Below are 72,089 nucleotides of genomic sequence, written 5' to 3'. Positions count from 1 at the left end.
CATTTGGCCAGGTCATCAGAGTCAACGCACTTTGCAGATATAATTACTGCAGTAGGATCTTTATGACCACAAATGATCAGAACTTTGCTTTAACATGTCATCCAAAAGATGCAATTGAGTCACACTTTGCATCTTATCATGCTGACTCATGGGCTGACAAATTGATGAGAAGATCCTCTTCATTCATTTACCTCTCTTCTAGTAAGAGCTTTAGGTACCTCTCTCAAAAAAAAATAAATAAATAAAATAAAAACCAAACAGCCAAACATTATCAAAATAAAATTTTAAGCAGAGTTTCCAATCTCATTAAGCTATGCATGAAAAGCTAGCCTGTTAACCATGATAAAGATCCTATAACTTCAGGTCCCTTCCTGCCAGAGCTAAATTACTTCAGAGTTTCCCTATGGGCTTGATCCTGCCTTCCAGAGAGATGATGGTGAAATTCCTCCGGTGAGGTCACTAGGCCCCTGGAAGATGATTCACTCTGCCATTTTACTGCACTTATTCTGTTTGACAGAAGATCAGAGAAGTGCCTGAAGAAAGGAAAGGGGAGGAGCAGGACCACCTTTTTTCTGTTACTCAACAGCGAGATGTTGAGTTGGCTCAGATTGTCTTTTTGAAACATTTTCACTAAGAACTGGGCCTGTTTCCACCACCATTTGCTTTCCCAGAATGCCCTACATGACACATCCAGTATTTTCCAGATTAAGGAATTTAGCTTGGTGCTACCTGGTGAATGACCATTACTAGATATGAGATATTCTTAGGAGTCTTTTGCGAGATATTAACTCGATTAAGCTCCTAAAGACTGATAGACATACAACAGAAGAACATATTAGTATTGTCAAAAAAAATACCATTCTTAGTCACTCAGACTCAAATGTCAGATATTTGTTGCTCAGCATGCAATTAAAGCTGATCTGATTGCCCTCTAAGCAGATAAATGACTAAAAATAGGGTGAGGAAATATTTTTTGTTTTATCCTCAGAGTATATCCAGATGATAATACTGATAAGAGTGAAGAATCATTTTAGTTTTGCATAGATAAAGAGATTGTTCTTGGCAAACAGATTAATGTACCTGTCTATACAAGCATAGAGGAAGAAGTAAGAAGGGAAATAGATTAATATTCTGCTGCACATGAGACAATCAAATATGATTTCTGGATAGGCAACTGGACTAATAATAATCACTGTAATAAACCAGGGCTTTATATCTCCTGATATGCAATACTAGCTAAAAGATAGTTGCTCCATAGGAATAACAAGCTTGGTTTTTCATCACTCATCACCTTGTGTAATTATTGTGATGAGTTCAGAGTAAATCCATTATGCTACCAAATCTGATTTTTTCCTTCTATGTTGTGTTTGTGTTGCATGGACATAATCACTACTCACAGTGTAGACAATGAAGAATCAGGCTTACTGTATTCATTTTCTGTGTAACAATATGAAAACATAAGAGATCTAGTGGACAGCCACAGTAACTTTGCCATGACATGTTATTTAAATGTTAGGTACTTAAATGTTGTTGTAGCCAACCCTGTGGTTAATAAAACCAAGGGGAAAAAGAAAAAAAAGAAAAAAAAGGAATGGATTTTAAAAAAGCAATCTGGCTTAATACCAAATCATACTTTTTCTTCTTTCAAGATGATTTATTAGCAGTTAGTAAAAGCAGGCACAGTGATACTGAATAATAAAAGGACAAGTCACCTATAACCAGCTTGGTCATTTAAAACTCAAAACATCTGCTCAAGAAGCATCTGAAATCCCAAAATTTTTTGTTTTGGTCAATTTGATTTTAGTTTAGATTTTTTCTAGTGTATTGTGACTCTTCATAGCTGAAGTGAAAATAATCAAGGTGAAATTATGAAAATAACCTAGTTAGGTGGTAAAGGTCAATAGCAAGTCCTGTTAAGGTCTGGTTCTTATGAAGATATCCTGTTTGTATTGTCAAAATAGATTAACATTATGAAACGGTATAGCTTGTCACTTAGAAGAAAAATAGATGTTAACGCAAAGATACTTGTCACAATTAAAATCCAGTTTTGGCTCAGACTGTGAAAGCAAGAAAATATCTAACATGATTAGCTCTCTCTTTTGCTTACATTTTTCTAGCAAGGGTCACAAGAAGGTGTTGGCTTGCACAGACTCATAAAGTCTTTTTGTTAGCATGTGGACCAGATTTTTACTCTTGATAATAACTATTGTTAGGTTTATAACTCTGATTCTTTAAGACGAAAGTGCATAGAAGAAAAGGAGTATTCCTTTTTAATTCTTATTGTATGAAATACATTCACATCTTGAGGTAATGTGGCTTCCAGCACCCTACGCACTAACGCTGAATTGGGATGTAGAGTGAAGGAATTGACTACATGTTTCTGTGACCATCTGTTTCCCAGGACTACAAGCTGTGTATTTAAACAAGTTACTCTAAGAGCACGAACAGTCTTCGGCTCAGTTGTTTGTTTTCCAGCCTGAAACTGTACAAAGGGAACCACCTCTCAATGAAGCAACAACAAATATTTAGTTATTTCTTACACCTCAAATGTTGAGCATGCAAGTATATGGAGAATGGCCAAGCTAGAGCCCGAAAATTTCCAGAGATCTTCACTGTTATTGTGTTTTCAGTAATACAAGAAAAAGCAGGGCAGAGATCTTGTTCTTAAAAATCCCTGTAAATATTCTTACATGGTCAAGTCCCACCAGTAGTTAGGCCAACAGTTACCAATGATGTATCAAAGAAACTTGATCCAGGAATAAGAATAAATAATAATAATAATTTTAAAAAGTCCACACTTCAGAATACACATGAGTCTTAAATTGAACAAAATAGAAGCTAGGAAAGTATGCTAGCTCAACTTATGGTTCACTGTGAAGGACTTTGGCATCCTCATGTTTGTCAGGGATTTACCTTCAGTGACTTGAATCCTTAAAAAGACATACCTGTGACTGAAGTGATCCAAGACATAAATCTGGCAGGACAAAATATAGCATCTAGTATAACACTCAAAACCCTCTACATAAATTAGAAACCAGAAACGATCTGATCCATCAGGTTTTAAGCACTTCCCACAGGCTTTCAACTGTCGCTACTTATTTTTTTGCTTTAGGAAATACAAGCTATGGTATTTTTTTACACTCATTAATTGCTTCTTTATATGTGACTACCTGAAATTGTAAAGTCTCAGAAGAATCCATCCTAAATGAATTTTCATACTAAGCCAGAAGGTTAACAAAAAAAAAAAAATCATATATAAAAAAAATCAACCTTTTATCTTACCTCAGTCTGGGAAGAAGCTAGTGCAAATTGTGGTGATGACACCTAAGTCAGAGAAAAGGCTGATCCGCTTGTCAGGCTGGGGTTTAATGTTAGTGAGGACTGCCACAATGGAAAATGCAGCCTCGCTTTTCTGACCGCTTAACTGAAAAAATCACAAAAAACTTTTAGATGTCTGATTTGCTAGCACTTCTGTAATTTTCCAGTGACATAAAAACAGTTAGTACCAGCTGAAATACATTAGCAGCTTCAGTAATTAGTAGGCATAACCATTTCTTGTCAGTTCCATGGGCCATATCCTCAGCTGGCGTAAATCAATGACACTCCAGCAGTGGAACTGTATTACTTTCCACACCTTGAAATATCTATGCATGCTAATTATTGCCTTACTCATTACTGCTCTTGTCAATTCAGACACCTGATTTACACCGGACGAGTTTGTTCCATATATTTAGAAGTTTCTGCACATTCGTCAAAGGATCTGTAGCAGTGAATAAACTTTCAAAATAAGCCAGGCACATGCTCTCCATTATCTATCAAATCAATGTTCAATAAAGTGACACCATTACACATAAATCATGACTGCAATTATTAAATCAAGCTGAGTTTGTATTGCTTTTCTTTCACTGTTGGGTAGAATTAACCACGCAGGCATATGAGAACAGGCACGCTGTAATCTTTGGAGCTGGAAAAAGGAGTTAAAAGCCCCGCCCAGCTCTCACAATCTAACCTTTGGAACATGCAGCTGATAATGTGAAACAGAACATAATGCCCTGGAGGAGATACATCTGGAGGTCAGCTCAGTCAGATACTGTGGAACTGTTCCAGCAAAGCAATCAAATATCTAACAAAACCTATAAAAAAAAAATCACATCTTTGGTATACAGACATCCAAGCTCAGGTAGGTAAGGATAGAGAAGCCTGATTTCATTTTTGTACCCCTGTCAGGCAACCTACATGTTGAATTTTCCCTCCACAAACACGAAGTGAGGTTTCTAACTAAAGCTTGTTAAGGCTTAGTTTGTCTAACCCAAGCATAATAAATTCATGTGTCAAGATCGCAGTTGGTTGCTCATCAGAGAAAAATGAGACAAGATAATCCACTTTGCTGAAAAGGTAATGCTTTAGGAATGTTACAAACTACTGCAAATGTTTAACTCCCTGTGCTTCATCAGTTATATAACAAAAAAAAACATTCAGGGGCTGATTCTTATCTTGCGTTTGCATAAGGCCATGTCTAGACTAGGATTTGAAGGTGTGTTGTTTGAAAATGTTAGCAGAGTGGTCTAGCTGACAGATCAGGAAGACCTCTCACTGAAAGACTTTCACACTTGTGGAAAGGGTGAAGCATGGGTCCCTCTTCTTCAATATTTGGCTTGACTGACAGAGCACACAAGGGTGATCTGGCTCCACTGGAGTTAGAATGTGACCTCAGGTGAAGGAAGAAGGACCCATCTCTGCCTAGTCCTAGTCTAGAGCTTTCAAAGAGTCTAAGGCTTTGCACATCAAGGGCTTTTCAGCATTGTTCATTATATCCATACACATGCCACATGCATGATATACATTGGCATCTCACATGAGATTGGATGGCACTTTACCTTTGTAAGGCCTGTAGTAAAGTGGTATAGGAGATGACCTTCCAGTGATGGTCAACGCTTTGACCGCATCCACTTTACAGAAATATGGTTCCAATCTTGATTCCCTGTTCCACCTTATCTACCTGGATATAATATTTTTACCTTTTTGTTACCCCTGTTTCCAACCAACTTGACCCAGCCATCCAATTCTACTTAAAATACATCTTCAGTTGCCAAGAGAAGAATTCGGTGGAAGGGCAGGAAGATTTACACAGGGAAATCTCTACAACACAACAGCTGGATGTTATGAAGCCATCCCACATTTTCTTTTAAATCATTGCCTTGAATTTACCATCTCTGGTACCTTCATCACTGACTTGCCCCTTAAATTTCAGCAGATGCAGCACATGGCAATAGCAAGAATCTTTACAAAGATCCACTGTGTGTCCTTCTGTGGTTTGGACCATGCCATGTTGGTACTCTCAGTATAAAGCTCTGTGATCAACAGTGTTTTTAAACAATTACAAGTGCTACCTGATTTCTTTTTTGCCTTTTTTTTTTTTCTTCCAAAGGAGGTCCAAATCGCTTTTGTAGATTATTTCACAGTCACTTGTTCCAAGTGTATCTCTAAGGATTAATGCAAAAGAACTAGTTTAGTTGTAGGTTATGTTCTAAATGTGGTTTTAAAACTTTCTGTGATACATTTCCAATAGATGAAAGGAAGCAATAATACCTTTGTAAACATGCTGTTTTTCTTTTTATAATCCCAGTTAATTATGTTTTCATCTTTATGAAACAAGGCATCAGGGGAAAACGGAACTGGGTAAAGTTTAAACCACATTCTGAGGGAAATTAGGTAAGTGACCAAACTGCTGATGAGAAACGTGAGGAGAAATCTTCTCCTGCTGAAATACATTGGAAGGTAATTAATCGTTTTACTGGTGCCAAGTTTTTACCCTTTGTGTTTTAGAAATGAAATGCATACAGTTACATAGATACACACGCACGTATATTTGCTTTTCTTTTTTACTAACACAAGAGTTGTGAGGCCAATTGTGATAGCTGGTTTTGTAATGGAGCTTTCATTCTATATATACATGCTTTAAATCTGGTGTGATAACCAGTGGCTTACAGCGTCATTAGGAAAGCTGAGACTCTGAGACTTTAGAGGAGCTATTTAGAAATACAGCCTGCTGTTGTATACGGAACATGTCAGCTCTTGGTAGAAAAATTATATATATATTTAATAAAGAGAGGGGCTTCAGATGTTTTTACCTTGATATAGGCCTAAGTCCAGCAAGTAAAGTTCAATCACAAATCTGACTGCTACCCTTCCAGTATGCAATAGTGTTTTCATGTTCAAAGTTAGGTGCATGTTTAAGTACAATACTGAACAGGAGCCAGAGTAAAAACATCTTTCATTTAAGATAAAAATTCCTGCTTTAACTTTTCTTCCTTGAACTCTGGCTCCAATTTGTGAATATTCTGGGTATGTTCAGGCTTCCTTATGGTGTCCAGCGGGAATGTCAGCAGTTCTGCTTCACTGATGTGTATCAATAGTGCTCAGAGATCAGAGCTCAGAGCGAACACTTAGGAGGGGCAACCTTGTCAGTCAGCACTCAAGTACTTTGCTCTGTTCTTGACCAGCCCATGCAATTCTCATAGCCCTCAAGGTAAGATGAGTGGGTGGATCATGGAAGTGTACAAACAGCGTTCAGGATAATAACTCAACTCCTCTCCTTTTACCTTGAAGCAGTATATTTCCACACACAACCAAGGTGGATAAGACAATATTCAATTTAGAGAGGCGCTCAGAATAGGACGGGCTGTATTTAAAAAAGAAGAGAGCAATATGCCTTTTATAAATAATGCAGTGGCTTGCAGTCGTGAGACGCACTCTGGATTTAAAGGCAAATTATGCAGAATTCCTGGCCTTTCTGCAGTGTAATCTGTGAGTAAAAGCTCGTCAAGTGACTGAGCAGGCAGAGTAGTAGGTACAGCTGCTAAGCTTGTACTGTCTTTCTGTACAAAGGGCTGCTTCTGGCTCACAGCACAAGCCTTGCCAAAGTGTTGTTGGACTGGGGTTGGCTGCAGTAGAGGCTCCTCTGTCCTTGCATGAGCTGGTGGAAAGGACCGTGCTCTTTGCAGATGTGCAGGGCTACCTTTGCTCCTGGAGAAGCTGGGGCTGGATACTGCCTCCCTGATGAAGGACCTGTCTTCAAGGCACGATGCAGCACTTCCTTTGACTGGGGTTTCAAGCATCCCTCATGACCTTTAGCACAAGGAAAGTCAAGAGACAGCAAAAACATTTTGGGAGACCTGCACACTGAAGATTTCTCATCTCTCTCTAACGTATGGAAATGCTTAAGGGAAAATTATCACAGCTTGTCACAACTTTTGTATTCCTCTTTCAATTACAGTAGCTGACAAACATTTAAAAGCTAAAAGTGAATAACTACTTCAATGCAGTGTAGCAACACTCTTTAAAAAAAGATCACCTCAAATCTGATTCTGTCTGGTGCAGTTATCAGTTATTCTGCATGTATTCTACTGGCCATTTATCTTCGTCTGTGTCCCTGATCTGTCTATTGACATGTTGACAGGTAGGACAGATGGAAAATATGAAGAAGAAAAGTCTTACTACAAATAACAACTCAGTCCATTATGTTACTGCTAAAATATTTATAAGAAAAGTTTAATGTGCTTTTTTAATAATAACATTAAAGAATTCATGTGTAATTAAATGTGATATATAAATCATGCTGTTTGCTAGAGTTATTGACTGTACTGTTCTCATTCTGCCAAGCTTAATATAGAATTAATTGTTAATTTTCAAGCCAGCAGCTTTCTCACCAGTTTGTACTATGGTTGTTTAGGTCTGAGTCACTGAAGTATTACTAACAGAACATAGGTTTCTCCTTAAATTGTCATAAAGATGTTCTTCTCAAAATATGAACTCTTTTTAATACATTTACCTGTTTTTTTGAGCTCCACTATAGACAAAGTTGAATACGCAAAACATTTTTACCAGTCTTGCAGTCAATATAAATTGTCTATCTTCATTATGTTTATTTCTCTTAGCAAACAGTAGCCCAGACCCTCAGCAAACAACACTAGAGCTCACACAGCTGGACAATACACATCTATGGTGGATGTCTATATATACTACCTATATAAGTCTATATAAGTCTATATACTTCCTCCTTGAATAAACTGTTGCATATTGAGAATACTAAACATAACCCAGGTTTTTCTGGGGACTAGTACTCAAATGTGGTTTACCTAGTATTAACAGTTATTTGACCTTCCTAAGGAGAGCATGAATAAAATGCTCTTTTACATACTTTTGTACAGATGTCTTAAATATTTAAATGAAACATAAAACTTTTCTTTCGTGAAGGACCGATAATACTTTGGACCTCACATGAAATCTAGGTCACTCTGACTTTGTGTAAATGAAATCTTGCATTTCACCAATTTTTCACATGCTTTTTCTGTCTTGAACAAAACCTCAGAATCAAATAAGCACCAGCTTCAACATAGAGGATGATTAACTTAAGGAGTTCTTGGCTTCTTCTTCAAGAAGGTTAACATGACCTTGAATGGCAGGAGAATATTATGGATTTGTATTGTTGAATCTTACGAAAAGTGTTGTTGAAAGAAGTTCACTTGAAAATGTTATTTTAAAACCTTACCAAACAGACATTTCTCTTTCACTGCTTTCTTGAAGTTATTAGCCCATCTACAAACTGAAAATAATCAGTAGGTTGGCTGTCTTCTACCACAGTGATACTCAGCCAAATTCGTGCACATAGTTCCCATTTGCTTCTGTAAGAGTTTTATTGATGGTGGTACTGTAAATTCTACCTCTACCTTCTGTCTAATTGGCACCAATATCAAATACTAAAAGATGACCTTGGAAAATCAAGAGGCCAGGAAGCACAAATGTACAGTTAAACTCAGTTCCCCATTGTACATATGGCTATCTATTAATTTGTGTGAGCTTATTCTACATCAGGGCTTTGTTCCTCCCTTGTTAAAGTTAATAGCAAAAATGTTAACATGAATTGGTAAAAATTAGGCATATAACTGAAAGTGTAGTCAAATCTTGTTTGAAGAATTCTCACTTAAGACTTACAGCCTAACACAGTGGTCGCTGAAGCATTTCTAAAGGTCATTGTCTGATATGATCTTTTCATAATTGTTAGTGGAATGAAGGCATCTTTATTCTGCTCTGCTTACTAGCAATGCTCATATAAAAAGTAAATTATTTACAGCTCCTTTCCTTTTGAAAATGGGCATTATTTTTGTAGGGAGAAATAAAGCACACCTAGTTTGAATCAAACTGAAATCAATCAGTTGAGTTTTATATGCTAGCCACACTGTGCAACTTGTATTTTCCAGTTGTAATTTGTGTAGAAAGTCAGACTATTTTGAAAAGTAGTGCCATCAATTTAGAAAAAAAAAAAGTCTCAGAAATTAAATTTTATTGATAGTGGAGGAGTAGGAGTGATTCCAAATGGTGGTAACACCCTTAATGTCAGTTGCCATTCTAGTCATACAGTATATACTTGTAGCTTTTCCTTGAGAAAAGACATTCTCATTGTATTGCCGCTCTAGGGGAACATGCTTCTTAATACATACGAGATGTTCTTTCAGTTGAAATGTGTAAAAGTTGTCAAATTTTTAGTCCTCGTCTATTTTTCAAATTTTCTGATAAGAACCTCCTTCACATTTTCTTAATGTTTGTTCTTCAGCAGTTTGTACACTGCTGAATTCCTCATTGCAGTGAAAATGAAAATATACCTTCTCAAGCTGTCATTAAGAAAACAACCTCTTTGATCTGGATATATCAGAGTGTTTGACTCTGTTAATAGTCTGCCAACATTATTATGGATGTTGTTGAACTTATTCATTTATGTCGTGATAGTATTGATGAGCACTGGTTACAGCTGAGAGCCCCATAGTGCACTAAAAAGCTATCTCAAATAGTTGAAGTCATCCATTAAAATCTACTAAGGAATGTAAAAACTTCTCCTAAGAAGGTAAATGCTTATACTAAGAAGAAAAGTAAGAGCTGGAAAATGGGCAAATTAAATATGGGATTAGAAGGAAGAAAAGAAAATTAATACAGTAGAGAGAGAATAAATAAATGAATAAATAAATAAATAAATAAATAAATCTGAACAAAAGTAATCCAATTGGTCTATCAGGAAGTAGGGAAGAAAAATAAAACCTTGGCAGTTTGTTTATTCAGACTGGATGAGTTTCCAGACAGTAACCAATTTCAGTGAAGTCAGTAACAGCACTCACATCCTCAGAGCTATGCATTTACATAAGTCCAGTGCAGGACTGATTAATCATGTATGTTTCTGGAGATGTTCTAGTGGTATTAAGATGAGTCTTTTGAAAATAAACCAGTTGGATAGATAGACCAGAGGTAGAGGCCTAGATGAAGTTTTGTGCACCTCACATTAATTTTCATGTAAAGAAGTTGACTTTTCAAGTTAAAGTTGTTTAAATGTTCATACACATACTTCACATAAAGAAAAAGGTTGACAGTTTCTATGTTGTGGTCCTTTTATAAGAGGGTAGTTGATTAAAATGTGCCTGTTGAGAAGGAGGATGCTACTAGAGCCACTTTTTAAAAGTAGTTCATTTAAAATTGAATGTGAAATAGCAGAGCAGTTCTCAGGGGCAAAGTAAAAGTTTTCAGAAGTAGATTTACTCTTTTCAATAAATTTACTTTGAAACACTTAAGAAAATCAACATTTTGAATCTGAAAGCATGTTAGCATGACTGCAATTTTGAATAGTTTTAGGAAACATTACCCATGTTAGCACACTTATGTCACTATCACAAGCCTAGTTTCTTCTCAGCAAAAAAATGTTTTGAGGTTGCAATTTGAAATTTAGCACCTGTAGCAGTGTGTGTTGGAGGCAGCAGATCCTGATTCCTTCCATATGATAGGAATGCCTCACCTTTCTGCAACCTATATTAATTTCATTTGCCTGCAAACAACATAAAGATGAATAATTTATGAACATTCCTGCATTGAAGTTCATGTTAGCAGCTCTCAGTTTTGAAAACAGAAGAGTTTTTACCATGAATCTGTGTTCTGACATGGTGCTGGAACCACAAAGATCTTCTGGATCCGTTAGGTGAACAATCCACATAGTTAGCTTTATTTTCCAGCAAGTAGTTGAAGCAGGAAAACTGCCCCCATCCTTTTCTTTTCTACCACAAAAGTCACAAAGTAAGGCATTGTACATGTATGTGCTCACGTGAAGCTGCCTAGGGATTCTTCCATTGGTTTTCATGGAATGTAATACCAAAGAAGATTTCTGGAAGCTCTCAGCTGAATGGAAATCAACAATTTTGACACACACCTCTCTTTTCTCAAAAGTATCAGATTTAGACCAGAGCTGCATAAGAGCAAAATAAACTTCACAGACCACCACCATAGCTATGACAGCTCTCTTATTCATCTGTAAAATGGTGACATTCACTTCTGTTAAATGGGAAACTCTTACATCTGGCATCTGGTAGTGGTACTTTTTCCCATTTTCCAGAAACCTATGCTCCCATCCTTTACTGCCCTACTGAAGAAAGCGGCAAAGAGCAAATGTGCAAGCTCCAACAACCGTTACCCTACTTGCTGGTAAGAAAGAGACTGTAACTCTGAGAAGGGACAGTGAGCAAGAGGAAGCTGCAGATTTAGCTGGAAAGAGCCCAAGGATGTGTGCATGCAAGCACCAAGATCTAGAAACTTGAGCTCTGGGTTCACTCCAGCAGCATAAATCATAGAATCAATCATAAAAGGGCTTGGATTGGAGGGGACCTTCAAGATCACCCAGTTCCAATCCCCCTGCCATGGGCAGGGACGTCACCCACTAGATCAGGTTGCCCAGGGCCTCATCCAACCTGGCCTTGTACATCTCTGGGGATGGGGCATCCACAGCTTCCCTGGGCAACCTGTTCCAGTGCCTCACCACCCTCTGAGCGAAGAAAAGTGCCTCACTGGCAGTATTGATTTCTCTGAGAGAGACAGGGAGCCCCCTCTGTGAACATCATTTATTCTAGCTCTAACATATCACATCTGTCTGTTTTAATTCTCTTTCTTCTGCTTACTGAGGAGGCTGTAATCCAGAGTTACACAACTGACCACAGAACAACTTTTTCCAGAAGGAAGCTGACTTGTTTAAAAGGAAACAGAAGAAGCAGCAAAGCAATGGTGCATTAGCGGATGGTACAATGAGCCACTGATAGTGCCCCACTGAAACAAAGGGCCCTTTGCAAGAATCCTCTCCTTTGGCATATGATAGACCTCATGCCCCGGGATCACGATGGCTCACAGACGGAAACAGGAGATGAAGCAAGAAATCTTGTCATTTCTTTTTCTCATGGGATAAACAATGTTTTATTCTACCTTTAACCCCGGAGGGAGACACCACCACTTAGCAAGCAAATCTATATTAAGTGCACTTTCTGGAATTATTTACAGTATCATTTGTTCCAGAAAATGACACTGATAATATATAACTGAATTCAGAAAATGGAATTTGACAGAGATAAAGGCCTTTTAAGGAATAAAAAGCATCCTCCTTAATGATGCCTAATTAAATAATTCTCTGTTTTTCTGCCCAAAAAGAGAAGGAAAATACCATTGCTCTCCCACAGTACTCTTTTGCAACTCACAGACAAGCCACTTTGGCACACTGGCTTTAACCATTAATGACTCCACAGCAAGCAAGAATGTTTCTTGTGTATCTTAGCAATATATTTCTGATCTAAGCAAAAGCCCCACCTCACTGTTCAGGGATTAATTTTGTCTGAAGAAATAAGGATTCATCTGCATGTCTTTCATCACTGTAGACAACTTTATAGTTATTTCCCATGTCAAATTATATCACTTGTTAACCAGTAAAAAGGGAGATTGTCAGATCAGAAATTAAGGATTATGTTTATTTTTGAGTACCCTAACAATTCATTTCTTGTAATTTCTTCTTGCAATTTCCAGATATGCCTGTATAAGTTCACTTTCATGTAATGTGTCAGGAGTTTATTCAGGAAATAAAGATGTCCTGCTGGCCAAATCTGTGTTTGTAATGGTAACTCTGCAGGTTGTATGCTACTAGCACAGCTTTTATACCAAGAAGTATTAAGAAGTATTAAACAGGAGAGGTTAAAAGTCAGTCCTGCCTTGCAGCTGCTTTTAGTGAACCTGGCAAAGGTTCCCCAGTCTGTCCATAAATGTATGGTGTCATTGCTATATAAGAACATTAATCAATGTTATCTGCCTCATGATGACCACAGAAATGTCTTACCTTGTAATTTTGATGGGAACCACAGACAGGATCACATATTCCCATTATTTCTTTTATTTTTGGTAGAGCAGCTGTAAACATTAGTTAGCTTAAGTTTAAGTTAATGAGTTAATTTCAACAGTGAGCATTCTTTCAGCAGACATTAAGTAAATGACCTAATGGCAATGCTTCCTCTCCAGAAATTCCTTTTATGAATAGTACAACGTGATATCAATTATCTGTCTCTGGACTGGAAGATTTCGATTTTTTGTTGTGTAAATAGTGTCCAGCCATGGTAAGGACTCCATAAAACAGGCAATTAAAAGGAGGTAAAATATACATCAGTGTATGTGTTTTGTGTACTGTAGTTTTATAAAAAGACTGCTTTCCCACTACAAAATGCAGATAAAGATCTCACACACACCAAAAAAAAAAGTTGTTTTTTTTTTTTTACAGTGAAAGTCAGTGGTGATTTTCAGGACTGTGCTCTTAATGTAAGACAAAGATTCTTACTTTAAATGCCTGAATGTAGTATAGGAAAAGTCCGGTTACCTTCACGGATTACAAGAAGCCAAGGATCCTAACACAGCTAGTCTGAGAAGAACTTCTCTTTGATATCTAAAGCACATGTGAAGACACCTAGCCAGCCATCACTTTTTTTGTAAGTGAAAGGAAGAGGAGAGTTGTAACAAGTGGTTACCTTATTTTCACATTGTGTTTCTAAGACTGATATAGTAGAATGTCAGGTTTAGTAGGTGGCAGTGATGTATTTGGAATATAAATGGAGATGGTTTTCTGAATGGAGGTAGCTGAAATCCAATGTCCGTTTCAGGACATATAATTGCTTAGATACAAGAATGAAGAAGACATACTAATATGTAGGTGGAGAAATTAGACTGTCTGCATAAGCCTTTAAAGGAGAGACAAACTTTTGTGCCACAGTTTGAACTCTCAGGTTTCATAAAAGCCTTTTTGTCTCTTTTTATGGCCTCAGGGGATCAAATAGAATATTGTTTTGAAGTTTAGTGCAGATCATTGCGCTTGTGTGCTTGACATATATATTGAACTTCTGAGTTTCTTCTGAACCATTAAAAAAAAAAGGCATTTTTTAACACTTATTCTATTATTATTATAAGCAAAGATGGCATCTTGGCACCTCATAAACCTGTTCTTCACTATCCTCATTTATGTACAAACTGATAGTCCCTTACACTAGTGACTTAGATTTTAATAGGATTGTTCTTATGTGCTGTGAAAAAAATAATAATAAAAAACCATATATATATATATATATGCAATAACATCACCATTATGCTTTTAGTTCACCAGTAACATCCTATTATGGACACTTTAAAATGATTTGCAAATAATGCTGAATCAGCCAACCTTCTTCTTTTTTTTTTTTTTAACAGCCATTCTTGTGGCAGAGAATGAATGCTTGTATGATGCTAGCAACCTGCCCTTCTTCCCCCAGTGTTTGAAAAAAGGTTGCATAGTTTTGGTCTAACCCTCCCTCTTTCACACAAAGTAGAGATAATAATAATTAAAAACAAACAAACAAAAACAAAAACAAAACATGCAATAGCAAAGGAGAGAAATCCAAGTAAAGAGGGGTTAACTGAGGGAAGACCTGACTGCAGCTGGTGCTCACTGAAGTAGCTGCCTTAAGAGGGAAAAAGAGTGGGATAGGTGAAATAAGGATACAGAACATGTTCAGTTTATGGCTTAATCCAGACAAAACAGCATTTGGACTTCGTGAATGCAGAAGGGAGAGGTTTATTCTGGACACCTTTCATAAATAAACTTTTGCCCTTGAAAATAAAGTGGAGCTTACGTCTGTGTCCCAAGATATCGACCTCTTTCCATTGTGGATGACAGTGAGCACTGCCTGTTTGGTGTTCTGTAACAGAACTCAATTATGTGTAAGGAAAATAGGTCTGTTTTCAAAATTAAGTGTATTACGTGGGATAAGAAGCTTTCTTTTCTTTGAGTAGAGAAAGATAATAGACACTTCTAATGTCCTGTCCCTTGTTGAAACTACAGTTCAGTAGTGTTGTCTGGTTGGAGCTGAACAACAGATTAAGTCTCACTTAGTTTCTAACCATTCTTGTGTTGAGTACAAGAATCAGTGCTTCTTTGGGATGAGGAAGCTGAAAACAAGGTGTTGCCATAGCATGGATCTTAAGCCCAAAATCTAGAATGAAGGATCTGCTAGCCTGTTTTACCTTCTGATAACCAATTTTGATTATCTTCTTATAACAACAGTTTATTTTGGAATGGCTCTTCGGACTGCATTGTCATACTGTTTGTTCCTAATTGATCATACCATTTCTTCCTAATTAGTTTCATCAACATCACTATGAATCAGGAATTGCTGTTGCATCAAGTTACGTGGTCCTAATCATAAAGACAGGACTGTGATTAAGTATTTTTCCCCGTGAGGTGTATCATTCTATGTTAAGCATCTCAGAGAAATATTTTAATCTTAACTCTTTGAAATAGCAGTTCACCTATGCTGGTCTCTCACTGCAACTTTGTTACATTTTTAAATAAAAAAAGATTGCTTCTCTTAGCAGTCTTTTTGTTGGCCTTGCAATTATGATGCTAATTTAAAGCTAGTTAAAACTTGTTATTGCCTTAATAGAAACTGAACTTTGCTGACCAAAAAGGGTATATTTTTACCCGTAGGTCTAAACTGGTTAGAAAAGAAATAAATGAAAAAATTGATCTAGTGCAAACACTTATTATATCCTCTGATGATGTCTTGACTTTTCCAATACCAAAATTTCCTAATCTTCATGTATACCAGCATTTAGCAAATTAAACATTTAATCTTTCAATGGTGGAAGAGCATGGGCACAGCAAGAACAGCTCTTTCCACTCATACCTGCTGAAAGTTATCTGCAGCAAAGGATTAACTGCTGTATTCAACAATAACGAAGCTCTTGTTTTCAAATAAAGAGGTTAATTGGCTTTGTACAAAATATGCATATATAGCACGTATGACTAATATTAGTTTTGTGAAGGCTCTAAAAAGAGCCTTAGAGGCTTAGATTCCTTTGCAAAGGAATATAAAATTGTCTTTTATTACCATTTTTACAACAACCTCTCCTTGACCAATAATTATACTTACAGAGCCCATGTTAACATGTCATTACAACTGCTTAACATGTCCTCTGCACCTTCAGTGATTCTGTTTTTACACTACAAATGTGTTACCAGCTGTAAGCCTTTGCATTGCTTCCCTCTTCTCTGTTTTTTTGCCATTGGTGTCACAGAAGAATTGGTGACCTTCCAATTTCTTAGACTACTAATGCAAATGGCTGTGAACCAGGTTCTAATCCTCCCTGATACCTAAGGTTTTAGCATCAGTTTAAGTAACTCAGGAGGTATCATTATGTACCTTTGAAACATCTAAATAAGTGTGCACATTATACATCTGCCTGACAACTGAGAAACATGCATTTGCAGCTTCTAATTAATATTATGGTGATACATATATGATATAAACATTTCTGCAAAATTTTTAACAGTTTTTGGCACTGAGATGGTGGTCTCTGCCCATATGAGTTTCTGCCATAGCTCCAGAGGCACGTAAAAGCTTGGTGTGACACAGAGTTGAGTGGCAGTGTTCTATATTTGTCTGACAACACATTCTGGAATTCGTCCATAGCCAAATAACAACTATGTTTATAAAAAAATCACCTCTCTCTCATGCAAATTTCATCAATGATTGTGGACCTTTCTGAATTTAAACACTCCAGTTTTATTTTCATTACTTGTATCAGTTCTCACAGTTGGTAACTCATGGTTTTGGAAAAGTCCTAGTGTAAAAGAAATTTTCTCTCTCTTATTCTTCTATGTGCATACTTAATTTTCACCTTAGTTGTGATGGGTTTTAGGCTTACGTAATTAACGTACTGTTAGGTCTCATGCAGCTTCCATTTCTAGCTGTGTCTTGGAGGAATACATAGTGAGAGCTTAGTGATTTTTTTTTATTATTATCATTTTTTTTGGTCAGTGTTCTTAACTCATTTCAAATAATGCTAGTTTGCTGGTTGTAAATAATGTATATTTTCTCAAGTTTCTCCCCAGTACCATATGATGAATAGTAATGAAATGTTAAATTTATTTTATCTGTACATAACATTATTACTGGAAAAATCTTGAAAAAAAAAGGCAAACAAAAAAACAGACCTCATTTAGACAGCTGAAAAATGAGCAACGTCAGAATTTACCAAGCATTAGATTTGTCACTGATGTTAACCATTCCTTTCTCTCACAGAACATATAAAAGTCACATGCATTTGTGAAGATTTTGTCATCAATAAACAATGGGCCAGATGCTCAGTAGATGTAGATTTATTATAGATCCATTTATGCTAGTGAAGCCTTACAGCTTACAGCAGCCAGAGGTCTGGCCCATTACTTCCAGGACTATGATATTTCAGAGTTATTCTATTTTATAGAATTAGTTATTGTAATTTTAATTTGTTGTGTAGCTAGGTTTATCCCGCTATGAAATAAAAGAGGAAGAAAAGAAGACATATAAATGTTTAAGATTTAAGAAGTGAATGTTGCCGGGCAAGCAATAATGTTAAATGGTAATTATGTCTTGCTGGTTCCATCCCAGGTTACTAGCGAAGTGTGGGTATGCATGTTTTTTAAAACATCTGTATGAACAGCTAGCTCTTTGACTTGGTGTGTGGTTGTATTTAGAGAACAACTTAGTTTGTATAAACGGAGGGGGAGAGTAGCCAAAAAATGTTCTTCAGTCAGTCACAGTGTGCGTGGATATGGTCTATGCACCCTCATCCTTCCTTCTGGCAAAACTCCAGTTACCTCAATCTCTCTCTAGTGTTTACCTACAGTTAGGATCCTTTTTGTTTGATTGAAATTGAAGATTTCTGTCTCCTGTAAGGCCAGAATTATCTTCACAGCAGTAATTTCTATTAAAACCCTCTTGGGAAAAACAAAACAGCAAACAAACAAAAAAAAAACCCACCTAGATCCAAGGTTTTTCTCCACAAAGACTCTGGAGTTCGGTGGTACAAGGACTGAAAGACACTAGGTCACTAACAACCAAAAAAAAAAAAAAAGCAATCAACAAGATTAGTATATCCTTAGGAAAAAAAAATATCTTTTCTCTTAGTAAGAACCACATTATTTCTAAATAAATTAGAAACAGAATATGAAAGGGTATTTACTGTAACATAAAAAGAAGAAATGAACTGAAAGGGCAATACACTGTACTGAGATTATTTGAATATATGCATTTTTAATGACAATTCTAAACCAGAAGCTGTTCAATTAAATGCAATCTGTCATGGTTGGGGGAAAAGGAGGTAATCATGCTCAAGAATGACGTTTCACCATGAATAGTAACTTTTCACTGTCTTAAAATGTGTGTGTGGTGTTTAAATAATGTTAGACAGTTACAGAAATTTTAGAATTATGGGCTTGTAAATGGATTTTCTTTCTATTATTCATTCACTTTTAGGCTCTTTCAGCACTGCAAAACACACATTTTCCTTTATCTGCCCTTTCACTTTTTGAAGAATATTTGTCTTTGTGGAAGTTAAGCAATAAGGTTATATTTGCTTACAGTTCACCAAAATTTCTCAAGAAAAAAAAGCTGAGAGCAACTCCTAAGCTGTCCCAGCTCAATGCTATTCAGATATTTAGGACATAATGTTTTTGCCTATTCAAAACTCCAGCCGCAGTGCACACTTGTACAGTCTTATACTGTATAGTGTGGTACATTTTATTCATTTTGTTTTCTGTTAGTACCAACTGAATAAACAATGCTTTTCCACATGAAGAAGTTGCAGGCATTTCACAAATGCATACCACTCCAAAAATCAACAAGCAAAGATTTATTTTTTATTTTTTTAAAAAGGTAGCAAAAGAGTCATGGGGTACAAATAAATGATCATGATGTTCCTGAGGGCTAAGGGCATCATGTATCTCAAGAAGGATTGCATAATAGGCACCAAAAGTTACAAATGATTGACATTCAATATAAAATGGAAGCAGGGAACAGAAACCATTTTGGGGCATATTCTGATAAGTATACAACAGTAAAAACCCATTATATCTACTTATCATTTTTCTGCAATTTGGACTGTGTCTATCATTAGCAAAAACAGCCAGCTTAATCACATTAGACCAATGCTTTGGGGGGACATTTAAGTCTTCATATCTCTCAAGTGTCCTGATTTAACTGGGACATCCTGAACTTTCATAGTAAATCAGAGTTCCAGCTGTCCCCAAACCAGCAGGCAAATTCTCACTTTCCATTATTCTCTCCTTATGCTAGCACTTTCCAGAGGGTAAACAGAGGTCTGATAACACACGGACACAGAAATGTCAGATGCCACTCTGTTTAAATACAAAGGCATTTTAAGGTTGGCTACTTGGGCAGAACTGCTTGCGCATATAAATCTCCATTTTCAGTGCATTAAAAGCAAGAAAAATACTGTTTGGATTAAGATACATGCCATTCAATTACACTTTTACTTTAAAACAAATCTGGGAGTTCAGTTTTTCATGCATTGTGCTTGGAAACAATGTAGACTTAACACGCCAAGTCCATTTATTTTTTCTCTAATTTCAGTGCTTATTTGTATGAAACTTACTGAGAATTTTTGTCAGACTTCTTTTTCATTAGAAAGCGCCTAGTCATGGGAATTTGTGCCAACAAATATCAGTTTCAATGACACTTTCTTCGGGAAACTTTTCTTAGTTTATGGTGGGGAAGAATATCTGGTCAAGACTAGAATTTGAGGTTAGAGTAACCATAAACACACCAAAAAGTGAGACTACAGTTCAGGTGGAAACAGTCAGAGACCTGCTGCTCCACCTGGACTGTCACAAGTCCTTGGGCCAGATGGGATCCACCCAAGGGTGCTGAGGGAATTGGCAGATGTGATTACTGGGCTGCTTTCCATCATCTATCAGTGGTCATGGTCATCCGGAGAGGTCCCAGATGACTGGAGACTTACTAGTGGGACACCCATCTATAAGAAGGGTCATATGGAGGATCCAGGGAACTACAGGCCTGTCAGCCTGACCTCGGTGCCAGGAAAGGTGATGGAAGAGGTCATCTTGATTGCTATCACACAATGTATGCGGGACCACCACGGGATCAGGCCCGGTCATCATGGGTTCATGAAAGTCAAGTCCTGCCTGACCAACCTCATCTCCTTCTATGACCGGGTGACCTGCCTGGTGGATGAGGGAAAGGTTGTTGACGTAGTCTACCTGGACTTCAGCAAAGCCTTTGACATGGTCTCCCACAGTATTCTCCTGGAGAAGCTGGCAGCCCATGGCATGGACAGGTATGCTCTTTGCTGGGTTAAAAACTGGCTGGATGGCTGGGCCCAGAGAGTGGTGGTGAATGGAGTGAAATCCAGCTGGCGACTGGTTACTGGTGGTGTTCCCCAGGGGTCGGTGTTGGGGCCTGTCCTCTTTAATAACTTTATTGATGATTTGGATGAGGGAATTGAGTACACCCTCAGTAAGTTTGCAAAAGACACCAAGTTAGGGGGAAGTGTCAATCTGCTGGAGGGTAGGGAGGCCCTGCAGAGGGATCTGGACAGGTTAGGTCAATGGGCAGAGACCAATGGAATGAGGTTCAACATGGCTAAGTGAGGGGTCCAGCACTTTGGCCACCACAACCCCATGCAGCACTACAAGCTTGAGGGAAATTGGCTGGAAAGCAGTGCAGAGGAAAAGGACCTGGGGGTGTTGGTCGACACTCCCCTGAGCATGAGCCAGCAGTGTGCCCAAGTGGCCAAGAAGGCCAGCGGCATCCTGGCTTGTATCAGGAACAGTGTAGCCAGCAGGACCAGGGAGGTGATCATCTCCCTGTACTCTCCTCTGGTGAGGCCTCACCTCAAGTACCATGTTCAGCTTTGAGCCTTTCACTATAAGAAGGACATTGAGGCCCTGGAGAATGTCCAGAGAAGGGCTACAAAGCTGGTGAATGTCCAGGAACACAAGTCTTGTGAGGATCAGCTGAGGGAACTGGGGTTGTTTAGTCATGAGAAGAGGAGGCTCAGGGGAGACCTTATTGCTCTCTCCAACTACCTGAAAGGAAGGTGGTGGGAGCTGGGAGTCGACCTCTTCTCGCAGATAACTAGTGATAGGACTAGAGGGAATAGCCTCAAGTTGCACTAGGGGAGGTTCAGGTTGGAAATTAGGAGACATTTCTTCTCAGAAAGAGTAGTTAGGTATTGGAATGGGTTGCCCAGGGAGGTGGTGGAGTCATTGTCCCTGGCGTTGTTTAAGGAAAGGTTGGACATGGTGCTTAGAGACATGGTTTATTGGGTGACATCAGGGATAGGGGGGAGAGTTGGACTAGGTGATCTTGGAGGTCTTTTCCAACCTTAATGATTCAATAATTTTATGATTCTACCTTAGCACTCCAACTATTTAGCTCTAAGGTTTCCTGTGTTTCAGAAGAGGATCTCCAAACTATTGGCAATTTTCAGGTGTTCCTCTGTCGTTTTTCCATGGAATGTAATTGGAATACAATGTCTTAAAATACCTGTATATATTCATAATTTCAAACATTTTCAGGAATAGAAAGGCATTTTATATGCAACTACAGTTCTGACACAGCTTCTGAAGATTTTTAGTTTACGACTGTCTTGTGTGTCAACTCTAAGCTCCTGGGGTCAAGTACTGTAACCTCCTTTTACTACATACCTCCTGGCAAAAAGCACCTACAAACTTTGAGTATGAAAATATGACTTCATCTATAACATGAGCAGTAGAAGATGTGAAGTACAATGTGGAATAGCAAAAAATGGAAATAAATATAGATATTTAATATGGAATCCTAGCCAAAGGTTTTCATATGCTGTTAATACAATGAAGATTCATCCTCTATGAATGCTCCTTGTGATTGATCATATTTCTTTTTCTTTCTGTTGTTACACCACATGTGGTCATTTTCAACTGCACAAAGAATCAAAGCATCTTTGCTTTTTGATCTCTGCAAATAGGAAGAGCTACAGAAGCTCCAAGAGTGGCGAATCAAGTCACAACCATTTGGAAAATGTCCACCCAGCTCAGTTTGGCTGAACTATTCACACAGTGGTTCACTGACTGGAGTAGTTTGCAGGCTGCAGAGCAAAGGAGCCCTTTGCCACCCAGTAGCTGCTGCTCCTTTCTCTCTAACCACAGCACTAAAAACATACACGTTTTTAGGACAGGCTATGTTGCTCCCCCCAAGGGATCACTCCTCTTTGTAGCCACCTGCACAGCAGGATGAGGTGACAGCACAGTCACTAATTCTGGAGGAGGGAGCCCACCCTGGTTACAATTTCCATCCACAACGTCCAGTGCACTCCAAGGATGGGACACATGTAACAGGTCAGGGAAGGAAAAAGGGGCACATTCTTACAGTCAAATCCATAAATTCAGTCAATTTAGAAGTAGCACTGAAATCTTAAAAGCATCCTTTTGACAGCACCAACTGAGCATTTACTGAGTATCTAAGGACAAATCTCATGCTGAGAATGCTCAACACCATGGGGAAAGTAATGGTCAAGACCCTAAATATCCCACCTTAAACATGTTGATCTTGTAAGTAAGGGGCTAAAGCTCCTCTGCTTCATGTAATATATTTTGTTTCTGTCCCTCAGGAAATCATCCTTCAGTGAAAAAACTACTAAAGCAGCTCAGCTTAGGTGGAGAATTAGAAGGGTTTCTCTAGGCAAAGAAGATTCTCCTCTTGTTCTGTTTGTAGATTCATCTGTGGAATCACTTTCTCCTGGTTTTAAGTCTACTCTTCTGTCAGTTTTACTGCTTTGCTAAATAGCTGTATTTGGCCATTTAACCTTCTTCATAAAGCATTTTAGAATTTTCAGTTCAGAGTGTAGTGTTTTATCATTCCTTGTGATTTTTCATCTTCAGTGATCAACTGGGCAAGTGTAATATTTGTTGTAGATTGTATTGAGTATTCTCCTGCTTATCATTCATTCTGTACTAAATATTCAATGTAATGATGCATTCTAGTAATTAGATTAAAGGTAGCACAGGTGCTTATCTGCTTTGTACACATTATTAATGTCTCATTGTGTGATCTAACACTGAAAAGCTTGTATCATTCCTGCTGTCCTTTACTGTTTTTTTTGTTATTGCAAAGTTTGACCCTAAATCAGTCATCCTTTTGTTGACCAAATAACCCTATTTACTTATCTTGCCTATTAGGATCTAGCTAACTTGATTTTTTCTGTACCTTGCCCTCTCAGCTTTCCCACTTTATTTTTCAGAGTTTTTAAGCTAAGTAAGACAAGAAATCCTAGTAAAAAAAAAAAAAAAAAAAAAAAGATAATTGATGTATTTGATCGTGTTCGTAGCCGTAGGAAGGCATTGAATATAGGGTTATATTTTTAGATAAAAAGTAGATAAAAAAGTAGATAAAAAGCAGAGTTTATCTCATTATCTGAATCACATCTCCTTAGGTTTCAGTAGCTGGCCAGAAGTATTTCTGAACTGAAAAATATATGTCCAAGATAATGTGACATATCCCTCACCATATAGGTCATATTGTACAGCTTCACTTGCAGACACAATATTGTGCCACTTGCCTCTCAACTACACAAAATATGGTTTATATTCATACAGAAAGTCAATAGAATAGAAGTTAAGGGTGTTAACTTTATGTATAAACCTTGAATTTACTGTGGATTTAAATGCTTAGATTCACTGATGATTATTATAGGCAGCTGTATCATCACCCATCAAATCCTACAAAGGAAGTTGAACCAGGTCCTAATGATCTCCTTCAAATCAATGACTCTCTTGCACAGCCAGGGGATATTGACAGATATTGGACTATCCCTAATGAAATAGACTTTGGTAGAAATTCTGACTGAATTTCTGTGGAAGCCTTAAACAAAGAATTGTATGATTGTGGCAGTACTTTACTCCCAAAAATGATGTTACCAGCTGGCTCTTGAGGCTCCATGGGCCTCAGTGAATCCTGCCTCTCCTCAGAGTGTGATGGTAGCTTAATTGGCTTCACATCCTCTCAGTAAATGAGAATACCAGTAACATCAGTCCTCTTAATGACAAGTGCATTGTAGGGAGTACAGAGTGTTTCAGCCAGAAATCCATGATGTTGATAGAGAGAGGTGCTTTTCCTCTTTGTTGGACTCGTATCGTATCCTCAAACCATAGCTGGAATGGATTATTCCTGACCTTTCTTAAAAGCTCGATTGATTTTTCTTTATATTAGCATCATCAGGAATGTGTGTACAGCAAGAAATGGTTATTGCTACAATCTAGTTCCAAAACTGTGGTTTGGGATCAATTAGTAGGTCATGAAGAGTTTCTGGAAGGATATGGCTCACCAGAGCTTCTGAGTAAAATACGTCGTATGCTTTCCTAAGGTGTGGATACCCTTCTGCTCCCTAGCAAAAAAATATCCACTTCACCTGGCCTATGTCAAATAGCTCTTTATGACAGTGATGCTTTCCTTCACTAAACGGAAAACAACCCAGCTTTTTGGTTTTAAATACTTCTTTTCTGATTGTCATTAGAGTAAATCTACCTAGAGGAAACAACAATCTTTCTCAAGTTTTTTGAGAACAACCTTTCTTTTCTTTAATCTTTTATCATGTCCTCAGTTTAAAAACAAAACAAACAAGCAAGCAAACAAACAAACAAAAATCACAAAGAGCAAATATCCAGAAATTTCTTATTGCTGTTCACTTGACAATACAGGATCTGTCACTGATGAATACAGTAAGATCAGGCTTTGAAAATGTATGGAAGGGGATATTATATTCCACATTTTCTCATCCCTTTGAAAGAAAAAAAGAAAGAGTATGTTTTCTTTTTATCTATCAATCCAAGATTATCTGTACAACTATGCTGAAAAATATCATTCAGGAAAATTGCATAATTCACAAGATAGAAGGGAGACTTTTCCTGAGTAAGAAGAAGCTTTCATCTGCAACCTGCTGTTTATTTCAACAAACCATGCAAGAAGCAGCCTTCACCAAGCTCTGTAAAGACTGCTTCTGTATCATGTACAAGACGCACTGAAGGTGAAGCAGTTGCCACTGCCTGCCCAGGAAATACTCCACCCTTTACAGCATAAAACCATACAATATGATAACGGTGCAGATTATCCAAGATTGTAACTTTGATGAATCCTATTCATCACTTTCAGATTTTTTCATCTTTAAATCTAATGGTGAGGGTCAAGTTCAGACATATTTTAAAGCAATGCTCTATTCAGAGTCCCCCTACTTAAACAAATGCAAGTGAGAAAGATGCACCATGGACTTGCCATAGATTCTCAACTTTTCTGTCCCTTCCCCAGCTGTAAACCTTGGTTCCCCCCTCCCACTGTGGAGTCCTCAGAGATAAGGAATGCCCTGTGGACAGTCAATAGAATAGCTACCAGGAAGGACAGTTCTGAAAAGATTTTAAGAATTTAGAATTTGTTGCCAAATCCTGGTTGGAATATAGCAGTATTAATACATGGATGCATTGAAAAGCAGAATAATGATCCAAATGGAGTTATGCAAATGGCTGCAAATGGCTATTAGTAGACATCAACAAAAGACCAGTAAGGATACGCTTCTGTTTTTTCTCTCCTTGATATTCTTCAAGCCACACCCACTGGCAGTGTAATTTCATATAGCATCATCAATGAGAATTATGTTTTAATTCAATGGTTTCTAGGGAAAAAGAGATGGACTGTCTTGGTCTTTGAAGAGAACTTTACTAGAAACCTGCAACAAAAAACATTTTAGTAAATCTTACTTGGCTCTATCATACAATATTTCCACGTCTTACAATGCTTCCATATTAAATTACCCTGGATAGCCAAAGTTTTAGTTGCTTCTGTTAAGTAACTGTAACTATCATTAGTCCTTATTTTGTGGAGCAGTATGTCCTTGTGTGGAGCAGTATATCACTCTAGGAATACTTAATTTGAGAAGGTTCACTGATGGTTCTGTACCATATTTAGGAAGTCAACCTAATGCATGTTCTTGTGTCTACAGAATTAATTGTTAAGACCTTTAAAAACAAACAAACAAACAAACCACCCCAAAACAAACAAGCAAACAGAACAAAACCAGTAAACATATACCAGATCTGTGTCTCGCTCCCCTCCTGTATTCTTCAAAGAGAAGTTAAGTGATTGGGTAAACTGGGTGCAAAATGAATAAAATGTATTTTTGCTTTGGTCTCACCTTAATTGGCTTTGTCTGTGTGCAAGATGACAGAGAAGGTTTGAGTCATTCAGACTTGTCACTTCTATAATTAAAAAGAACCAAAAAGAGTAGATTCATTGTTCAGGCTGGAATTGAATTACAGAGCATATTTAATTATCAGCCTCTCTTTTTAGTTATTTTAATGTATTATTAATTCATTTTCTCAAAATATCCTTTTCATTTACAACAGTTGATGGAATAAAATGTGACACAATCTGTTTTCTTTTCTCCTAAGTAGATGATGTACTCTAACAAGAGCAGGTCGACATGACCTTAGCTGTAGCTATATCACATGATAACTACAATAGGGCCTTATCAGAATCTCCTACTCTTTTACGTGTTTGAAAATTCTAAAACAGAAATTAATATGGCTGAGTACACCTTAACCCTTGATAGCAAAACAATAAAAATAAAAAAAAAAAAGTAGTTCTAAATTTCTAACTAATATTTGTCCAGGATCCTTCGTAGCTGAAGTTGCACATAGGAGAAAAAAAAAATGTTTTCAGTAAAAGAAAGACAAGAAATAGATGCAAGCTGGCAGTTCCTTGAGTAATCAGACAACTTTCAAATTACGTAGATATTAGCATTTGATTATCTTGTTAACATTCAACATTTTTTTCTTTTATTTCCTTGTATTTCCTTGTATTTCCTTGTATTTCCTTGTATTTCCTTGTATTTCCTTGTATTTCCTTGTATTTCCTTGTATTTCTTTCTTTCTTTCTTTTTCTTTCTTTCTTTCTTTCTTTCTTTCTCTTTCTTTCTTTCTTTCTTTCTTTCTTTCTTTTTTCTTTCTTTTTCTTTCTTTCTTTCTTTCTTTCTTTCTTTCTTTCTTTCTTTCTTTCTTTCTTTCTTTCCTAGAACTGTGATCAATTTCCATTCCTTGCTGTTTTTCTGAACTTAAATATTTAGAACTGCCACAGGTAACCTTAGCATATTACTTGACTAAATGCTCATGTGGTGTAAATCAGAAGGACTGTCTTACCATGAAACACAGATTTTTATTCCATCCAAGGGTCCTCAAAATAGAGCTGGACACACCTAATCTGGAAATGGTTTTCTGGCACCAGCCTCACCAATAAAACGACTATTTTTAGGTCCAGGGACTGACTATTTTTTGAAGTCCTCTGTTGCAGTGGAAAGCTGCACCTTATGGAGATGTCAACTACGATGAGTTATACTTATTCTCAATGCAGCATTTGGGATATTACTTGTTGTTTAAGCACTGGCGATCTTTTCTCTGCAGTTGATAAAGATACAGTAAAATAGTCATCAACCCAAAGATTTTGCACTCAGATGGTCAGATAATTCAAATGTCTTTGAAGACATAGAAAATGATGTAAGATTAGGAGCCCACTCCCCACCACCCCTACAATGACTGCTATTGGTATTTGCAATATCACTGAAAAATATAATTTGGCTACGACTATTCAAGTTTTCAAGGAAATTAATTTTGGTGACAGCAACATGCAAGGAAAGAGTAGTCAAGATACCCAAGATTTCCTCACAGGACTGGCAGATGTGACAGAGGATCTGCAGGAGACTTGTATCTTTCTGGAGTGGTAGCTGGAAGCCAGGAATAATTTCCCAGGATAATCCCTGGGAAATACTAGAGAGCTGTGGATTCTAATCTTCTCTTGATGTTGCAATTTATTATTAAATATGTGTTGGGCTCTACACATGTGGGAAATATAAAGGGTTTGAAGTGTCTGATTTTGCTTTCTTAGCTGAGAAGAAAATATTGCAACAGGTTCTTTCAGAAAGATGCTACTAGACTCTTCTCCTAATACACAGTCTGAGAATATATATATATACATATATATATTTGATATGCCAAGTTTTGTCTCAAAGAACTTTAAATATGTTGCTGGTAACAAAGAGGAGTATCTAGAAAAACAAACAAGTGTTATTATGAGAATTAGTGTGGAATTTCCTTTCTAATTCTGGAGAATGTACCCAAAAGATTTTTCTCTGTTCCAGCTGATGACCTGAAATGTCGTCTTTTCAGGTACGATGGAACATAGGAATGAATGGGAGAGAATTGATTAGATATAAAATACCAGTCACAACTAGTCAGTGGATCCCAAAGCCTAATCCAACTGTGCAATGAAGCCTCACAAATTCAGTAGTCCTGTGGCTAGAAAGATTACTTGTATCCTAATTTTCTGGCACTGAGACTAACTAGCACTGAGTGACTTGTACCCATGTTACTACACTTTCATAGCATTTAAAGCATGATGGCTGCATTTGGACTGGTCAGTGAGATATGGCAGTCCATAATACAAACTACCACACACTAACAGCCTGAATCTGCCTGGGAATAGTCTGGGACAGTGTAAACTGCCTCAGAACAAAACAATGCCAAATTCAAATGATTTAACATCATAGGCAATTGAGTTTCAGTGCCCAGGCACTACTTAAATTACTAATCTAGATATAGCCAAGAGAATCATTGAATCAAATCACATGTAGGGGTGTGGTTTTTTTTTTTTTCCTTTTTTTTTTTTTTTTTTTAATCAAGTGTTTTTAATCCACATCACAGTGCTGGAAAAACTTCTCAATAGAATAGAAATCAAATTGGTGGTTATGTTTTGTGATTTTTGTGCACTGAAATCCAGCCTTCTTTTTGCTATAATAATGAAAAGTTGAAAAAAGAATACCAGTAAAACTGGCTGTATTTCAGCAAGTGCATATGCTTTACATATAAATCTGCAAAGCAAAGCTGTCATTTCTTAATGTAAAATCTCTTTATTTTTTCATTATGCACCACTAAGCACTCATTCATTGTTGAAGAAGTAAAAGATCTCCCTCAAGCTTAGGATGGGAAAGTATTCAAGATCTGAAACATCTTACAGGTGGTCCTGAAGACTCAGAAATTTCCTTTGCATCTATTAGAAATGAGGGATGCTCTGCATTGCTAGGTTATTGTTCAGCTGATATTAATGATTTATGCTGTTCCTGACATCACGTAAGCTACTAAACTATTTAAATTAAAAAAATGGAGCAGTGTCTTAATGCTTATATATATAATACTTATATATATATATAATGCTTATATGTATATATATATATATAATGCATATATATATACACACATAGCATTGAATCCAGCTTGGAATTAGGTACTGCTGAAATCTGAATGAGGGAGAAAAAAAAAATAATCATTTTTGTGAAGTCCAGAAAACTTTGAATTAGTGATTTTCTTTGGAAATAAAACCTGAGGTTAGCATTTAAATGCTAAGTATTATGTCCTTTCTGACACTTCCTATCTGTTCAGTTTTGCATCTGGTCTTAAGCAACTGATATAATCAGACATACCACTATATCTACCAAGTTCATTCAGGCAATGACTCTTGCTTCCTTCCAGTTTGTCTGACTCTGCCTGTTCTCATGCTTCCATTCAACTGTCTCCTTCCTCCCTGGTTAAGTGAAGATCACTGATATTTTAAATAAATTTTGACTCTCTATAATTACTACTTTATATTAAGCCCATTAACTGACTCATTGCCCAGACTAAATCCAGAGACAACCCCCCGCACCACCATGTGTCAGTTTATTTTCTCCATTCATCACGTTGAAGGAAGTAGACAGTCTTAATTCTCTGCTTTGCAAATACAGCATGGCAGAGAATATGTAGATGAAAGCTCACACCACCAGCTTAATGCCTTTCCTAGTTGTCTATTGCTCTATGTGCATAAGTTATCAGATGCAACGATGTGATGGGCATTTCAGCAGAACTTGTTTCCTCCATGTACAGCTCAGACACCTTACATGTAATATTATCAAAGTGATGGCTGTCTTCCCAAGCTGGATGCCAGCTGAGGGTGGAAGAACAACAGGACTTTCATTTATGTCAAAAGAAATGAGGAGAATGTCTACTATATTGTAGGCGTTAAAACTGTGATTGTTAAAAAGATATGGAAGCCATGACTGTGCTTGTGCCACAAGGGCCCCAGGTCAGCATACCCACTGCAATACAAAGCCTGGGAAAACATACAGGAGGACTGTTTGGGGATGCTGATGAATGTTATAGCATGGCAATTCAGTCATAAGAACTAATGACTATCTCACTGACAGTGAAATTCTGGAATTTAAGGGCATTATTTCAAGTTTATTACAGAAGATTCAAACAATAAATTATCACCCCCAGTTTTCAGAATAAGCATCCCTCTTCCTGATGAATGAATAGCTCTTTGAGGTTTATGCACCTTTTCATGCTTATCATTATAGTAGGGGTCATAAAAAGCTATTGCAGTGGCAGCATGCTTTAGATGTTAAATATTTATAAAAAATGTATTGTACAATTCTGTGTGCACTCACCTTTTGGGAGGGGGAAATATCATTCTTATACACAGCCCAATTGCCTATGTAAACTATGGATCAGCTACTCTTCCAGCTCATGTGAGCTTTGTTTCCCTGATATTAAAGAAACAATTCTAATTTATAGCATCTGAGGATCTGGCCTGGTCCATTTGATTAATGGCATAATGAGTTTCTTATTGTTCAGAGGCTCTGTTTGTTTCTGGTTTTGCATCACAGTCTTTGGAACCCTCCATGTTTACCACTGGCCTCTCTTTTGTCTTCCCTTTAGTCTCTGGCCTTTTGATTCTGCTTCCTGTACTAATACAAGTCTTTATGTCATTGAAAATTAACAATACCAAAGTGGTGCCCTGCCAGAGCAGAGCAGATCAATGACCCAGGAGCAGCACGTTCCAGCTCAATGGTGCACAAGTCATTTTAACTTCCACTCTCCAGCACTCAGCCTCCAAAGGAGCAACCCTTTTGCCCGGTATATTAACTTCTGGAAACTCCTTGTTAATCACTGTGACTGCAGTTCCTGCTTTGAATTTTTTTGCTAAGATCTGAGTACAGCTTCTCTTCAGGCTAAAACATGTTTCTTTTGTCTTTCTTTCTATCTTGTCATGTGTTGTCAGCAAGATTAGCAGTGCTGCTATGGTATTCTGTTCAGCAGTGCTGTGATGCAGTGCTGACAATTATGTTTACTTTATGAAAACAGAATGAACTATTAGAAAATAAGAAGACTTATAGTGTAAACTGGTATTGCTCCACTAACAGGACAAATCTTATATTCAACAAAAACACATACATACAACGATCTCCAAGATATCAATAAAAATAGGATTATGAAAAAGAATACTATTATCATACTTTTTCTTTGCTGGTCTTCTTAGAAATAATATATTCTTCAAATATAATAATGCAAAGATGGCATATCTAATGAAAGTAATTACAATTCTGCGTACAGACCCACACTGGAGTTCAGCGATGTAGCTAAAATGAGAGTGAGCCCTGGACTTAGAGGGTACAGGATCTTCCCATTATTTTGGAATTATCAAATAGCAGTTTGGCACATAGGTTCAGGAAACACTTCATTTGGAATTGCTCCTTTCCTTGCAGCAGTCCCTGAAGTTAGCCTTCTTTCAACAGAAACTCACAGAGATGTCAAGTGTGACTGCAGAAGTAGTTTAACCGCCAAGGCAGAAACTTTTCAGCTTGGATATTTCAAATTCTATTTTTGCCTATAAAAGAGAATAGTATGAATTTAGTCCAGGGAGACATTTCAACCTTTTCCTAACAAAAAATTTCTTTTCATGATACTGGTGGGATTTATCATTGCAAGAAGTAACAACTGGGGCTCTAGAGAAAGGTGTAATGTTGTTTCATGGAGGATTTGGATATTGTGAAATTTGATCTTGCTCCAAGTCAGAAGGAAACCAAGAGTATTTAAGTTTTCATGAAAGAAAAGGGAAACTCAATGCCAGGAAAGTCTGTTAAAGCTCTGGCATCCTCATTCTGAAGCAGGCTTGCAAGAAATAGAACAGCTTTCCACCACTTCTTTGCTGAGCTGGGGTATTCTTCTCAAGCACTAGCAAAATAACAAGATAAGAAAACTCCAAGGGGGAAAAGTTGTCTATAGGAATTTATTGACCACAGTGTGAACACAGCTTTTCACTGAAATCACAAGACACCAACTCTTTTCCTCGAGGGAAATTAGAGCTTTTCACACATTCTTCACTGGGGTGCTGAAAGAGGCAGGAGAAACAGAGGACTATCATGTTTATAAATAGCTGAATTAAAAAAAAAAAAAGAAAAAACACCACACCAACAACAAGTAGTTTAGAGACATGTTATCTTTCTTCCACATTAATGGCCTCATTTCCAGAGAGGGATGCTTGGTCTGAACAGCCACTGGCATAGGCCTGTCCCATTGCATGGCATGAGGCTGCCATCATTGCCTCAGTCAGCACCCAGGTCATTGCCCCAACCTCCCTTTCCCAGAAAACCCATTCAAAATCATTGCTATTGTATAAAGTAATGGTATTGTTTTACCAGGACATGGATCTTTTAAAATAGATTTCTGTCAGGATTTCTCTGTATTCGGTAACGGCAAAGGGCAACCATGGAGGTGGCTGTAAGGCCGCCAGGGCGGTGCTGTGCGGTGCCTCCCTCCCAGACCAGCCCCATCCCACAGCCCCAGAGAGGCAAGCTGGGCCAGGCTGGGGACAGTGACTGGGGCCAGACACAGCCTGGCTGTCCCCAGGCTCTTCTGAAGGCTCCAGGCCCCTTAGTGAAGGGACAGGGTGGGGTTGGGGTTGGGGATTTGCTTGGCTGTGCTGGCCAGGGATCCAGCCTGAGGGTGAGGCCGGGGCTGGAGGCAGCCCCTGAGAAGACCTCTCCCTAGTCACCTCCCTGCCCTGCAGCCCCAGGTCTGCCTCCCCTGGGCAAGGGGCAGTCCAACTGGGTGGGCATGTGGAACCTGCACAAGGTCAAGGAGCTGGCATTGTTGTAGTGTTTCTTTATGCTTTGTGCTGCAGACCATCTCTAATAGGAGTGTTAAATCCCCATGTGAGGCCCAGAGACCCTACACAGGTTTTCAGCTGGGAGAGGAAAAGGTGTCTGGCAGAGGAAGAAAGCTGTGATATAACCTAGAGCATGACAGGATGGAGCGGGGATGATTCCCTCAGGAAGGCTGTTTTACTGGCCAAGTCAGACAGATTTTGCAGGGTCGACGTTTCACATTAGCTTTGCTAATGTGGCACACACCAGGCTCCCTGCAGCAGGCTGGGGCAGCAGCCCCATCACCAGCCTGGCAGCAGCGAGCCCCAGGCAGCAGGGATCGGGGTCTCCCTGGTGCTGGGCACTGCCTGCAGCCTCCTCTCACAGCCGGAGAGAAGGGGCGAGTTTGGGCTCCTGTGGGGAGAGGTTTAAAACACTCCTGAAAGGCCGCGTCCCAGCGCATGATGGTTCCTGTGGAGAAACCACAAAACCAACTGAGGACAAAGAAATCCATCATTAGCTTCAGACTGAGAATAAATAATACTAATAATATGTAAAGAGCATCAGCTGGATGTGGAAATGAACTGTCACTTCACAATGAAGGATGCTCTTGCATATATAAGCACATAATTCACAACAATATCCTTAAAAAGATAGCAAGAATTTAAATGCATGTGTATGCTTGGGTATTTAATGCACCATGCAGGCATCATATTTCTTTCATATTCTAAGCACAAATCATGGCATCTTCTTTAATGAGCTGAGTTCTATGGCAATGATGAATTTTTATGGCAAATAGCACTACTGTGCCATGCTTCTTCATTAAAGCCCTGATTCAGCAAAACATTTAAGCATATGCTTAACTTCAAGTATCTGAATAATCCCCAAACTTTCTGTGCTGTGCACATGCTTAATATTCGCTAGATCCTTAAGGAATTTGCTTGAATTGGGTCACACATATCAAACAAACCCTGTATCTACAGGATATCCTGCCTAAAATAACTGGTTAAAATGTTGGATGCTTCATTAGTTCTGCATTAGTGATTTTAATTTTCACTGCCTCTTTGATTTGTGAAGAGTGAATGTATAGCACACATGAACTCAAGACCTGAAAAAATGATGAAGGTAAAAAAAAAATGCACATTGTAGGTTCAGGACATCTATAATAAACTTGAGCTTCATCAGCATTTCTAAGTTTTTAAACCAAGAAATATTGATTCATGTTTATTATATTTTATGGCACTTTACAGCAATTTATAACACTTACATTAAGGAATAGATGGGCCGGGATAAAAGCCAATATGAGTATGAAAAAGATGAAGTGCTGTCAGGAATAGCAACTTTCAAGTATCAGGTACAACTCTTGTTTTTATACTTTATCTCCCCTATTTAATATATGATGGAAGGATTTAATGATTAATTTGAAAATACAAATTTTAGAAAACAACATGCCATAGAATGACCACCTGAAGATCATCTTAGCAATGATATTGTTTCAATATCAAGCCAAATATAAAATACTGTCAAGGCATCTATAACTAAAGAATAAAGCCATAATAACTGGTGTGCAGAACCACAGTTGAAAATGTTTGAGAAACAATGAGCTTAGGTTTCAAACATGAAATAGCTACTTTAATTTATTTATTTTTTCACCAGAGCTGATCATTTTAGTAATCAAGAGACATCAGTTAGAAAACTAGATTTGTGCACAAAATCCCTTGTTGCTATGTTATCATAGATATTTATATGAGAGGGTATCTCCCAGTATGAGCCGAAATCTGTTCCTGCAAATTTTCATAGGCCAGGTAAAACAAAGAAGTAATTAGAAATATGTGGAGTCTTCACCAGGTGTTTCCTTCACTCTACGATTTTCTAGTCCAGCTGCTTAGGATCAGCAATCAGACCCATTCATTTATGAACTAAATGATGGAGATTTCTTCTTCTGCCATCTCAGCTGGCAGATGTGGCCCAGGTTCTGAGCAGTTCTGGAAGTGCTGCAGGATCCTATAAAACTGAAATAAAGGTTGAAGCTGCTTTTTAAATCTGCCTATGGGACAACAAATCACAGAAATTAAAATGGATAGATAACACTTTAAAAGGGGACATAGTACATCACTGTCTTGTGTACATTGTGTACTTGTACTTCATGTACATTGTACGCTTATTTATTTCCCATTCCTAAACAGAAAGTTTATACTCTGCTAGAGAGGCACTGTTGATAATCCAAGGTAATTACAGAACAAAAAAACTTACTTGATGCTATATTTTGAAATAGTTGATTGATTACTGAAGATATTAGGAAAAAGCTGGTGAAAGACTAGAAGTCCCCATCTCTAGTATGTGTTGTCTGTTCCATATTTCCCAAGATTGTTAAATTAATTCCCTGACATTCTTTGGTTTTCTCTGTCTAGGGACCCTGAAATTTTCCTTTGAGCTTTGCCCAACTATTTGTCCTTTGTTTGTGCCCACCCCTCTTGCAGCATTGTGGTCTCTCTTCATCCTTGAATCCTTTCTTGATGCTCATAGAGGACACGGTATAAACAGCAGGATAAAGAAATTGTGTACATTTGGCTCATGTGTTCCATTAGTTTTGTGGCATATATTCTGGGAGCATGCTTTATTCTCAGTGTCATCTGACAAAAAACAAGCATACTTTGAATCAATGCATTAGACTGGTACAGTGACAGAGTCAGATGAGCGCTGCAAATGTAAAATCGAAGGCATAGGATCTGGTAAAAGAGAAGACATCTGGGTTCTCTTCTGGTGCAATCTGAACAGTGTCCTTTGTGTTGCTGCAGTGCCCAGGGCTCTATTTCCTCCTCTTTTGTTGTCTTTCTAGTCACCCCTGCAGTAAGTTTAGCTAGGGAGGGTATTTCACGTATTTTTCTTAGTTGTGGTGATGGCTAGGACCTAATATTTATCATGGTGTGTGAAATAAACATCTTTCACACAGTCTATAACAGCACAAACTGTATCTTAAGCAGAGACATCTCACCAATTTTACACTATCAATCATCAGCATATAAATACCAGGATAAAAATTCTAGCTTATATACTTGAACGTATTGCCAAAAGCTGTCTTTAAAATGGTTATTGAAATACGAGTTTGGGCCCTAGTCCTACAGCCTGATCATGGTACCCAAGAGTCTTATCTGTTCACAATTGTATTCTTTTTTCTCAGTCACAGCAGTTGAGTAGTCCACCTACACAGAGCAGAATGTGAGACTGGGGCTCAAATTTATGCACCATCTGCCCTTGGTCATGCATTCCAACTCTTATAAAAATCAATCACTTCATCTCTCTGAAGAGCTCCCACATGAAAAGTGCCCCCATATAAGTTTGGAACTTATAATGAAATATTATCTTTCTTAAATAATCTGATTTTACTGTGTTTTTTGTTGTCATTTGTGTTTTTGTTTTTTTTTAATTATTATTTTTATTGTACGAATATTCAGCGTTATGTTATTTTGGGTGGAAGATGGAAACTGAGCCTGAGGCATGACAAAATATCCAGAAACACACCACTTGCTGTACCCCATTGCTTTAATATTGTGCTGTTTAATAAGAAAATGACCCCAAGTGCTTGGATGACAACTCCAAAATGGACCATAAATATTCTGTACATAGGGAAAAGCTGAAAGCTAAAGTACGCTGCATAATATTGCTGTGGTGCAAAAGGGAATACGAATACATTCAATTTACCTAAGTATCTAGTAGTGACAGCCACTAACATTTATTTAGAAGAAATACCAAGTGGATGTATAACATCTGTTTGTTAATAAATGAATTAAAAGAAATATGGATTACTCTGCAAATGGACGTTAGAGAAGCACAGATCTGGGTTTGATGTATAAGACACATAAAGAACCCAATTCTGGGCACTGCTAAGTGATCCTTGCAAAATGCTGAGCCCCTGCTAATTTCAGTAGGAGTCGAGCAAACTCAGCACCTGGCAAGGATGGGTCTATCTATATTTAAATACAGAATGAACCCTCATCCAAGTAGATTCACTTATGATAAACTGATGCAGCTTAGAAATTACATGTTTGGTTTAATTGGGGTAATTGCAAACAGAGAGACGCTCAAATAAGCACTGGTAATTGGTACAACAATGATTGTATCCTCCTTCTGATCTCAGGTCCTCCTTGAGGATTCTGTCCTAGCCTGCATTAATTAAGAGAAAGCATGTGACATTTCTTGCAGCCTTTGACATGAAGATGACCTTTCCCTAGGTTACTCATGAACACCTGCTGACATCAAAGATGTTTTTTACTGTATTTATTCCTTTTTTCACCAGACATTCATAAACATTACTGAATAATATTCCTGACCAGTTATTAAAATGCTCAAAAAAATGTTATGCTGTTATGACAGATGACCAAATAGTGCACAGGGAATAATTTATTTGACAAACAGGAGCTTTATTTTCTGTGATCCAAGCACTTTTTAAAGTTTTTAGATATTTGTGTTCCTCACTTGAAATGATGTGTTCAGTTGCTACAAGTAAGTGTTGGTTGTTAGCTTGTTCTTAGGACATCTGTGATGGGTATGTGGCATTTAAACCTGTTGGACAGAAGGCCCCTCTTTTTGCTTCCTGCGTGGGTATATGTAACTCTTGAATCTAGCTCATTGTGTAAAAGAAGATTCATTTTATTGTTCTTCCATACTTTCTAAATTTTTTGCAAAAACATTAAAAATAATGACTTCGAGTTTTAGTAAGCTCTTAGGGAACTTCTCTCCTAGAAGACTGATGGAAATTAAATACAAAAAGAGTACAGATGTAGTCAAGACAGATGGAACATTTATCTTTTTTCCCAAATACCTTTGTAACAATTTTTGATGTGTTTGCCTTTGTTTATTCAGTCACATTCTCAACATTTTATGCCTCCAAGAGTTTGAAACAGCATGGTGTTTGGTGTCTTTCCAACAAAATTACTAGTGCAATTTCCATTATTTCACAAACAAACAAAAACAATACAAAGCAACAACAACAACAAAAAACAGCAGCTAAGCAAGACCAAATATATATGCAGCTGCATACTTAAGTACTCCCTTGGAGTATCTGTATAGCCAGCAAATACAAGGCACTAGCATCTGCTGTGGGAACATTAGGGCTTAGTGTGGACAAATTGGAACGGGCTGCGTGAGGCCGAAGTTCACGTTACTTGTGCTGGCGCCTCTGTGAGACACCTTGACTCCAGGTTATCTCTGAAAGGTACACATGCTGTCCAGCACATGCTCCCAGTATGCCAGAGATTAAAAAACAAAGTGTGGTGAGCGATGTAGTATGTAGCTACACTGAACTGTATTCCTTTGGCAAATACATGTCTTCTGATTTTGTGTAGAAAATGTCTTGCATGGGTAATGGACGGCATCACAGAGAAAAACAACACTAAATTCCTGATAATAAAACAGAAATAAAAGCGGTCAGTTAAGACACTGCAAACTGTGATTGACTTTGCTTCTAATCCTGTACACGCTGGCCCCTGCAAAAATCAGCTTTCCACAAACTATAGTTTGTTGTCCTGATGAAACTCATCCCTACCATGACTTGCAGTGCATTTGCAGTGCAATTACCTCTCCCTGCTGTTCTTATTTGTGCTAGCTGAGTGTGTCAAGTCAGTTCTAAGTAAACCAGAGAGGAATGCTGGTGGGGATGGGGCAAACTCCAGTTCCCAGGGGTCTTTTGCATATCCTTTGAGCTCTGTCTTGGAGCGATCCTCAGTGGCACAGAGCCTCATGGTAAGAGGCCTTTACACCTTGCCACAGTGGGGATGTATATGTACATTACACAAATATGCAAGTGTAGGAACGTCCCCCTGTCAAAGGACAGAGGTCCCAGCTGCAACAGGAGGTAGCCCTGGGTCACCGGCTGGACTCTTGCCTTCACAAGCAGCAATGCTGAGGAAGGCACATGAGGAGGAGCCTGCGTGGCCCCAATTAAAACAACAGTGTCCAAAACTTATAAAGAAAATATCTCCTGTGACCATTCCTACACGTGCTTGGGTTTTGTTTTGTGCTGGTAGTTTTTCTAAAGTGATTTCCCTATCATGTTCTCTGATGTTGCGTTTTACCTTGCTGGTTCTGTAAATATTTTCTGGCATGTCAGATAGCTGTTTGGGTGAGTCGCTAACAAAGTGCATATGCCACAGGGAACTTGCACTGGGTTGCTGTTCCAGTGAATGCACCAGCAGGAAAAATTTGTGTGGGTGGTATCTACATCGCCCTTTTACCTCTGTTTTCTCCTCTGTGGGCTCCACTCCCGACCCGTGGCATTCCAGCTGTGGGCATCGTTCTTCCTCATTGCACACCTACTTGCTTGAATGCAGACGCTTACTTTAGTGTCAGCTGTATGTCCTCTCATTTGCTCCCCATTCAGCTTGCCTTTAATGATTCCAGTACATGCAGACTTCTGCGTCAGTGCCTCATCCCCAACAACTCCACCTTCTCTGTTTTCTTCTTTCTCTTACTAAGACATAGTTGTTCACTCGTGTTAGGAAAGAACTCCTCTATTTCCATCACTACGTGGTATAGAGCCTGCTCAACAAACCCTTTCTAAATTTGGACGTAGACAGTGGTATCTCCCTCTTTGCTGGAAATGAACTAACAAAAACAAGTGCTCAAAGGCACATGTTTGTCGGTATGTATTGTCATGCAAGATGTATTGTAACAAAGAATTATTGATGAGCCTGCTATAGCAACCTGATTTCCTATTTTACCATTATCTTAATTCTTAGGAATTTTAAAAAGCATTGGCTTGGCCATTTTAAAATTACACAAGTACAAAAAAGTATATGCTGAGTGGTTTAAAAGAGTTCTTTTTAAATCATATATAAATTAAAAGCTGCTTAATTTAAAAATGTATTTTTGGCTAAGGTACTTAATGTTGAAAAGTGGTTACTCAGCATGCAAAGTACCTTAGGTACTTTTCATAAGAAGTTTTATGACAACACAAATTTTTAAAAATGGTTATTTACACAATAGATACTGATGGATAGCCATTATAGTTTATCAGATCAATAATCAATGTTCTTAAAAGTCACTTAATTCAAATACATAATCCATATTATAAATAAAAGGATCAGGTAATGTATATTTACATCAGAAAGCGTAATAACTCCTTTAAAACTGTTGTGGTCCTCTTCCTGAAGTCTTCTGTACTTCTATGAAAGACTTTTCCATTATTTAAAATTCCTTGAAACAGAAGAAATTAATGCCACCAAAATTCACTAATGCAGTGACAAGTCATCTCTGATGATAAGCACTTTCAAGAAGTTTTTGAATGAGGGTAGGGGGTGGGAGTGGGATGGGGGTGGCACAGATTTATCTTTAAGAATATGACAGATTGAAAGATGCAGCTTTATATCCTTGTTGGTTTCCTCCAACTCCACTGTACTGGAGTGCTGGATCACAGTTGCTGGGTTTTCAGTTGTATGGTTTCATGGACTGTGCTTTGCTCATCAGCTGTATTTTAATTAATGACAAGAATGCCTATTGCCCAGCTAGGTATTCTTTGAAGTTTTAAATTAAAATACCTTAGATATTTGATTTAATAACAGTTTAGTGCCTTAAAATTACAGACTTCATGTTTATATACTACAAGCTCTGTCATGCTACAATTGAAGGAAATTGAATATGCCTATTAGCATGAATGGAGTAGAATCTTACTTCAAGAGAGATTCTTTTCCCACTAAGGGCTTGATCCTAAAATCTGTAGTCATGAGAGCAATCCCATTTGATTTTAGTGGGTTTGAGTAAGTGACTAATGATACTTGTGGGGACACTGCAGGGTCAGGTCTTGTTTTGTTTGCTGTTTAAATGTCAGCACATGTCAACAGTTATCCCAGCAGCAGTAGGGATCTGTACTTCTCTTTCCTTACAGTAAGGATACCATATATTACACGTGATGATAGTTAACAAATGTTGACTTCTGCTCTATACTTTGAAATGTTTATTAAGGTCTAAGACTATGGGCACCTAACTGTTCATTTAGATGTGCAGCTGTAACAGCTGTGCCATTCTGGTCTGTCCTAGCATCACACTGTTGAATTTTCAAATGTATAAATCAAAGATGGAAAAACAGAAAGAAAAAAAAAAAAACATGATTTTTTTTTTCCCAGTAGCAACTGTAATTGCCACTGTGGACTGTCTACAGCAAGGATGTTAAGGCATATACTGAGAAGCAGAATCTTCTACAGCCTCAGGGTGTCTTATGTTCAACTTAGGCTGAAGCCGGCCATGCAGGAAAAGAAAGATTTGCCTTCTCTCAGCCCTTGCCCTATGTCCCTGCAGTTCACATGGCCCTAGGAATGCTTTGGCCACAAAATGAGGTTGATCAGCTGGTCTGACTGCAAACTGATTAGGGAGAGACATGCGTGCAAATGGCAGACAAAGATAAGAGTGGGAAATGCTTTTGTAGCAGAGATGCCCTTTTGGGGGACAGCTGGGAAAATGGAAACAGACTGTAAAATTGGGTAGGGCGGAAAAGAAAAACAAGGGACCAGACACCATTTGATCTGTAGGGGAAGCCACGTGTAAGGAAGTTAAGCAACTTTAACTTGCTGTTGATTCAGATTCAGGGATTACTTCAGATGGGTTAGGAAATTTAATCAATAATGTGCACAAGTGCCATATTTTTATGTGTTTGTATATTTCTTGAGTCAATTAAGGTAAACTGATGTAAGACACAATTGGATTTTAGAACCCTTCAAAGGTCATATTTCTGTTTGTTTCTGTTGCCACATGTCCCAGAAAAATGAACTATAATCCTGGTTTATCGTGGGTAAATATAGTTGTGGAACCTCAAAATATATAAATCCTGTAGTCCAGTTCATCTGCAAATGTTATAGGTTCAAGAATCACAGCAGCGAAGAGAGGGTGCAAGAGAGTGATGTGTAAAGAGAGGGTGAAAGGGAGTGAAGCAGGCTCAGACTAGACAGCATGTGAATCCCTTGCCCTGAGAGTGCAGGTGGACATACCCCATGGTTGAAATCTCTGCGTGGCAGTGACTGGGTCTTTAACAATCTTTAACTGACAAAAAACAAGAGGCAGGGGGGCGAAGAACAAATCACTGGTTTTAGGAAAGCTGTCTCCAAGTAGAGTTCAACACTGCCTGGATCCCACACTCTATACAGAGCAACAGTTTCCCCCATAGTCATTTATATAATTATAACCTTGCTTCTCCTTTCACTTTCAGAGTGGGAGGTTTTGCAATTCTTGCTAATTTCAGACAGATCTCCCACTGTTTCATGAGGAACATTTTACATAACACAAGTATTTCTGTGTGGCTAATGTTTTTAAAGCTGTCTTTGAATTTTTCATGGATGATAGGATATTTTCTTTCTTTCAGTAGTTGAAATTAAACCAAAGATTTTGTATTGCTCTCTGCTTAAAAATGTGGCTGTTTCAGGAAGCAGATGTGACATTGCCTAGGCCTAATGGGAGCTTTACAGGTGAATTTGTTTAAATTGACATTGGCTGGGTGGTCAGTGCTTGAACCAGTGAATTATTAAGCAGACCTCAATTCCGACAAAGATACTGGGACCTGGGAGACATTGAAAGTGCATGTAGTGGTATGCAGTGGTTTAGTATAGAGGTATCCAGGCTAGTTCAGATACCAGAGAAGTACCAAGTAGTGAATTAGTGAATTAGCAGAATCTCCTGTTATTTCTGGGGTAGCACTCAGCTAAAATACATGAGGTGTACACACTAACTCACATATCTCTTCATACTGTGACATATACTCAGGTTCAAGTAGGGCATGCTCAGCAAAATCAGGTTATATGCGTGTTTTCACTGTAAAAAAAAGCTGCACTGATGATAGTTGTCCAGTTTTACCTCTTCACTGCATCCAGAGTGTGGTTTCTTGTCTAGTTCTTTTCTTCTCCAGCGAAGTTTTAATCCTTTTGTTTGTCTTCCCTGCTTTGGCTGCACTTTATCAGTGTTTGAACAGAGATGACATCCAGGAAATCCTTCTCTCATGCTGCCAGTTTGCCAGGTGCTGAAACTAGCTTTCTTGTATGATATCAATAAAACCTGTAATTGTAGAAAAGGTAGTGAATATGACATTTTTCTACTGGGTGAACAAAAAAAGATATGAAGAGGTAGGCAGAAAACGGTGAAGTGCACTATGAATCACTGCAGGGGTGCAAAAAAAATCCTTAATGACAGAGTTCTCACCGACAAATTCTATTTGTTTTTGCCTCTAGAGTTGTCTGCACTAATGACAAGCAACTCTGCTTGGAACTTATTTGCATAAAATGCTGTACAGTGCACACTGTGTATAAGGGGATGAGAGAAAGAAAGCAAGGCCACCCAGAGACTATATCCCCATGGCAACCCCTTTTAATGAATTACTAAGAACCAAGAGAATATTGAACAAAAAGTCCCTTCCAGTACAGCTAGTGGAGCACCAGTGTGGACATTGTCACATAGTACTGTACTGTGGCCAGCAGGGAAGAAAGATTTGAAGGCAGACATGTGGATGGGATTAGTTTGGTTAAATTTACATATCTACCTCTGAGCTAATCAACTTTGACTCCAAAACTCTTTGAGTCTTCATTTGGTCAGATGAATTTCCCATTAAAAAAAAAAAAAAAAAACTGTAATGGAAGTGTTCAGTTATTGGCTTAGGTGTAAAGATTTACATTAGAGAGACTGAAAATAAATTGAGTTAAGTACCATCTTAATCTCCATTCTACATTCTCCACTATATTGGAAAATATCTGTCAAAAAATTTAGAGTCAAAAAAGGTGTTTTGAACAAAAGCAGGCACAAAAAAGTGTCACATCATATCAGTGGGAATAACTTTTCTCCATCTGTTACACTAAGTCTGATCCTCCTTCCCCTCAGTCTGTTAAAAACCTAAGTGAGAGCAATTCCAGCACTGTAAAACAATGCATGCAAAGGTCCAGAAAAAGAGAAAGTCTATTTCTTTTTGATTAATTGACCTGCCAGTGAATCACAGCCAGATGTGAATTGAGATGCATGCGTTTAATAGCTTAATCATTTTATTAATTAGTTTTACTTTAGATAAGAAATCTAATTCAACGTCCGTGTTACTTCAAACTCAGAAGTAACTGGTTGCAAGAGTTTCTTCTGACACTTGGCAAGCCAGATTCACCAAGATACTTGCACAAGTAGCTCTGCTGAGGCAAGTGGTACTGCTGAAAATATAAGAAGCAGAACTGGGCTTGGTATGTAGTTATTTAATGACAGTCAGCTGCTTAATGGATTGATTATCTATGTCTAAACTGTGGGACGTAGAGCTGGCATCTTGCCTTGTCTCTACTTCACATCAGGATGAAATCCAGCGTGCGCTTTTCTGCTTCGGTCCAAATGGCACTCTGCTGTCTGCTGGATGAAAGAGTGGAAGGCAGAAGCTGTGATGATGCTTTCTGACATGTCCATGTTGTAAATGACCAGGGCATGTGTACAGAAGGATGCATCATCTTGCAGTTTTCATGGAGCTACAGGAATCAAGACTTTTGTGTTCACTGTCTATTCATAGTCATGTGGTAATAATTAAGTTGTTTCTGTTTTATACCTGCATATGTAAAAGTGGTTAGATTTCAATTTTTTTTCTATTTATATATTATTTTTCTATTTTTATTTTTCTATTTTTTTTTCCTATTTTATAGGTTTGTATCTGCAGCACATACATACACAAACAAATCCCCTCACCAACAGCATCAGAGAAAAGAGGCAAGCATTGCATGAGTCATGTCCCATAGACTTGCTTTATTTGGTCTGTGGAAAGTCTTGGAGAGGAAGAGGGGAGAAATTAAAGAAAAGTTTGTGCTGCTTGTGGGTTGCATGGTTAAAGGAAGCATCTTAGTATTCAGGACTCTTGGGCTGCCAGTTTTCCTAAACACTAAGGTAGTAACAAAAGGTTTTTGACTTTCTTTTAAGAGTAACATAAGCCTGTAAACTGCAGGACAAGAATGGATCCATGATCAGTAGGATTTTTCAATTGTACCAAATCTCCATCAATATAAATTAAAAACCCATAAGCATAATTCACAGATTCCCCAACCCAGAGTTCATCCAGCATCTGCAAATGGAGTTCTGCTTCTTCTTCGGTCCATCCAGTGCTCCATCTCCTTAAGGCAGAGCTTCTCCATTAAGCACCTAAGTTGAGACAGGGGAAAAATGAACCTAATATTAACCCCTCATGTTCAGGGGATTGAGTGGTTTGTGCCTGTACAACCAGCCTAGAAGCTATCGTGCTGAAATACTGTTTATGAACTCCAAAGGAACTTACTTCAGCCGGATAATGGTTAATTTACAGCCAGAGCTTGGAAGGGCAGAAAAAGATAGCAGCACAATTCAGTCCAACTCATGATGGGGAAAAATAAATATCTCACAAAAAGAGATATCTGAAATTCAGATCACATTGAGATGCAAAGAAAGCTGTGAAAAGCAGTAGGAGGGTGATTGTATTCCAATTAGATTTCTTCTGCTCATATAAAACAGTCTTGGACTGAAAGTTAATCATATGATTTATGGATCTTGGGAGGAATGAAACCCTATGAGCTCCTGAACAATGAGAAGCAAATGAGGCAGAGGGCAAGAAATACAGAATATTTCTGAGACTGTGCTTGTGGGGGGAAAATAAAAGACGATGAAGTCTAAACATGCTCTTGGTTTTAAAGGTTACCTTTGTGCTATCCTTTTACTCATGCTCTTGCCAAACAAGCAAGTTAGCTTTCTTGATCACAGTAGTCAAAATGATTTCATGTGTTGCAGTCTTTTGGGCACTTGGTAAAAATATTTCTATAAGGTTTCTAAGAAACCTTCTAGAGTAATGTTGCTGTGGTAGGTTAGTTCATTTGTATGATTGGTCATAAACAACCTGACATCTGATCTGGGCTTGGCTCACAAATAAAAGTAGGTCTGTTCCTTAGCTGAATCCTTTTAAAAGCATTCCACGTGCGAGCTGTACAAAACTTGCTGTCAGCCAAAGTGGAATAGCAGGATTTCAGTAACAGCCCTGCTCAGCATCAGGGTTTGATGTCAGGCTGGGGCAGGAGGAGGACTGCCTGGCACCAGCTAGGGCCCAGAGTTAAAACTCTTATTAATAAGAGTTACAAACTCTTATTTTCCTTTCAATTATTTCATCAGTAGCTAGTCCTCAAAAGTGTAATGCCAGAGGCACTTGTGAAATGACCAGCAAAGCAAATGTAATATGTCACAGATGCCCCTTTATATGTGCCATTCTTGGGTTTCAGCCTTCTGCTCAGACCTCCTGTTGGAATCAGTGCAACATAGTTGAGTTCAAGTAAAACAAAGATGGTATTGGCAGACAGAAGATACCCATTTTGAGACAGGTTCTCAGAAATGTTCAGTTATGTTTCCTTTAGATGAAGACACACACAACTGGTATGTAAGTCATATCCATTGTTAGGACACTTATACAGAAATATCTAGAGGTAGCACTTTCTACAAAAGACTTTCCTTCATCAGAATACTAACTCTTCTATTTTTACCCAAAACAGGCTGTATTTTATATCTCTAATCTAAACCCCATTGCAATTGTGTAGTTGTCAGCCTGAACTTTCAATGGGCTGTTCAGTTGGCTTACAATTCAGGATGAATGTCTGGCCTGAAGCCCCCCGTACCCAGGTCAAAACTTCAAGTTTGCAAGTCTATGTCTGGACATCAGGTACCTTTTACACCTTTAGTGGACATATTTCTACATGAAGTTCTTTGCAAACTCAGGTAGCGAAGCATACCTGCTTTCTCTTTATCAAAAGGGCAAAAAGACTTTGCCACTAGTTTCTGCATTTGTCTGCACAGAGTGCTGAGAAAGGTTAAAGTCTTGATCCTCATTTTCCATTCATTTTCTGGCCTGCATACCAAATATATAAAACCTTTTCTAAAGAGCTGTTGACAATCTTCCATCTTAACCTTCAGACCCAGTGCAGCTTCCCACCTTTCAGTGGGAAAGGGTCTGCTATCTCTTTCCCAGCCAGAAACGCATGCTGACATGTGTTAACATTTTCTGCTGCTGCTCTGCTCCCATGCAACAGGAAGCAGAGCTTAGTTCCTAACTGATTATTTCTATATTCTTGATAGGGACTATTTATAGTCAGAAATTGTCTTTAGCAGCCATCTGTTCCTTATTCTGCTCCATACATGCCCTCATCCCCGACCTGAAGTAACCATCCTTTCTTCAAGGAAAGGAGGTTTAAATATTCATGCTGGCTAAGTCTTGAATAAATTCTTAATTGTTATCACAATCTCCCACACAGAAGTGGTTTGTTTCTCCTTTAGACTTTCATCATTTGAAATATTTACTACAGTCAATGAGGGCATGTCTCACCTCACAGGAGATAATATCTGCTTCTTGAAAAAAAAAATAATAATGTGTTCAGGCTTGCATGTCTGAAGAACACTGAAACTTCCACAATTTGAAATGCAAAGTGACTTACTCCAGAAAACGCTGTTAGCACACTACAAGAAATGCTTGAATCTGTGACTGTTTCCATTGTGGTCACAATGGGGGAAATTTGGAAATCCTGGTTGTGGGAAAGCTGCGGTCACTCCCATTTTGAATTCCTCAGGTTACTTAGTCATCCATTCATTCAGAAGATTGAGAACTGAGGAGTCGAATCATTAGCTCATGCACTGGCAGCTGGTATCTGAGGTGCCCTAAGGTAGGTATCCAGCCTGGGACTCAACTGCTGCTCCAGAAGAGCACAAGTCTTTTGTCATATTTGCCAGTCTTATGAAGATGCCTCCAGTGCCCAAACCAAACTGAACCCTCTTCTCACAAATGCACCAACCACCTCACCTCCCACTCCTCACTTGGAGCAACAAACACAAAATGCTAAAACATTGGTGCAGTTTGTGAGCTTCCTTCTTCAAAAGAAATTGTACACCCCAGCACCTAGTCACAGCAATCTGCTGAACAAGCACCTAGTGTAGACCAATAAATGAAAGAAAACTGAGAGGTCAGTGCAGGTCATTATTTTCACATACCTTTGAATAATGAGGGCATCACATGTCAGCCAGAGGAGAACAAAATGTCACATTCTCTAGCTAAAGGTCATCATTGGTCATAGGTCATGGAAGGGAGGCCAGGAAATAACCTATGAGGTTAGGATGAGTGCACAAAGAAAGGGCAACAAATGTCAATGAAAGCATGCAGCTGTTGTGAGATGAAACAACTGAGGCACCCTTTTGTGCTGACACAGGCTTAAAAAATATCTTTACTGACAATTTTTTTCAGCTGGCACTTTTATAGGACATTGATATTAATGTACCCGACCCTGAATTAGCTTTTTCTAAAAGCAACAATTTGAAGTTAAGTGCAGCATTTTCCAAAGAATCATAAGCATGACATTTTTATTTCAAGTGATTGATGTTACAGGGGACTTCTAGCACCAAATTCAAGTTTCATTCTCAATCATTGCATCTGTGCTGCGTGATAGCAATCAGAAACAAATGGAGGTGGCGTTCTGCATTGCACTAGGGTCTTCTGGAAATCCTTTTCACCTGTACTGACAGTCAGATGTGTCATTTTATGTTTAATACATAGTATTGCATTGATCTGATTGTTTGTTTTAATTCATGGATTTCAGAAGGGTTGATTTCAGGGTTGCCCCTGCAGTGATGACAAGCACTTGCAGGGCAGTCATACAGTAAAATGATAATGAACAGTTTAGGAATACGTGGAAATATATCCAAACTGAGAGACACCTACGATTTCTGATGAGTGAGCTGCGTACTTGGCTCATCTGTCTTTTGCTTTCTCCCCTGAACAGATACCATTTTCTCTTGTCATTGTGGTGTAACCCTGACAGTCTTCATGAAATAACATGGTGATGCCTGGAATGCATGTTAGATGAAGGACTGCTACATCTCCTGCACATATCTTACTGGACAGCACATGCAAAGAGATGTCAACAAAACAACAACAAAGAAGGTTTCCTCTGACACCCCTATTGCAGCTGGACAACTTTGCAGTATGAGTGCTATCAAAAATGGCTTAACTCATCACAAAATGCCGATTTAAAATATCACTTGTGAATGGTATGTTTATGTTACATTACAGAAAACAAAAAGAGTGTGATCTAGAGAGAGAAGGATGGTAAACTGGAGTAAATAATTGTTTCCTCTCATTTTAAACTCTTCCAGTTGGTTATCATATGACATAGGACTGAGATAAGCAACCTCTCTGTGCTTCAGTTCTGCTTCCTGAACAAAGAGCATTGACATCTTGAGCATTGACATCTTGTATGGTCTGTTTAGAAACTCTCAAGTGAAACAAGCTTACAAAAATATTCCTGTTGATGATCTGGAAATGGAAGGCTTTTTTTTTTTTTTTTTTTTTTTTTTCAGAGGTGATACCTGAATAATCAGTTTCTCTTTACATTTACATAAGAAATCGGTTAAAAATAAAATAAAAGGCACCCAAGCCCAAGAGTTCATTTTAAGAACTGCTTTTTTTTTCTTTTTTCCTTTTTTTTTCTAGTCGTTGGCTGTGTATTTCTAATCTGAAATCCATCCCCACCCTCACCCCCCACCTTTTTTTTTTTTTTTCCTGATCACTTAAAAAAATGGTGCTTTTTTTCTTGTTTTTCTTATAAGGTATGCTTTACTTTTGTAAAGATGCAAACACTTGCTCAGATCTGCACACCGCTAATAGTCTTAGTGAAGTCATGGATCTAAATTCATGCTCACTCTCCAATATTCTGAGGTCAATGTTTTTGTTTCTGTTGGTAACAGGGCAGGATTTTAACGGTACATTTCAGAAGTAGAGCGCATAAGAACTAAACATCTATGCAAATGGTTGTAACTTGGGTAAAGGCTGCATAATCATTTCATCAGATGGTATTCTGACTGTACTTATTTACAAGTTGTATTTACTTATATTCTCTGTCTACTCTTCCTTATTTTGGGTGTGTAGTCGGCCACCTAAGAAACATGCCATTCTTTCAGCTGTATGAATTATAACCAGAGAAAACACTTCTCAGGCAGGTTTGAATGAAGTGTGTTTGCAAGAGTATTTGAGTTTAGACTACCCTTTCTCCAACATTCCTTTAAATAAAAGCTACTCTGATTAATGTTAGTGGAAAAGTGGCTGAAACATGTTTGAGTGTGGCTGAATTGGAATTTCAGAGTTTGCAAACACTCCACAAAGCATTTACCCATTACAACTTCCGTCTATCAATAATTCAACTCTCAGTAAGCTCATAGGTTTTAGGGATTTTTATTCTGACAAAGCAATACTGTTTTTTATTTTATTTTATACTGTTTGTTTTGTTTGTTTTGTTGTTTTGTTTTGTTTTGTTTTTATTCTGTGCAAAGCAATATCCAAAGAAGTACCTTTCCCATTGCAGTTCTGTGTGTTTCCTTCTCTGCTAAAACAGGTCAGTTAAGTTATGATTAAAGTGAACTGCCTTTAGGATTTCTGCAGCTAATAGCCTATGCATCAGTGAGATGTTTACATGTTTTTATTTCTTAAGATAAAAAAATGTTCATTTTGGTTAGACATCATGCTTTAGAAAAATACTCTCCAAATCCCAGACAGTTTTTAGTTCCTTCAGTTCCTTCCTTATTTATTATATTTTTTTCAGAGAACAGTCTTTGCCAAGCCTAATTCTGATTCAGCAGAAACAATAAATAAATAAGATTGTCTTTAAGTTGCAGAAAACAGCAATCATTATGCTGCTGTGACCCATCAAACAACCAAAGGGCACTGACCAATTCAGTCCCATTTCATTGTCTTTTCTGGTATGATGGTGACTCTGGGCTACACCCAAGAAAGGTGAGTCAGAACTCTACAATAAATATTGTAGCTCTAACACTGAAGAGGCTTTGTCCTTACAAGTACATTATATAATACTAAATATATATACACAAGTGCTGAGTTAAAAAGAAGTCAGTGACTTTAACATGTCATATCTGTATGGAGATCATTGAACTTTCTTTGAAAAGTCATTTCTTCCTATGCCATCTGCTTTTCTCATGATTTTTACCCCCCCTTAACCCATATGAAATGGATGTGTATTCAATCTTGAGCTAAGCATGCTTGCAATGATTGAGAAATGTCTAAGGTCAGAGCTTACAAAAAATTCATAAGGGAAGCAGCAGGCATAAAAGGGAGGGTTTTTTAAAAGAGAATTCATGAGCCTCTGTATGAATTGAGCATGACATATTCATGTTAGTGACTTCATTTATTTAATGTGGTTCCAAATAATTGATACCAGTACAGTGATAAAAGTACAGAGACTTCACTGCCAGAATTGTGATAATGAAGAGCCTCCCTGCCGATTTCATTCATGGGGCTGTTAGTCTGCTGGGAAAGACCTCTGATGAAATCTGGGCTGCAGCAAATGCCATGAAATAATCAAAGGCACAAAGCCCTTTACCTGAGGGGAGCTTGGTCAGGGAGTGATTCAGGGAGACAGAGGGAAAAATACATTAGCTGACAAACCAGGCATGGCTTTAAAAAATATGTGATCCAAATTGTGAGGATTCAGTTCGATATAGAAATCTATCTGCTGCATCCAAAAATCCATGCACAGACCCCAATTATGTGGCTTCAACAGCTAGTCAACTGCTATATCAACAGTGCTCTTACCTTACTGAACGTAGTTCAAACTTAACTGATTCTCATCTACCAGCCATTTGTTCTCCCTGCCTTAGATTGTGAGCCCTCAGAAACAGCAGTTGCTTTTTTATTATATGCTGAGCACAATGAGCTCCCTGTTTGGGCTATAGAAAATAATCATGTAGGCTCAAGACAGCCATACAAGTGCTGAAACTGTTGATGTCAAGAGTCCTAGAGAGGAATTGAATATTAATATGAATCTAAAATCCTTTCCAGGCAAAAATCCCATTTGTCAACTTTGTTCATTTGTTTCACTTCATGTAAGTGTGTCAATGGTTGATTAAAATTCATAAATGCACAGTAGAGTTACTGGATAAATGTTGAGTTATTGTTTACATATCAGAGTGCGCTGAAGGCAGAAGTCTAGATGTTGAAAATTGTGTCGAGAGGAAGGGACCATGATGTAAGTCACCATCATGACAGACTCACCAAACAATCCACAATGTCCCTGTGTAAACTCTGCTAGTGATTAATCACGTTACAATAAAATAAAATAAATAAAATATCTGCTGCTTCTCACCCATGTTTACCTAGCTTCAGCTTCTAATACCTGCATCTCTTGGTGATTTTTGTCTACTAGATAAAGGAGCTTCAGCTATCAGAAATCTCTTCCTCATGTGGGTGATTGTGATTTTTGATATAGTCACCTTAATTCCTTTTGCTATTCCTTCTCTTCATTACATCTAAATTAGCAAGCTATCTTTATGTCTTTGGTACTTCAGATTTAAAATCTGGGTCATTGCATTTTACTTCCTTATTCCACTCTTGAAGTTACATGGAGTGCTTAAGGATAACTACCTCCTATGTCTTCAACTACACTGCCAAAGCTGCTGTGACAGCGTTTCTAGAAAAAAAATATTATGAATAATGTCTTATTCATTTTAAAACAAACCCCACTTCTGATGAATTCACAGGGACCTGCAACTTGTTCTGCAAGTGGTTTGTTAGGATGTGCCTGCAGAAGGCAAGATTGCGGCTGTACCCTGCAGTTATGGTTCACACATTTGCAGTGTGTAGAGAATTGGAAAAGGCATTCTGCTAGTGCAGTTAAGCTTAGTTTTTAAATCAGGTACATTTGGTGAGTAACATTCTTTAAATCGGATAGGCAAGCAGTTGCTGAATAGTGCTACACCTGTGTTGCAACAGAGTCTGAAAATAGCATGAAAAGGAGTAGCTCCTTGGTGAATAAAACAGCATTATTGCAAGTATGGCTTAAAAGTGCCACCATTCTTTAAGAAAAGGGCACAGAAAGAGCCATTTATGGCACTGTACAAAACAAAACCTCAGTACGGGACAGAAGTGCAGCAAACATGGAGATGCCTTCCCACAGCTCAGAGAGAACAAAAAGATCAACACAAATAGGCAAGTGAACATTGTCTGCCAAACAAATATTGCCTCTAAAACTGTGCTGGCTGCCTTTTTGTTGACAGAGCTTTCTAATACAGATTAAACAAATTTGGGGAATAAAGGCGTAGTGCGATGTGCATATAGTGATACAGCTGTTCAGCTCCACGAGAAAAGAGAAGGAAGAAATTTAGACACTACTCCCCACTAATTAAATTGCCAGACTTCCTAAAATATGCGTCTTGCCCAGATTACAGGATTTATACTGCTGAGTAAAAGCTGGCCAGGGAGAAGCTAAGCACTAGCCTCTGGACTGCTGACACTGCTTAACTGTTAATCCACACCTGGCTTTCTCTGGGACCTCTCCAACACGCTCTACCCAAAAGACAGTTTGGGTTCTCTGCTAGCAGATGACAAGGACCAGACTGCATTGAGTTTGACTTCTTCCTTCCTGCACAGTCCTTGGCAACTTCACACACTCCCATGCAATCTTGTGCTACACCGTGTGTCATTCAAAGAAAGCACCAAGCACCAAGTTAGAGACAGCACTTTGGTAGTCTACAGCACCTTTTAATTGCTTTGAAGTGGTGTCCTCATCCCCAGATAGCAATAGGCAGGAGAGGCACCACACACGGCAGGAGACAGGACAAAGCACCATGTAGCAAAGGAACAGGCAGTCTGCTCATGTGGGCAAGTAGGCCTCAGAGGTTTAGAGGTGAGGCTATGCAAGATTTTGTGCTGGGCATTTTTCCCTGGTCCTCCTTTATTTAGGCATGTAAGAGCATCTATCCAAACCATTTGAAGGCTGAACTCAGAAGTCTACTGTTACCGGTGAAAAGACCTCTGCTACCTCTGCTAAAAGAGTGTATCTGGGATTAGTCACTCACCTGATAGCAAGAATATTTTTAAAGAGAAGACCATAGTAGTTATTGATAGTTATACCTACTCCTAATCCAGCCAGGAAAACTACAACAGTTTACCTACAGTGATGTTAGGGTCAGTTGAAAGTTTTCATTAAAACTATTTTACTTTGGCAAATTTCATTTTGACTATTGAATAACTATTTAATAACTTATTTAATAACTATTTGAATAAATGATAAAAAATAAATTATGTTATTTAAATAAATAATAATACAATAGCAACAATAGCAGTTGAAATGAAACATCATACTATAGAAGTGCTTCGTTTCTGACATTTTCTGCATGAAAAGTGTTTTTTTTGTTTTTTTTTTCAAAACTCATTGCTATTCTTAAATTTGAAATAAAAAATAAAAGGAAGGATCCAAATGTAAACAAAATATTTGGATTTAAACATGTTGGGCAAACTAATTATTTTCAAAATTTAATTTTGCACAATATTTGGATTGTTTTGCTTTTGTTCCCACTTAATTTAATATGAATATTTAATATGATATTTTATATGTCAAAATTTTTCAATCCTGACATTTTTAATGGAATGGAAAATCCATTTTACAATCGACTTTAATTTGTATGCTTCTGAATTGTTGTATCAGCTTTTGGCTTCGTGTTCAAAATGTCACTTAGTGGTGGCACTCTTCGTTCTTGAAAGAATAACTATTACAAATACACAGTACTTTTAAAATACTAAAGGGTGGGTGAGCATTGTCGGTGTTCCCTCACATGAACCAGCTTCGGAAAGAGGATACAGGGAAGAAGCAAAGCACCAACTAGAAGGCTTCTCTATGGCAAGCTCTTTGTTTGCACTTGCTCTTGAGTTCTTGAGTAGGATCAGTCAACAAAAGTCAGCCTCCTAGGAAACCACTACCTATATCAGGCTGGCTAACATCAAACCAGGACAATACAGATTAAGAGCTTGATGCAATTGCATCTTGAAAATGACTAAATCAGGACTTGGAGTGATTGCTCTGGAAAGCAGAGGTTCAGCTAAAACTAGCTGCAGTTGCCAGTAATGTATTGATTTCGTATGCCAGCTATAGCATTGATTATCTTCTGTCTGATTCAGCCCTCTGATTTCTATCTATTGGAAGTGCAGAAAAGCCTCTCATGAAAAATGTTTCAGCTTTTCTGCATCCTCCCACCAAATAAACCCCATACAAGTATAAGGAACACTTCACCATAGTCAGAGCTTCTTCAAACAACCAGAGCTTAATGTTTTTGAAATAAGGTTGCCAGCAAGAGTTCCACATATTAATAAGGTCAATTGAGGGCACACCTGCAAATGCAAGGGTATTGACTACAAGCAAGTTAACCTCTCTGGGCATGATCTAGCCCGTCTAATCCACTGCCCTTTTCCCCCTTAGTAATAAGGCAGCTGGACTCCTAAAGGAATTTGTTTTAATATCTTTTGCATTATGGACTTTTACCTCCTGATGTTACTATAAGTTAGATTTGCTAAACATGAGCATAGTAGTTAGATCATTTTTAAAAGCTAATTGTGTTTTTGTGCTAATGAATTATTCATAGTATAATCATATAAATCCACTCTCCACATTGATGTTTTATTTTGCATACTAATCTGAACATTTTGCATTTTCCAGGTTTTGATCTAGAGATGATCTTTGATATTGACCTATCCACAAATATAAGGTTTGTGTTGCCCTCAGTGTTCTGTTCTTTAGACACAGCCAAACAACACAAACATTTCACTAATATACTAACTGACAGGCTTTGTCTCATGACTCAGTCTCCTCTAACAAATCCTCCAGTTGTTACTTACTGAGGATCTCCAAGAGATTTTCTATGAACTGATGTCGATATCTCTGTAGGCTAGCTACAACATCCATGTACTCATATTTCACAACTTAAGTCCTCTTATGCAGTTTTCTGTTCTAACTTCAGTTACTCTTTTTGCTTCAACAGTCCGAGCAATGCATCCAGAAGTCCCAGGATGATATTAGGAAGACAGGGATATTACCTTGATCTGAAGAACAAAGCATTGTCAGTTGTATAATGCTAGGGGCATATTGAACATCACCATACTACTGAGACAATGTATGTAATCATTATATCCAAGATTTGTTCCTTCATTTGTCAGAAATAGCTTATGTCTCCAAGTTTTTCGTCAGCTTCATTAAACAACGGCTTAAAATTCAAATAGTGATAGACCTCTTTTTTTTTTTTTTTTTGAGGACTTAGTATTGAAGGAGAACTAGTGCGTGGTTAAAGTTGTGTTGAAGTGAACAATTTAGTAGAAATTTGACAAGTTAACCATTTGTAAGACACTACAGTTTTTTCTTTGCAAACTCTAGTCACTGATGAGGATTCCTATTTGAACTACTTAATATTATCAAGCTGATGGCTAAAGGGTACTCAGAAAATTGTGGAATCGCTTATACACTTTCATCATGACCTCATACCTTGTTGAAAGAAGAGCATTCTTCAGTAATACAAGGGTAGGATTTTTTATTAAGAAAAAATAATTTTGAGGAATAGTGAAACCATAGCCCAAGAAGGCCCTATTGAAGCAAATTTTGCTTTTCCTAAGCTTTTTCCCTTTTCCTTTCAGAAGCTGAGATGTGTATCTCCAATGAGATGGAGAAATAGAAGGAAAGACTTCCATGAAGTAACCTGTGAAATCCTGACCTGGTGTAGTTAACAGGAGGCATTACTGACTTCTGAAAATAAAAACCTTATTCTGTACAGGATGAAAAGACATTCAGCTTTCCTTGTTATAAAAGGGCAATTAGCTTGGAAAGAGTAAATTTGTAGGTGAATGGAAAGATGGAACAGATTTTCAGTTGTTCAAGATCATACCATTCTCATGTTCAGTGCTTAAGTCTTTCACCCCCTCAGAAACACAAGGAAAGATTGTGCAGAGGTAGAAAATCCCACTGCCGCACAGCTGCCTAGGTGTACGGTATCTGATGCAACTTCTGCTAACATGCACAGGTTTTATCTTCATGCCTGTAACCAGGAGGCTGAGGGGAAATGTTAATTAATATGAAGGAAAAAAATATTGCCAGAGGCCATCTGCTGTCTGAATTGATAGAGTAATTCCAAACTCTAGATCAGCAAGACTACTCTTAGCAGTTTTATCTCCCAAGTGCCTCAGGAGAACCTCAGCTGTGATCAGGGAAAAGCACAATTCCAATAATAACTTTCTTGGTTAAGAGGCTGGTTAGAGGAAGGGTCTCTCTGCAATGTGGCTGTAAACTAGTTTGGGTCATAGGCTTTGTCTCAGTGATGCTATGAACTATGTGTTGCTATTAGCAAATAACCCTATGAACTTGTACCGGGATTTGGAATTCAGTCCCAAACTCTTCCTCTTATTCATCATCCCCAGAAGTAACAGGGATGTACAAAGAAATTAGAAGATACAGTAAAAATAGTAAGGCTGCACTTCTGTTATGTAGAGGTGTGTTGTGTTTAAAGAACTTCTGCTGCAGAAGGTGATGTCTGAGAAGAAAAGAGTCCAGATTGACTTTCAGGTCCCTAAGGCGTATTACTGAAGAGATGCATCGTCAGTGAAGTTTGAAGTTTGTCATCCCCCAGACTGTAAATATTGCTGTTTGACTGCAAGTTGGAGTGTTTTCTTTCAGCAAAGAATGAAGCTCTAACTCCTTAATTTTTCATACTTAATTCTGCCCTTTGAGCAGTTGTGTCATAAGCAGCACAAAACAATTGAATCTCTATTTTAATAATATGGTTTCTCTAATCACTGAAACAAATGAACCAAAGTAACTTTCAATTTAATTTTGATCCTTATCTTGCAGCTTGCTTAAACATTCTAGTTCTGTGCCTTTCCAACATCAACAGCTCTGTGCCTAAAGGAACTAAAATTCATAGACATATCTGAATTGGAGGAGTTTATCTCCTTAAAATAATACCTGTCATATTGGTAAGACTAAAGTTATATACATTTAGAGAGTATACATTTTTATAGACAAGTTTTAAAACATTTGTAAATTAATCAGTCTACTTTTTCTGATAATTTAGCCCCTAATCTTATATACTGAACTGTTGCAAAGAACTAAATGTGTTAATTATTCTAATATATATTCTAATATTGCAATATTATTTTAATATATGACAAAAGTTGTATGTTAAATTTTCTTCTGACATTTCAGAATTTTTTATAGGATTTACAGAGGGAGAATGAAGAGCCATGCAATCAATGGCTTTGCAGCTGAGATAGAGTCACCATGAGGTCACTGTTCGACAGATAAATGATGAATTTTTAAGGGTGATGCTTTATTCTGTAACCTTTTGACTTTTAGAATTGCCCTTGTAACAGACGTCCGTGAGCTTCAGCAAATAAGTGAAATGTGAAAAACAGAAAACAAGGCTTACTATTTGACCTGTTTGTTAGGAAAAGCTTCTTCTGTGTGCACAGCGAGCCTAAGTAAATCCTTGAATCAGGATTGTTGTTTTCTAACTAGCATCAGAAATAAAGGTTGCATCATGTCAAACTCATCCTGATGAGTCAAATTCCTCATCTCTGTGTAAAAGTTGTACAGTTTGACCAGGACCATGAGGTAATGTACAGTAAATAGGGGATGATGTTAGAGAAGAAATTTTGCTGACAGTAATAATGTGATTCAGCCTCTAATGACTCAGGGATTTAAGAAGTGTTTTGGAGTAGACTTCAATATACAATTCTCCTTTGAATTGCTTATCATTAATCCCTCCTAGCTGAAAGCCTCTCTCCTATACCTCAGAAAGGGATAGCGTCTTGCCAGAAAGAAATGTGGATAACATTTTTCTCAGAGTGATAAATATTCACACACATGTAATAAAGCCTCAAATGCCAGAGATGGCTTGTCTTTTGAAGTGCTGCAAGCAAACCTAGGCCACCCAAGGTGAGGGCCACCCCCTCCTTCAATAGTCCTGCCAGGCGGTAGACCCCTGGGAACGGAGTGCCTTTGGCTTTCTTTTGGCATTTGTAAACTTCAGTCATTTTCAAAATAGCCCCTGGTTTTGGTGTGGCACATTTTTGCCTGCCCAAATCTAAACATAACTCAAACTTGAGGTTCTCTTCTAGAAACATGGAAGGCTGATGACTACTAGGGAATGTAACAGGGCTTCCTTGTTTTACCTTCTCTTTTCCAAGTCTTAGTGTGTGTTTTCCCAGTGGGTCCTCTCTGGCCTCATCTCTGTCTTTCACATTGGTGCCATATACACCTTTGAGAGGTGAAATATGTATTCCTAGTGACTTTGCCTGGTATTTGCAGTGTCCATCATTTTCAGTGTCCGGTATTTTAAAAACTCAGTCCTTGCCTGCAAAAGGAAAGCAAGGGAGCCAAGATCACCACAAAGGCAGAGCAGGAACAGCGAAGAGCAGGTTGAAATGGAGCATTGCTGTTCTGCAAAGCAATTCTAATATCAATTCTCTCCTTGCTGCAACTTCCTTTCAGGTAGTTGTAGGGAGCCATAAGGTATCCCCTCAGCCTCCTCTTCTACAGAATAAACAACCCCAATTCCCTTAGTTGCTTCTCTTAAGTCTTCCTTACAGTTGTTTTTCTTGCTTCTTACTGAGCTGCTCTTAGAAGACCAAAAGCCTTTCAAGTTTAAGCTGAGACCTGTCATACTTCTAGAGGTTAGCTAGACCTCTCCAGGCTTCTGGAAAACTGGATAATTAAGACACTGAAAAACTTCTGCTATAGCTTGGGTTTCTGGGCTCCTGACCATGTCACAGGAACTTTATAAGTTTGTGGGCTGCTAAGGTTTTGGTAGGCCATACAGATGGACTGCCCCAGAAACAACGCCAGGAATCTGGGCAAAGCAGTTTCTATTGAATTCCTGATGTGTTTGTTTTTTAGCAGAGATTCATCTAAATTCATGTGTTACTGCAAAACATTCTGCTATTGACAATTTGACATGCCTAATGGAAAAGCAAACCAAAAAATTTTGTTTGGAAATTCTCAGACATCTTTATACCTTGTCTAGTTCAGGATGGAAAACAAGTAGTATGTCTGCAAAATCAGAGACCAATTTTTGGAGCTTTGGCCATGGTAATAATGCCTCAGTTTCCCAATCTGTAACTTGTGAATAACTCTTCTTCTCAGATGAATATTGTGCCTCCCAGTCTAATTAATATCTGAGGAGCATTTAGGATTCATTAGATGTGCAAAGAACTTCTCGTCTCATGCCTGCAATAGGAGACGGGTTGTTTGTGATGCTCCTGTGAATCTTCAAACCTCACTTGTCTGACTTAAGACTGTAGTTTTGCTGCTTTGATGTCTTAAGGAGATAACGTAAACTCACCAACACAGAAAATCAAGTTGAAACTTATTTCTTTCATGTGGTGTCATGAATAGGTGCTGTGGGTGTTACATTTAAGTATATGATGCTTGTACTACTGCAAAATACCTTTAACACAGTCTGTGTGGGTGAGAATGATTTGCCTGTAATCTTTGATTCTCTTCTTCTCCACCGATTATGTTCTTCTAAGAAGGGAGTGTGTCAATGAGCATTTGTGAAAGTTGGAAAGGTTAATGTTCAGTTCTCAGGAGGGATCTGGTTCCTTATCTTCTGCCCATATTGGTTACTCAGGCTACATTCTTCAAGAAGAAACTACAATTACAGTCAGTTTTCCCTCCATCAAAAAGTAAAATTTGCTAATCTGTCAGCTCTGTTGATTCAAAGATCATATATGATTTTCTCCTAAACAGCATGAAAACAAAGAAAGGGAAAAGCAGCAGCACTCCTGTAATGCTTGTAGTCACCAAATTCTCTGCAAATTCTCCAATGTGCTAATTTCTTTGCATGAGATATAAACAAACTCTTCCTCTATCTGTCCATATCTTCAGGTTGTAAATGCAAGAGATAGAGTGCACTTTTTTTCTTTTCTGCAAACTCAGCTCCCTTCCACACTCTTCTGATGGAGGTCTTTGGGCAATATGTTATATAAATATTTAGTGCTCTGCCATAGAAAAGTGTTTATTTCTCTTCCCAGGGGCATTGGCCCCATGAAACATTATGAGTTCTGAATATTTAACTGCGTGGTAACTCTACTACCAGTTCCACCTCTTGTCATTACACAGCAGCTGAACATTACATTCTTCCTCAGGGAGGCTGAAGTCTTCTCACACTTTCCTGGGGCATGTTTTTCTGGAGTCACACAGACTTTTTTCTTACTAACTAGAGGATAAAAACATCACAATGCCAACAGACTAAATACCAAGTATCTAAATTTGATAAAAGTGAGCAAGCCATCTTAGAAATCTATTGTAATAAAGTTTGTTGTTGTATAGATCTCTGTTTCACTGTACTGCCAACCAAGTCAAGCAAGCTTACAGCAGAGACTTTTGCTTCCGAAACCAATGTCTTCTTTCTCACTAATGACGAACTTTCATGTAGCTCTGTTTTAGCAAGTCTTTAGAGACAAAAGTCAACAGCCTTTGAGACTATCGAATGGATCCAGTTTCTTTTGCGTAGGGGGCAGTGGTGCTGCACTCACCTTAGCAAGCTTGAGACAGCTTTATTGCAAGGAGGGCAGTGATTTCTGCAGTTCTTGCTGCAGACTTGTTCAGACTCTATGGCTTTAAATAAACTCAGTGGGGCACTGTTTTCTGGCATGCCTCATAAATCTGCCTATATAAGTCTCAGTACATTCTGCCATCTATTACTCATGTCCATATTAGAGATAAAGTAATTCTCTTTGAACTTCCACTGCTGCCAAAAAGCAGCACATCATAATGCAGAACAAATCCTTCTTCATGTTACATCCCCTTTATTTTTGTGTTTGACCCTTGTATTTATGTGTGGGGAAGAGTTTGCAACTTTGCTTGGATGGCTTCTGCAAACTTTTTGAGCTCAAGCAAAAGAGGAAGAAAGTGACTTTGCAACATTTCCTGAAGTGAATAATATCTTTAGAATAATCTTTTGGAACAATTCTTGCTCTTTTGTTATATACCCTGGAGCAAATGGGTGACCGATTAATATCAATTAGCTGCATTCGTGGGCGAGTTCATAAAGTTTGGTTGCTTACACAAGCTTTAAATGAATCTTTGCACCTTTGACACAAAAATTGCACTTCTCTAGAGACTTTGGAATAAATTTCCCTTGAAAGATCTTGTCTGAAAAGTTTCTTGCTTAGCTTCAGATTTCCTTTATTCCTCACAGTTTGAAGACACCTTTCCTTTTCTCCAAGTCCAGTAGCCTCCAGTCAGAGGCTGCAGATGGACAGGAAAAGCAGGAACTGCTGTTTGGATACTGAAAATTTAATCTCTTCACTGCTGGGTTCCATTTTAGAGGACTAGGCAGAGCTTCAGACATTTGCCTTGCTTGGGCCAGTGTGCTTTCTCTAATTAGAGAGGTAGTTTAAGTTATCTTCTCATTGCAGCAATTAACACTTGCAGTGACTGCCAGACAATTTTGTAATGATTCAGGAAGAGTATCCAACTTCACAGAAAGCTGTAGTGTTCCAGCACTTCTTTGTCGGAGATGAAAGTTCACATTTCAGCTAGGAACAAGCTGCTCCAGAATGCCATCAGACCATCCTTGTGCATAGTGCATAGTGTGCTGTATATTAATGTTCTTTTATAAATAAAACATTAAGTTTATCCCATACATCTGATTTTCACATCTAAGTATACCCTATATAGAGATGGATTACAGGTGGGTATGTAGACAAAAAGCATCATAACAAAGGCAGACAGTAGACTACTCCACTTAATTCTGTGTAAATGAATATTTCCTGTATTTACTCCAGTAAAATTCACCCATTTGACTGTCCTACAAACACTGAGCATGCATAGAGCAATACTAATGAATAGTTTCAGGCTTATTTAAGGAATCTAAGTAGGGGAAAAAAAAATGTTTACCATTCTCAGTTTTGTATCTCTAAACATCAAGCAATAGAAGCATAGGTGGGCTAAAAAGCAGTTAGTGGATTGCTTTGACCCCCTGGCATGCACACGGCTGATAATCCATCTGGTATTCTATGTCACTCTTCTTTTCAAAAGATTTTATGGTGAATCACTTAAAATACACATAATAGCTGTCCTGCTTCTCTGTGGATTGCCTTTTTTAGCCCTCATTTTATATCAGAGCATACTTCATCTCAAGTGCTCACCTTTTAGGAGAGGTATGAACCATAATTAGGTGTATGTGGCAATAGACTGTTGGTATGTTTACACATTAAACTTTCAAAAATGCAAGCATACAGAATGATTTTTATACCAGCTCAATAGGCTGCATCGCTTGTTATTTTAATTTCTTTCAGTGTGGCTTAAGACTACTGGGAATCAGCTTAAATTAAATAAGGTTAAACCAATTTTAAACTTAAATAAGTGTTTACATACGTATCAGTATTGTTTTATCTGGATTGTTTAAAAGTCTTACAGCTCTCTTTTGTGGTCAAGGTTTCCATTAATCCTGTGCAATCCCACTGAAGTCTGTAGACATAGCTGAGAGCAGAATGTGGCCTATGACACTGTATTGGCAAAAACATCTATCTGAGAAAAAGAATCTTTCAAATAAATTCTACTGAAACTGAAACAAGTAATCTTTTAGTAGACACTGTTCTGGAAAACATTAGCCCTCAAAGTGACAAATAAGTAAAAACAGGATTGTAATGGAATCATAACCAATGCTGCTGAAACTTGCCAAATACATAACATTTAATAATATAAAGTGACAGCAATCTTGAAGTCCGAATGCTTTAAAAATACCCACACTCAAAAACAGGTAGAAAAATAACAGAGCAAATTGAGATGATTCATGTAAAAAATCTACAGGTTTGTATAGAAAGAGTATTAAATGAAACTAAATGAATATTATTAAAAGCTCCCAGCTAAAAAGAAGCTAAGTGATACCCATCATCAAACCACAAAAATAAATAAATAAATAAATAAAAAATCCTCTTCCTGGAATGGAAGTCAATGAATGTCATAAATTCATGAGTGTTGTACTCCATATTCCTAAATAGCTAGATTGTATCCCCAATGCAAACTGGCAGGCATAAGGAAGAGCTGCAGTAGTCAAGTCAGACAAACAAAATAGGGATTAAAGTTTTAGCAAGTGGGCTAGAAAGAGCATAGGTCTCAGCCCAGCCAGATTGCAAAGACAGTAGTAAGACACTTTAATTACATGAATGATGTGAGCTTCAAAAGAAATCACTGAATCCACAATGACCCCAAGGTCACAAGCATTATCTGAAGGATAAAAGTACTACCACAAATGAAAACTACCACAGATGACACCTGAGACCTCTGCGTCAGTGAGCTAATCAATAGCAACTCAGTTTTGTCTGTGTTAAGTTTAACAAAATTTGAAGCTACCCATGATTAAATATCACAGAGGCAATTACACAAAACATCAAACTTCTTTGTAGGCTCTGCAGGGACTGAGAGGATATCCGAATATCATCTGCATACAAATGACACAGCAAACAGAGTGGTGGAATAATGTTAACTAAGGGAAGTGTATAAATAGAAATCAAAACTGAAACCATAGGAGAATCACAGCGTTCTTAAAGAATTAATTTCCCCCAGCAAAAATAAGTTTTATCAATAATTATAAGCAGCGAAGACAAACTGGTCCAAGCTCCCAAATGAAATGAAAGAAAGGACTGATAAATAGTCATGGGAAAGTTGACATCTAGTAAAACATATGAGTTGTTAAGTAATTTGAGTATTTTACGCACCTACATTAATACTTCTGGAAGCAAGAAGTCCTGGTAAAGTCAGTGGCTGTATTTCATTTAAAAGCCATAGCTTAAGCTATGTAGAGGCATTAGTGATGCCCTCGGCCTTTCTCCATAGACATCAGTATTATCGTTGAATTGCAATAATGCTCTAACATGGAAAGACAATAGCCATTAAATGATATTGTTTCCTGAAAGGCTGTGCTGTAATGACTTCCAACATCTCATCTACCTTTGAAATTTAAAAAAAAGAAAAAGAAAAAAAGACAGGAACAGAGAGAAGTGTAGCTAGGTCCTTGTTAAAGGAAGGAGAGTAACTTTGTATGTACCTTCAAGCCAGGTGGAAGCTCAACTTGACAGGGAGCCCAGGAGAACAGGAGTAAGAAGACCAAGGAAAAGTCCACAAGACGGAGAAGAAAAACAAACAAACAAACAACAAAAAAAAAAAACTAGGCCATTTACAAAAACTTATCTGAGATTAACAGTGATTTACGACTGAGAAAGATGACATTAATTAAAGTAAATTTAGCAGTATCCTTATCACTTAGGCATGATGCTAATACATCTAGCTGGAAAGAGCATACAAATTACCTGGAAAAAAGACTTTTAGCTCACCTGCTTTTTTCGTGTGTGTCTTTTTTTTTTTTTCTCCTAGTTTGTTTGCATTTTTTTACTAAGTTATTGAAGGATCTGAGCTAAAAGTAATCACAACAGAATATGGATAGAGATTAAAAGTTAATAAATCCCAAATGGTTTGCAAGGAAGGGCAGTGGCAGAGTTCAACAAAAGGCTGTGTCAGAGACTACAGCTTAATATGTTGTTCAAAGTAAAAAATAAAAATAAAAATCAATGTTTCAGCTACCTAAATAAAAACCTGTGTAGAAAGGCAAGGGTTTTGTTTGTTTGTTCGTTTTATCTGTTTGCTTGCTTATTGTGTGCATGTGTATGTTAGAGAGCTCTAACTGATCCCACATACCAAATGTATAGAAAATAAATGCAAAGATAGATGTTCCTAGGTATCAGAACTGCAATTCTTTTTTTCTAATAAATTGAGGTGGAGAGACGAATCAGCCATGGAACATATGTTTTCTCTGCCACCTTGATTTAGCAGCAAAAATTGACCTCTGCTCTTCAGTTCAAAAGTCTGGGCCTTCTGTGAGCTTACATAATTAGATGTCAGCTGTATGGCAATAATGTAATGAAACTCAGGTGTGGATTTACCAGGACGGCGAAGGGGGATGTGACCTCCTTTGCTCCCCCACTTTCCTCCTGTTCCTTGTTCCACTTTATGCACCGCTGCCTGCTGGTGTTCTGAGTCCTGTCCCCTTGTCTGCCCTCCAAACAGGGCAATCAGTTCCTGGTGTCTACAATGTTTGTGACTGAGATCAGGTGCAGGAATGGGCTCAGAAAGCCTGGCTGGACTTATAAACATTTCCCAGATCCAGGCACCTATCACAGCCATGTTTCAAGCATTGAAGGGAAACATTAAGGGTTTGCTTTCCATCTCTGCCCCCATGGCCTGATATCTGTGGGAAGGAAACTTAGGCAGGTGCACAAGCTATAAGGGTGTTCAGCTTGTTTAGGTCAGGTCCCAGAGCTGGATAATGAGCGCTAGCAGAGATTCATGGCAGGCTAAAACTTCAGTGTGTGATTCCACTTGAGTAATACCAAATCCGGGATAAAAAGTGAGTAACTATTGATAAAAAAATGAAATGTTTGCATTTTGTGTGTCCAATGTGTTTTGATAGCAAAGACTGAGGGAAATCTACTCTGCATCCTCCTAGTCAGAAGTTCCTGCACAGAAGAAGATCCTAGTTCTAGTACCTGCTTGCAAAGGAATTTAAACCTGCATCACCTGTAGTCAAGGGAATACTATTGACATATGTTTAGAAATATGTCCTTATTATAACTATTATAACTAGTGGACCATAACTGTTTCCTCTTTTTTTTTTTTTTTTTTTTTTTTTAATAGAGTTGTTGCTTTGTTTTCAGTGCTAGGTTGTTTTGTAACAACATCAAGAATGCAGTTATGGTATTTTGGTTTGAGTTAAAAAGAAAACGTTATTTGACTGGAAATGAATAATTTTAGATCTGAAACAAAAGCTTAAGAGGAAAAATGACCATCTAGCAAACAAAAACTCTCAGTAACCCAAACAGCTCTGAGCATGAGCAACTAAAACTAAATTCACCTGTCCACTTTGGCTGGGATTTTCTTAACTCTTTTGATTTTCTTAACTCTTTAGAAAAACAAGTCCCTTCTTTAACTCCCCTTCTGTCCATGTGACATAAAAAAACTCTTTTCTGAAAGCTTTGCCAGGTCACTAATTCTTTTATAACATCTTAAGCTTTCTACAAGGCATAACATGTAAAGCAGAGTTTAGTATTTTGCGTTCTCTCCTTACTGCCATTATTACAAGGAGAAAATCTGTCATGGTCCCTGAATGACCTCTCTAGTTCTACTTGGTGTTGCCCTGCTTTATCATTAAGTATTATTTAGATCAGAAATAGGATGAGTAAACATTGGTATTCATACACCACTTCTAATTTTTATTTTTATTTTTATTTTTTTGAATGCAATTTTCATGGCTCTAATTTTGGAATTTCCTGACATTCAGGTTTCAGAAAGTTGAGATTTAAACTGCCCTGTTTTGCAAATCCAGAAGAAATAGTCTGTACTGTTTTTGGCAATGTTAATATTCTATCCATATTATAAGTCTACATATATACCTTTTATTCCATGGTTCCAGAATTGGTAAGATTACTCTTCAGTGGGAGCAGTTGATTTGGAGTATCTGCTCCAAATAGACAATCTTGTTATTTCTCTTTTTTCTAGGTTTTCATATTATATGAAATACAATCTGATTCCCTCATCCAAATCACCAATAAAGATATTAAAGAGGACAGGCCCCAACACTGACCCCTGGGGAACACCACCGGTGACCAGTCGCCAGCTGGATTTCACTCCATTCACCACCACTCTCTGGGCCCAGCCATCCAGCCAGTTTTTAACCCAGCAAAGAGCATATCTGTCCATGCCATGGGCTGCCAGCTTCTCCAGGAGAATACTGTGGGAGACCATGTCAAAGGCTTTGCTGAAGTCCAGGTAGACTACGTCAACAACCTTTCCCTCATCCACCAGGCAGGTCACCCGGTCATAGAAGGAGATGAGGTTGGTCAGGCAGGACTTGACTTTCATGAACCCATGATGACCGGGCCTGATCCCGTGGTGGTCCCGCATACATTGTGTGATAGCAATCAAGATGACCTCTTCCATCACCTTTCCTGGCACCGAGGTCAGGCTGACAGGCCTGTAGTTCCCTGGATCCTCCATATGACCCTTCTTATAGATGGGTGTCCCACTAGTAAGTCTCCAGTCATCTGGGACCTCTCCGGATGACCATGACCACTGATAGATGATGGAAAGCAGCCCAGCAATCACGTCCGCCAATTCCCTCAACACCCTTGGGTGGATCCCATCTGGCCCAAGGACTTGTGACAGTCCAGGTGGAGCAGCAGGTCTCTAATTGTTTCCACCTGAACGGGGGTGTGTGTGTGTGTGTGTGTGTATTATAATATATATATAATATAATAATAATATACAATAATATATATATAATATATATACATATAATATAATAATATATAATATAATATTATATATATAATATAATAATAATAATTGTATTACTTGAGCAGAGATCATACAGGAGATTTCTGCAAGGTCTGGCTCTGATGGTGTGAGACAGCAGCTCATCTGTACCCCCAGCCTTGTGATTAAATTTTTCACTCTAATTGCAAAAGATACAAAAGCAAAAATTTGTGAGTTCTCCATTGGTAGCAATTCACTGTCCAACATAAAGGATGCAAGGAGCACAAAGCAATGAAAACTCAACAACAGCTATGGTTTCCCTAACCCATAAATTTAGTTTTGTGATGACTACTACCATACCAAAACTATCATGAAAGGACTTATCTCGTACAAACTCATGCTGTCAGCCCTGATGCACTGAGAAGACATGGACATTACTGTATGGCCGCAGCAAGGTGACAAGCTTTTTTTGCCCCTCCATCCTTACTCACTTTTCACCCAGAGCTGTTTCCTTCCCTTCAGTGTCCCTGTGGCATCTATCTTTTTGGACACTGGTATCAGATGTTGGTCATCATGTTTATGTGCAACAATTACAGCAGATGTCATTGTGGTCTATCCAGAACCAAGCCTTAGGCCAAACCCAGCCGTATCAGACACCTATACACATCAGTTCTGGGAAAAGAAAAATGCTTCCCATTTTCTGCCTCTTGCCTGCTGCCTTCTCTACGGTCCACGGTGAAGAGAAAGTTGACGCCAAGCCTTTACACAGCCACATCGTTTGCCCAGTCCTGCCAGGTATGGATACATGCTGTTGCTGCTATTCCTGTAGCTCAAGGGAAGGGCAAAAATAGTACGTGGTACTTGTAATGCCAAGATTCCTGGGGCATTTTGGCCTGACAGTGGCATGGTACTTTTTATGAAGCTGTTTCCTGGGTCAACAGTTGACCTTGGAAATGGAAAGCTGGCCCTGACAAGAGAACTGCCCCAAAATATTCCTGCTGTGCAGCAGGGCTGGTGTCCTGGTATGCACAGTGCAGACAAGCAGGGAGCTGTCTAGGATACCAGTGACACGTGCTGGCAGAAAATCACCACTGCATGCTTTTGCTAATTTGGCTGTGCCTTGCACTGTTTTCTAAACTGGCTTAAATCTGCCTTGCCTGGTGATCCAGCAGGTTAAAAATCCAATATATATATCATGCAGCAATGGCCTGAGATGGTCTGCCTGCAATAGCTCCCAACAAAACTGACACTCTGACTTTAAGAAGCTCCCAGTATTATTTTTCATACATGTAATACATGTACTAAGCTCCTATTCCTTCTTCAAGTAATATATATATCTTTCATAGGACTATCACAGAGAAACTGGTATCCTCCCTAGTATTTAGGCTGGCTAATTCTCTCTGTGTTAATTGTATGATTTTTCCATTCAGAATCTCTCACTGCTTCAGTGTTTGCCATACGACTTTCATATACTACTGCAAAAGAAACAACCTCAGACTTCAGTAGTGTCTGTTTTCTTTAAAACTCTTTTCTTCTACAGTTGAGCAAAAACTATTGAAGTTAACCCTTTTTCTTTTCTTGTGTACGTATATCACATATACAAATTATAACTAATTTTACCCTTAAAATATTCCTAAGAAATATCACGTCCAAATTATATAATTACACTACAATTAAAACTGAAGGTGCAAAATAAAGCACTCAAAAGTTGGCAAATGGTTCAATCAATGTTGTCTGCACGATCATACTTTGCCTCTTTAGTGCGCATAATTCTGGTTCTATTTGAAGAAGATGTTTGCAATTGGTGATCTTTCCTCTGACAGCAAAATCCCCTGAACTGGATAGCTTACAGATCAAAATAGAAATTGCTTGAGAAACAGCAATTCTATCCTGTCTTAATCTTCAAGTCTGGTTTTGTAGGACTTGGTGGGAGGCAGAGGGCCTTGAGAGAAATATGCTTTGAATGTTTGTTTGCTCGTTCTATATATATTAAGTATTCTGCTGAGGGATAGATTAATATTGCTTTGTAACACGTCAGTGCTATGGAACAACAGGTTCCAATCATCCATACTGACTCATCTGCCCACAGTCTGTAAGCTCTGTCTTGAGAGCTGCATACCCAACTTTTAGGCAAAATTTAGAAAGAAAAGAAACCCCAAGCTCTAACTCCCTAACCCTGTTTTTCACTGATCTTAGAAACATCATAACATTTCATTCAAAATTCCTGTGATCACTGGCCAAAGTATATCATCTTTATCTGATATTTTTATACCACTGGCTACATGTATTGGTTATTTTCATTTAAAAATTTGTATGCACCTATCATCATGGTGTTTGGATGCATGACAGTACTATTCTCAGCTAGAAAAGAATCCAAATAGGACCAAAGGGAATATGATGGAGCAGCCAAGACAAATGTCTATGTTTTAAATTTGTTATGTTTGTAGATTTTTGATAGGGTGATGGTCTCTTAAGCCAGGACTGCTGGCAAAATGCATGATAGCCAATACAAATTGTAAAGCCTGGCAAAAGTACTTTCAAATCAAAGAGTCTGAAATCAACAGAAAATAAATGTAGATCCCATCAGCTACAGCCATAGAAACAAACCTGGGCTTACCTTAAATCATAAGTCTTCCATTCCTCATTAAACATTAAGGGCTATGATTGCTTATTAGAAAATAATGATGTACTGAATGCATTCTGAATGGGTTGGATGCATTACACCCACTAAGCCAATCAGAGAAATTAATGCAGGCCTTCATGTTTTCAGAATACAAAAAAACTAGTACTTCTGTACTGACAGTTTTATGCTTATGAAAATTATTCCGAAAATGACAGCTTAAAAAATAATTATAATAAGGAAAGTTTGCAGCAGCTAACTTGGGACCTGACAGAAACATGTGACTGTCTCTCAGTGTAAAACATTTGTACCTTCTGCATTCAACTGGATATTCTTGTGCCATAAATTTGAGGCACCCAAGGGCTCTGATTCCCATGACCTACTAACAGTCATGAAAAGCAAAGAACTTGTACAGCACAACAAATTCCTGTCTTCTTATTTTCCCCCTGACAGCAGGGCCAGGGAGTTAGAGCTCTTCTGATCCTCACAGGGCTATACATGCAAGAGTTATTCTCAAGTGGCTGCTTACATAAAGTTTAAGATCCTTTTAGATAGAAGAGTGGTTGGAAAAAAAAAAAAAAAAAAGCTTAGCATAATTGAGAATCAAGTTTACTAAGTACCTTCCGGTATACTAAGATACTGAAGTATTTAAGAATTGAAGCTGAGGAAAAAAAAAAAAAAAAGAAAAAAAAAGTTAAATTTTGAGCATGGCTACATTCCAGGAATGAAAAAAAAAAAAAAAAGTATTGTCAGGGTGAAAATAAAGTGATGACCAATGAATAAAAAAAGATCAGGCCAAAAATTGTTGGCTGAATGCAATGTGATAAGGATAGCTTCATTATGAAAGATGATATGTAATAATGTAGAGAAAAATATGGCTCATTAGTCCAAATAGGAAAATCCTTAATGTTCCATTATTAATATCAAATGTTGCTAAACATTTGAACCTCTGCACTTGAGTTTCAAACAGGCACAAAGATAGTGTAAAGCTAATCACATCCATTAGTTTCAGCTACTGCTTTATAAGCAAAGAACAGAACTGGTGCTAATGTTGTAACTGATTTTGCCATTTTTATGAAAATAAAATAAGAAGGATTCTCCTAGGTTTATATGCCACAGCAAAATGTTACACTCTTATGACAAGT

At 38.0% G+C, this 72,089-nt stretch overlaps 2 long non-coding RNA genes across 5 annotated transcripts; both read right to left on the bottom strand.

Moving 5' to 3' along the window:
• Positions 1–19,070: 19,070 nt before the first annotated feature.
• On the bottom strand, positions 19,071–48,169 carry LOC310899776. The gene is made up of 6 exons (XR_014584657.1): positions 45,236–48,169; positions 43,039–43,236; positions 31,860–31,943; positions 27,389–27,643; positions 26,386–26,449; positions 19,071–25,920 (listed from the first exon to the last, which is right to left on the bottom strand). It is a non-coding gene; the product is annotated as an uncharacterized lncRNA (long non-coding RNA).
• Positions 48,170–48,190: 21 nt separating this feature from the next.
• LOC310899783 lies at positions 48,191–67,573 on the bottom strand. Of its 4 annotated transcripts, none has more exons than XR_014584663.1 (3): positions 65,351–67,573; positions 64,736–64,886; positions 48,191–64,458 (listed from the first exon to the last, which is right to left on the bottom strand). It is a non-coding gene; the product is annotated as an uncharacterized lncRNA (long non-coding RNA). The 4 variants fall into 4 exon arrangements; XR_014584664.1 differs by having other exon boundaries at positions 48,191–63,523; XR_014584665.1 differs by having other exon boundaries at positions 48,191–64,886; positions 65,351–65,430; positions 65,712–67,573.
• Positions 67,574–72,089: the final 4,516 nt, after the last annotated feature.

This window comes from Anser anser (genome assembly GCF_964211835.1).
Source record: "Anser anser genome assembly, chromosome: 1".
Taxonomy (NCBI): domain Eukaryota; kingdom Metazoa; phylum Chordata; class Aves; order Anseriformes; family Anatidae; genus Anser; species Anser anser.
The sequence above is the reverse complement of the archived record's forward strand: the minus strand, read 5'-3'. Positions and strand labels throughout refer to the sequence as shown.